General features: G+C 38.9%; 2 protein-coding genes across 6 annotated transcripts; both read right to left on the bottom strand.

Annotated features, from left to right (window-relative positions):
• Positions 1–17,047: 17,047 nt before the first annotated feature.
• LOC107776540 (uncharacterized) lies at positions 17,048–52,404 on the bottom strand. Of its 5 annotated transcripts, none has more exons than XM_075222263.1 (17): positions 52,184–52,404; positions 50,458–51,709; positions 49,731–49,949; positions 38,961–39,035; positions 38,728–38,879; positions 33,270–33,408; positions 33,109–33,178; positions 32,783–32,910; positions 32,616–32,672; positions 31,733–32,011; positions 31,556–31,641; positions 31,418–31,484; positions 31,263–31,329; positions 31,024–31,160; positions 23,318–23,397; positions 18,140–18,206; positions 17,048–17,844 (listed from the first exon to the last, which is right to left on the bottom strand). In XM_075222263.1, the coding sequence occupies exons 2-17, from the start codon at positions 51,661–51,663 to the stop codon at positions 17,500–17,502; spliced, it is 3,174 nt and encodes a 1,057-aa protein (XP_075078364.1). In that variant the 5' UTR covers positions 51,664–51,709; positions 52,184–52,404; the 3' UTR covers positions 17,048–17,499. The 5 variants fall into 5 exon arrangements, with proteins under 5 accessions (XP_075078364.1, XP_075078368.1, XP_075078367.1 ...); XM_075222267.1 differs by having other exon boundaries at positions 32,783–32,871; XM_075222266.1 differs by having other exon boundaries at positions 52,241–52,404.
• A 3,049-nt stretch (positions 52,405–55,453) lies between these two features.
• LOC107776545 (putative E3 ubiquitin-protein ligase ARI8) lies at positions 55,454–57,308 on the bottom strand. Its single transcript, XM_016596464.2, has one exon. It carries the CDS (start codon positions 57,221–57,223, stop codon positions 55,622–55,624), a length of 1,602 nt encoding a protein of 533 aa, XP_016451950.1. The 5' UTR covers positions 57,224–57,308; the 3' UTR covers positions 55,454–55,621.
• Positions 57,309–72,089: the final 14,781 nt, after the last annotated feature.

The raw sequence follows: 72,089 nt of genomic DNA, 5'->3' as shown, positions 1-72,089 counted from the left end.
AATTGTAGGCAGTGGTACAATTCTGCCGATGACTATCTGGAATAAGCCAAAGGTTAAAACATGTGCATGTACAGCCCGTTGCATCTTTTGATGGACATATTCCTTGCAAATCGACAAACATATGCAAATCGACATATTCCTTAGCCATAGTGTCTCTCACTAACAAGCTACCAGACTACATGATCAAGAAGACAACCAGACTGCGAAAGCTAAAGTGCCACTGTAAAGGAACCTCTCAAACTCATATTAGATGCTCTTCCACTTGAAACACTCAGTGTGAATGGTAAGATCTTGGAATCCAGCTTGCCCAAGAAACTAACAAAGCTAACTCTATTATACTTTTTTTGCGACAAAGTGATATGTCTAATATCGGGAGATTACCAAATTTAGTGGTTCTCAAGTTGGAGCATAGAGCATTTGAGGAGAAAAAATTGGATGTTGAAGAAGAAGAGTTTCCGACTCATGGTTCTTAAATTGAGGTTCCTCAAGATTGCAACATGGAATGCCTCAGATGAGTCCTTGCCCAACCTCCAACGGCTTCTGGTTGAAAGGTGCTTTCATCTTCAAGAAATTCCTCCTGCTATTAGAGACATTGCAAACCTAAAGCGGATTGAAGTGAAACAATGCGGTGATTCTCTTGAAAAATCAATGAAGAGATTTGAGGAAGTGCTAGAAGAAAATGGACAGCAGATCGAAGTCGTTGTTTATCCCTTAGATTCGTCTGCTTGACGTGCATACTGAAGCTGCAACACTGGTTCAACAGGTAGTGACTCCTGAGCTTGTTCACTTAACCTTTTAAGTCTAAGTAAAGCATACTTGAGAATTCTTTTTTGCTGTGCAGAAGTGAAAGACAGTGATTCTTTTAAGCTGTTTCCCTTTTTCTCATTATGCACAATAACACCTCCGGCTATTTTGTGTTTGTACTTCAAAATAATTTCTTTGGTTGGATCCATTGCATTGACCTATGAACTTTATTTCTTTATATGATATTTTGTATCGCTTGCATATTAATTTTTCGTGAAGAAGTTACTCCTTGTCACAGGAAAGATGAGATAACTTCAGGCAGCTCCTGCAATGGTCGTTAGATTTTCATTGGTCATGGCATTCATTTGATGCAACTTGTCAGTAGCCATCTTTCTGAATATTGCAAGAGCCAATTCTGCATAACTCAGCCTTAAGCAGAAAATTGCTTAAGGAAAGAAGATGTATTCAAGGTGTTCTACATCTCATTACTTAAGTTTAACTTTGTTCCTACTAATAATCATTATTATACTAAAAGTGGGAAGCTCTTAATCCTAAACTTAATTACACAAATGCCCATCAAATTTCAGTGACCATCTTGCCCTTCCAAAAAAAAGAAAAGCCTTCTATTATAGATAATTTCAACTACACTAAACCGAGTAAATGAGAATGAATGCTTTGTCTGCCAACACTTATTGCATGCTGTTAGTGTGCATATTTTGCTTAATAAACGGGGAGGATAGTTTAGTCTGCCAATAGTCATTGCAGATTCAATGTAGGCTAATGGTCCTTTGAGATTCCACCGGCAATTCATATCTTCTGTTGCACACATCAAAATGTCGTACAACTTTAATACGTTTCTCTTCTATCTTTTGAAATTTTCTTTTTTCCCCCATAGAAATCTATTGTCTCTTTTCATTTGTTTTATTTCGCTCAATACCATCGAAACATGTAAATATATTTCTTCTCCTATTAGAATCTTTTTCTCCATGGAAAAAAAAAAGTTTTGCTTTATCCAGTGAATTCAAATCCTACATGTTTACAACAAACTGCGAGCGAAAGTTGAAGGATCGATAGTCAACAAACATCTTCACTGAATTCTTTGAACGTTAAACTTCATAGCAACTGGTTGGTTAAACAAGAGCTTGGAGATGAGAAACACGTCCACTGTTGACAAAGAATACAGAAAGCTATCATTTTGATGATTTACTTTTGCAACGTTATGGAATTGACGAATCGAGTGGTTGATTTCTTTTCTTCGCTTTTATATCAAGAAGAAAGTGGAGATAAAATCAGGTTTTATTTTCTAACCTTAATCTTTTATTTTCTACACTTGTGAAGTTTAATTTATATCAAATATATGACAAATCATGATCTTAGTATATATTGCATTGCATATTATGATTAAAAATACTATATTCTCTTATTTGATAAGGTAGTAGATTTTGAAAGAAAAAGTGAATAGAAATTGCTAAAAATGTAGATGTTCATGGTCTCGTGTACAGAGGTTGACATCGAAAAATGAAAGGGCATAGTTCTTTTAGCTATTTCCGTCCCTCGTACAAATTGTATTTACACGCCAAACAAATATTTTTAAAATATCTATACTGAAATTTATTATTGTTTTATAAAATATTTTAATATTTACCCTTAAACAAGAAAGGTAATTATGCTTTGTGGTAGTGATTATTACAACATTTTTGGTTGACATATACCTAAACCATTACAATGTTTTTGGTTGACATGTACATGAAATTAAAAAAAATAAGGCTTACGTAGTTTAGAAAGAAAATTTTTACTTGATAGGATGACGATTGAAAAATGTAACATAGTACGATGACTTCATTCATCAGAGGTAGTATTAAGGATATGCAATAATACTAATCTTTTTTATAATTTAATTTCAAATTTATAGCTCAATTGAATATATTTAGAATAGGGAAAAGTGTCAAAAATACCCTTCTACTATGAGAAAAGGACAATGTATACCCTCAGTTATACTTTTGGTTCACCCTTACCCCCGATGTTACAAAAGTGATGCAAAAATACCAGTCCTCCATTACGGCCCGACACCATGGCCACAATCATCCCACGTGGACTGATAGTTCGCTGAGGTGGACGCCACATGGCATGCCACATCACTATCCCAACCCCATTTTACCCTCTCCCCCTACTTCTTTTTCTTCCACCACCATCTCCCCCTCACCCAGCCACCACTGTCATATTTTTCTTTTTCTCTTTTTGAATTAAAAATGAAATCAGAAAGACACTACCTTATTTCCATAGGTCCATTATTGCTGCCACATCTCCTTTCTAAATTGCCGCATGTCACTTTAATTTTGAACATTTGGCGTCTATCATTGAAGGAAAACAAAAACAATGTCAGCCACCATTCTCTTAATCTATTAGGCGAAATCTATCAGCTATTAGCAAATTATCCATTGAAATACCACATTAAGAACCATTAAACTAGAATAAGATCCGACTATTACAAAAAGTTCCATATACTAAGATATAATAATTGAATTAAAATCCTAAATAGTAAAAAGCTAAAACTTTTCATATGTGGCTATAGTCACATCCAAACCATGGATAAAAATAAAATCATAGTACCAGTGTACCCACGACTTCGGCATACTGAAAAATAATGAATCACAGGCATAATGAAAGTTATATTCGTCATAGAAAACAAGAAGAATTTCTGGCACAAATTAGTATAAGTTGGCATGAAAAATCAAATGCCTCTAAGAATCAACAGAAATTAGTAATCAACAAATCTTACTTTTTCAATTTAATGTTTATTTTTGGGTGATGGTTGAGTGAAGGGGAGATAGTGGTGGAAGAAAACAAACGTAGAGGGTGGGGTGATAATCGGCTTAATGTATGCATATTTTGATATATATCGCCTCATATTTTACTCATATCTCGACGATTTGAGATGTTTAATATGATTATTTGTGCTAAATTTTGATATTTCTATGTGTAGGAATCATTCGGATGCAATTTGGGACAAAAGGGCGCGAATTGGAGCAAAATCGGGATAAAATCGCAAAAAGGAAAATTTGAGGGCCACAGCCAGCGTGGGGGCTGGCTGTGGCGCACTTTACAGAGGCTAAAATGTTTGAGCGCCAGGGCCAGGGCCCCACGCTGCCCTGGACGCTCAAGTCGGGAGATGTCTTTTTTTGACTAGGACTCGGTTATTTCGACCCCTAGACGCCCCCAACTCATATAAAAGCCAACCTAAACCTATTTTTGGGGGGAGGACGTGATTTAGAGAGAAGAGGGAGGCGCAAAACACTCGAAAGTAAGGATTTGATCAATTCTTCCATCCCTTTCCTAATATTCATTGATTTTATGTTTGAAAACATTATTTTTGATGATTGTATGAACATGAATGGCTAAGAAAACTATTGTTCTAGGGTCATGGGTATACATGAATGTTGATGTTTGAAGTTTAATTTGATGAAGTTGATTTTATTATATTAGGTTATTTATTTAATTCTGTTTTTAATTATTTTGCTGAGTAGCTAACAGTGAAATATTATCTACGAATCTAGAGTTGAACTCAAAAGTGGGAACTCTAGATTGCATATAGGATTAAATAGAGCAAGTACTTAAACTCAGGCATCGGGGAAAGGATTCGCAATTGGGATAGACATATACCTAATTGCCTTGCTCGGTTGCAATACAGGAATTGTAAAGGCGTTCTTATTAATCTTAATTCTATAGACATATAGGTATTAAGTTAGCTTGAATAGGCGAGTAAGGGCTCGACAGATTCTTATGAGTAATATCAACACTGTCAACCAACAATCCAGATAAATCAATTAGTTATTTTAAGCTAAGAATGCAACATGATTGCTAGATAACCCGTGACCCTGGAATATTATCTCCTATTGATTGTTATTCAAAATCATTTAAGTGTTGTGGTTGATCTTTAGTATTTCATTACTTGGTAGTTTTTAGGTAGTAAATTAGAAAATTATCTATTTTGTGAGAAATCGCTTGAATCGATAAGTTATTTGATTTTGAGTTAGTCAAAAGTTAATCATAAGTCTTCGTGGGAACGATACTCTACTCATTACTATATTTCTTGACGACCACGTATATTTGCGTGGGTGTGTTTGGTCGTAACAAGTTTTTGGCGCCATTGCCGGGGACTTAGAAATTAGCTACTTGACTGAGTTAAGCTTTTATTACTTATTAGTTCAAGTTTTAATTTTCAGTTTGCCTTGTTTGTGTTAACGCAGGATCTTCTCTTGAATGCGGAGGAGTAGAAGTGCAAACAACCTCCTTCCTTTTGATCCAGAGATTGAACGAACACTTCATAGAGTGAGGAGGGAAGTCGAAGCTAGAACGAGAATAGAAAGAGAGTTGGATATCGTAGTTCAACCACTGCCAATAGAGATGGCAGGTAATGAGGAGCGTCCGGTGATAGAAGCCGCAAGGCCCAATCTTGCTAATATGACTCAGGCTATCGTAAAGCCTGATATCATGGGACATTTTGAACTCAAACAGTTCATGGTAGAACTGATTCAGTCCACAGGGCAATATGTGGGTCTATCTCATGAAGACCCGCAGAGGAACATTCAGAACTTCTTGGAAATTACGGATACTTACAATTATCCGAACGTTTCCAAGGACTATGTCAGGCTAACACTATTTTCCTTTTCATTGTTGGGGGAAGCTAAGGAATGGTTGCAAAAGGAGCCTGCGAACTCAATCCACACTTGGGTTGATTTAGCAAGGAAATTCCTAATTAAGTTTTTTCCTACTAAGAATACAAAATCGCTGAGGAGCCAAATTCTTGGGTTCCAACAACGGGATGGCGAGACACTTCATCAAGCTTGGGAAAGATACAAGAAGCTACTCAGAGACTGCCCACATTATTGTCAGACTGATGAGGTATTGGGTCACACTTTTGTTGATGGGCTAGACGAGGCATCAAAGATGAATCTTGATTCAGCTTGTGGGGGTAGTTACATGGCAAGGCCGTATAGTGAAATACAACTCTTGCTAAATAACTTCACTGCTAATGACCATAATTGGCAAGGAGATGGGGACGCAAGAAGAGCAATTAAACAGAAGGCAGCCGGGGTGATTGAGCTTGATGACTTCTCAGCCATGAGAGCAGATATTGCAAAGCTGGCAAATCAGATGAACAGAATGACAATGCAACAAACACAACAGATGCAGCATGTACAACAGATGTCTATTTATTACGAACTATGTGGTGAAAGTCATATGAGTGACATATGTCCCACAAATCCTGAATCTATATACTATGTGTGGCAACAAAATAGAGGTCCAATGAATCAGCATGCACAATATGGGAACACTTACAATCCAAGTTGGAGGAATCATCCTAACTTCTCATGGGGAGGAAATTTCAATGAATCAGCATGACTTGCTGAAAAAGTTGTTGCTTGATAATCAACAGCTCAGGATCGATTTCAGAAATCTTGAGAGGCAAATGGGACAGTTAGTAACAAATCAAAACACTAGACCTGCAGGTGCTCTTCCCAGTGATACAGAGAAGAACCCTCAAGTTAATGCAGTTACACTCAGAAACAGGAGGGAACTAGAAGAAGTGCCAAAGTAGAGAAAGGACAAACCTATACCTGAGGGGGAGCTGACCCCTAAGGCAATACACGAGTCAAAGAAAAATGATACAAGTTCAGAGCCAGTGGAGGCTGCAAGGCCACCACCACCTTTCCCCCAGAGATTGTAGAAAAAGAATGATGATCACATGTTCAACAAATTTCTCTCTATGTTGATCCAGGTTCAATTGAATAATCCATTGGTGGATGTACTTCGTGAAATTCCAAAATATGCTAAGTACATAAAAGATATAGTGGCTCACAAGAGGAAATTGACTGAGTTCGAGACAGTTGCACTTACTGAGGAGTGCACTTCAAGGGTCCAAAACAAGCTTCCTCAAAAGCTTAAGGATCCTGGCAACTTCACTATCCCTGTGCGAATTGGTAATATTGACGTGGGTCGTGCTCTTTGTGATTTGGGGGCGAGCATAAATCTAATGCCCTTGTCCTTATTTAAGCAATTGGGTCTGGGAGCTCCAAGACCAACCACTGTGATGTTGCAATTAGCTGATAGGTCCATAGCCTACCCTGAAGGAGTGATTGAAGATGTATTGCTGCAAATTGGGAAATTTATCTTCCGAGCTGACTTCATTATTCTAGATTTTGAGGCTGATGAACAAGTTCCAATCATATTGGGACGACCTCTCTTGACTACTGGTGATGCAACAATTAAAGTGAGAGAGGGAAAAATGATAATGAGAGTGGACAACGAGGAAGCAGTTTTTAATGTCTACAAAGCGATCCAACTTCCCCACCACTATGAGGAGCTCTCTATGATATTTGTTATGGAGGTGGATGAGAAACTTCTTGACATGAGTATATATCTAGACGATTCTCTAGAAAAAGCACTCATGTTGTTCGATAGCTTGGAGATTGATGATAAGGTTGAGGAGATGATGCATATTCTAGATGCATCTTGTGCTTACATGCAAGGAATACACCCGTTTGAGCCCCTAAATAGGCTAAGTGGATCTCCTCCAAAGCCGTCAATTGAAAAAGCTCCAAAATTGGAGCTTAAATCCCTACCCCCACCTCCAATATGCTTATTTGGGTAGTTCTGACACTTTACCTGTTATTGTTTTTTCTAACTTGTCTAAATTGCAGGAAGAAAAGTTGTTGAGAGTGCTACGTGAGCAGAAGCGAGCAATTGGGTGGACGATGTCTGACATCAAAGGCATTAGTCCAGCTTTCTGCATGCATAAAATCCTCATGGAGGACGGACACAAGTAAAGTGTAGAGCAACAACGCCGCCTAAATCCAATCATGAAAGAGGTGGTAAGAAAAGAAGTGATTAAGTGGCTTGATGGAGATATTGTATTCCCAATCTCTGATAGCAAATGGGTAAGCCCCGTTCAATGTGTGCCAAAGAAAGGGGGGATGACTATAGTGGTTAATGAAAATAATGACTTAATTCCTACAAGAACTGTCACTGGGTGGAGAATTTGCATAGATTATAGAAAATTGAACAATGCCACCCGAAAGGACCACTTTCCCCTCCCTTTCATTGACCAAATTTTTGATAGGTTAGCTGGCCAGGAGTACTACTGTTTCCTAGATGGTTATTCGGGGTATAATCAGATTGCTATAGCCCCATAGGACCAAGAGAAAACCACCTTTACGTGTCCCTATGGCACGTATGCGTTCAAGAGAATGCCCTTTGGTCCACCTATGACTTTTCAAAGGTGTATGATGGCTATTTTTACTGACATGGTTGAAAGATTTGTGGAAGTATTCATGGATGATTTTCTGTGTTAGGGTGTTCTTTTGATAATTGTTTAATGAACCTTGATAAAGTGCTTGCTAGGTGTGAAGAGACAAACTTGGTACTCAACTGGGAAAGTGTCATTTCATGGTACGTGAAGGTATAGTCTTGGGGCACAAGGTGTCAAAAGATGGTCTATAGGTGGATAAAGCAAATGTGGAGGCGATTGAAAAATTGCCCCCAACGACATCCGTCAAAGGCATTCGCAGTTTCTTGGGCCATGCAGGTTTTTATCGTCGATTCATTAAAGATTTTTCGAAAATTTCTTCTCCATTATGCAGGCTTCTAGAGAAAGATGTCACCTTCATATTTGATGATGCATGTCTGAAAGCATTTGAGGAGCTAAAGGGAAGGTTGGTGACTGCACCAATTATTATCGCCCCAGATTGGGGACTGCCATATGAGTTGATGTGCGATGCAAGTGACATAGCAATCGTAGCTATTTTGGGGCAAAGAAGGGAAAAAATATTTCACTCCATTTATTATGCGAGCAAAACTATAAATCCAGCTCAGATGAATTATACAGTTACTGAAAAAGAGTTGCTTGCAGCGGTGTGGGCGTTTGACAAGTTCAGATCTTATCTAGTGGGAACCAAAGTTATCGTCTACACAGATCATTCAGCTATCAGATACTTGTTTGAAAAGAAAGATGCCAAGCCGAGGCTGATTCGTTGGGTCCTCCTCTTGCAAGAATTTGAATTAGAGATCCGAGATCGAAAAGGGACAGAAAATCAAGTGGCTGATCACTTGTCTAGATTAGAAAGTCGGAACCATGTAGCTGAAGGAGGGTCAATCAAAGAAACATTCCCTGATGAGCAGTTATTAGCAGTCACCTCAGGTGGAGCCCCATGGTATGCGGATTATGTGAATTTTATTGCAAGTGGGGTGACACCACTAGAATTAACACCTGATAATAGAAGAAGATTCTTACATGATATGAGGCTCTACATGTGGGATGAGCCATTCTTATATAGGCAATGCGCAGATCAATTGGTGCGAAGGTGTGTTCCTGAGGAAGAGATGAATGCAATATTGCATGGCTGTCATGCTTCGGCATATGGAGGTCATCACGGTGGGGATAGAACCGCCCAAAAATTGCTACAATCAGGTTTCTATTGGCCAAAATTATTTAAGGATGCACATGCCTTTGTTAAAAAGTGTGACAGATGCCAAAGAACCGGAACTATCACGAGGAAGCACGAAATGCCTTTGCAAAATATTCTGGCAGTAGAGCTGTTTGATGTTTGGGGGATTGATTTCTTGGGACCATTCCCATATTCTAATGGTCACAGGTACATCTTGGTGGCGGTCGACTATGTTTCTAAGTGGGTGGAGGCCATTGCTATTCCTACTAATGATGCAAAGGTAGTGGTAAGCTTTATAAAGAAGCATATCTTCACGCGCTTTGGGACTCCAAGAGTGTTAATAAGCGACAGAGGAACTCACTTTTGTAACAAATTGCTGAATAATGTTCTTACAAAGTATGGAGTTAAGCACAAAGTTTCCACTGCCTATCATCCCCAAACGAGTGGTCAAGTAGAAGTTTCAAACAGAGAAGTAAAGCAGATTCTGAAGAAAACAGTAAGTGAAAATAGAAAAGATTGGGCATGGAAGCTGGATGATGCATTATGGGCATATCGAACTGCATACAAGACTCCCATAGGTACTTCTCCGTACAGGTTGGTTTATGGGAAGGCATGCCACTTGCCCATCGAGCTTGAACATAAAGCTTATTGGGTGATCAAAAAGCTAAATATGGATATGGACTCAGCTGGTGAAAATAGGTTGCTGCAACTCAACGAGCTTGATGAATTTCAATTGCACGCATATGAAAATGCCAAATTATATAAAGAAAAGACGAAAAGGTGGAATGACAAGCACATTCAACATCGAGAGTTTGAGCCGGGTCAAGAAGTTCTCTTGTTCAATTCAAGGTTGAAGCTATTCCTTGGAAAGCTTAAGTCTCGTTGGGCAGGTCCTTTTGTTGTGGTAAGTGTGAGGCCTCACGGAGCGGTGGAACTGCGTGATACGAGCTCAAGTGGTACCTTCTTGGTAAATGGCCAGAGAATAAAATATTATTGGGGTGGTGACATTGCACGTCACAAGACCTCAGTGGACTTAGCAGATGCTTAAACATGTGTTGAGTTGTGCCGCGACGTAAAATTAGGCGCTCGTTGGGAGGCAACCCAATTTTTACCGCTTTTGAAGCATAGTTTTTTTTTCTTTTGTAGGACATAAATTTTTCTTTGTAGGTTGAAATGGTGTGGAATGTGTGTAATGTATATATTGAGTGCTCGGATAGTCGGGATTGTTTAAAAAAAAAATTGGCAAAGTGAGCACCCAGGCCAGTGCCCCACGCTGCCTGGGGCGCACTTAGCAGTATCCTCGACGCTTCAGCGCCAGCCCCAGCGTGGGGCGCTGGGCTGGCGGTCCAGGTGAGTAAGTTTTGTTTTAATTTTCGTTTTCTTTATTTAATTAAAAATACCCTACCCAATTACCCATATACACTCACAACCCAACTCATACCAAATTACCCAAACCCATTCCCCCACCTAAATTAAGACAACCCAACCCAAAACCCCCATTCTCTTCAAAATAAAAAAAAACACACGAACACTTCTTCTTTCTCTTCCCCTTTTCTCTCAAATTCTAATATTCTTCAATATTTCTTTCTCAATTCCATCTCAAGACTCTAAGGTATGTTCTTCTTGTTATCTCATTTCTTGTATTTTGGAAGTTCTTAGAGTAGTTGTAGTCTTCTTTCTTCCCCAATCCTCCAATACCCTAGGTTTCTTAAATATAATTGGATGTTATTGTGGGTGGAATGATTATACACGAAATTGGTGCAAAACTTTGGTTGAGCAGTTGTGTTTGAAGTAGTAAACTATAATTCCCTCTACTTCATATAAATTTGGTAGGCCCACCTTCTCCCACCATTGTTGAAATAGAAGAGCACAATTGATGCCCACAAGGTGTTTGTTAAAATATTTAAGAGAGTAAATTTGAATACCGGTGAAGTCTAAGTAGCCGAGTGTAGTTGTATATGAGTTTGGGTGAAGTGTGGGGTGTTGTGGGGGTATTGTATCTTGTTGTAAACTTTTGTATGTTGTAATTAGTATACTAAAATAGTATAGTAATGTAGACTTTAGCTTTGTTATGCTTGCACTATAGTTAAGTTACGGCCATGTTAGACTAATTGAATTTTATGGCATAGGGAAGTCTAAGTACCTATAGCCTTGTGATGACACATTGGTGCACATTGAATCAATATTATGATTCGTTTATACATAGCCTTAGGTTTTAAGTATGGGGTCATCTTCCCTCTGACGATGACCTTAGGCAACATCTCTTGATTCATTCTCATCCTTGTGTTTATCATGTGTAGGTTGCTATGGCTCGTGACGATGCCGCTAAAGGAAAAGGGGTGGGGAAGTACTCCACTACTGCTCCCCTTCCAAAGAAACGCAAGCAAGGCGAGAGCTCCTCCCGACAAGCCAAGTGAAAGCAACAAGCTAGCTGGTCTACGAGGCCACCACGGCCTCGAGTGGAACTTGTTCGGGATGACGCCATCAAATGGCATGCTACTTTTGTTCCATATGGGAGATATGTGTCTGAAATGGGGATAAATGTGAAGGCTTTAGAACGGAACTTCCCAGATGTACTTGCTACATTGATTGAAAAGAAGATGGATAAGCTTCTCGAATGTCCGGGCCCGGCAAATCTCAGCATGGTAAGAGAGTTATATGCCAACTGGAACGAGAAAAATGACATGTCGTGGGTCAGAGGAAAGGAAATTCCAATGGATAGGGAAGCCTTGTGTCATTTTTTGGGAGTTGATAGTCCTAACCCATAAAGGCTTCAAAAGTTCGTCAAAAGTCCAAGCTACCAAGCAATACGTCACACACTTTGTGGCGTTGATTCTAATACAAAATGGATGCGAACTAAGGGAAATATTCACCTTGAAATGCTCCATTTCGACTTCAACAAAACGGCCAAGGTTTGGCAAAACTTTGTGCAAGCTAGATTAATGCCCGTTGAACATAATACTGAGTGCACTCGAGCTCGAGTGTGCGTGATCTACTTTTTGATGACTGGGCGCCCCATAAATGTGGGTGAGCTCATGCTTGGGGAGATGACCCGCGCCCCTTTTGGAGGAACGATAAAAAGGTTTTTTTTGGCAACACCTTAACACAATACATGCTCTCTCATGGGGTACCAGAGTACCCTGGCTATGATGAGGTAGTGGAGGCACCCACAGCATTGTTAGACATTACATCCGTGATAGAATCCACATCCAAGCTCACCCAAGCTGCTAGGAATGAGAGGACGAAAATTTCAATAGCTATCTTTACAAATCCCTCAATATTATTATGAGCAAGCTTGGGGTGTCAGATGAGAAGCGCACGCAATTGCAAAGTGATTTCTCCAGTTCTTCCAAGGAGATGTTGGGCATAGCACCAGGCAGTCCCGTTCATCCATCTAAGGATGAAAACACTGACGAAGAATCTGATAATGAGGATGCGGATGATGATGAAGTTATGAGACCAATGGCTTTGGTACCCTTTGGAGATGATGATGAGCCCATTGCCGCAGCTGGTTGGCATCCTGATGAGGCAGACTCCGACTAACAGGGAGTTCTTTCTTTCCATCTTTCCTTATTTTCGAATTTATTAAACATCGGGGACTATGCATTGTTTAAGTGTGGGGTGGAGTGAATTGTATATAATTTTTAGGGTTATTAATTTTTTTTCTCTATCTTTTATCACCTTTTAGCTTAGTTTAAGACTAACATAGTCTAATTAGCTAGATCAAAAAAAAAAATTATTAACAAAAACTTGAGACTTTTCCCGATGATGGATCTATTGGACAATTTTCTTGAGGGATTAAAGTCCGATTAAAAATAACAAAAAGATTTTTTTTTATTTTATTTTTGATAGTTAGGTAGTATCCCTTGGTTTTTCTTTGGACGCCGGTTCTTTTCCAAGGGTGTAGCTCGAACCGGGTGTTTTGTTTTACTTTTTTAGGAGTAGGATAAGGGAGAAAACTGAGATTGCTCTGAGGTACCTGTTGACATGTTTGGTGTTGGCAAGTTAAGTTAGGGCATGCGCTCTGTCTTCCTGCATATATGATTTGAATTGTAATACCCAAGTAAACTAAGTAGCCTACTCTTTGACACCTTTTTCTCAGTTGATTGACTTGTATGCCACCTAGTGCAGTGTTGCTTAAAGAATTCTCAACTTGATATGCTTGCTTGACCTGAGAGTCACACATAACCGTCTTGAGTGAGTCAAGTGCCATGTGTGTGTAAGGATTGTTGATATTCTATGCTACCCTATGTAGTCTAGAACTTACCCCGTGTGTTAATCAACGCGAAATCATTAAGTTGTGCTAGTCTAGGAGATGACATAGGCGTTTCTTGCTTGACCATAAAAGGTGCTTGTCACTAACAAATAAAATTTTCCCATTGCTAGCCCCTTTGAGCCTATAGACCGTTTCCTTGGCAACCATATTACAAGTCGTACTCCTAGTTATTCATAATTTGAGATTGTTGAACCTTTACCTCCTAAGGCATTTAGTCGTTAAAAGACGTAAGGTGAGAGATTAAGTAGTGGCTTTCGAGTGGAACCATGGAAGGGCCCTTAAGGTGCACTAAAATTGTGAATAAAGGTCACTAGCCTATGAACTTCAATGTATGGAGTGTGTGAAAAAAAAATCACAAGAAAAAGCAAACAAAAGTTCAAATAATGTAGAAAGATACACACCTCATAATCTTTCTCACTTGTGCTAGTGAATCCATAGAGGTGCTTGATGGAAAAGAGGGCTATGTTAGTTATGGTGTATGACAAGTGAATGGGTTGAGAAGATATTGCGCTTGAATTGTGAGTGTAGTATATTAAAGTGCTTAGGAGGGTTAGTCACTATTCCTAAATGTATCCTACCCTTCCCTTAGCCTACATTACAACCTTAAAGTCCTAATTGATCCTAGATTTATCTAGCTTAGATTAGTAGAGATGTACACTACGGGCAAGCTTATGGTACGACCACGGGATGCACATGAATTCTTTGTGAGAGTGAGTGAATGTTGTTAAATTGTGTGATGTCCTTAATTTATGTTCAATGACATATTTAAATTTGCGGACTACTTTGATATTCACTCTTTTGCTTGTGGTGAGGGCACTTGATTTCATGACGGATTGGTGAAATTGTACACTTTCTTGTGTTGGGTAAGTGCGTGTGTTGAGGATGCTTAGTGGTAACGAGTCTTCTCTTGAGGTAAGGTGATTGTGGAGAGGTTGCTTGAGTTGATTGAGTTGGTTGAAAAACATTGAGTATACTTGAGCTATTTAAAAACGGGAAGAATGTGAAATTTGTGTGTCCATGCCTAATTGCCGACATCGATCATAGTCAAAAGGTAGGTTGTTTGATTGAATTAATTGTGAGGTCCTCTTTCATAGTGCTAAGTACGTTTTGGGGGTGCTAATACAGTTCCATTGCTCGAGGACGAACAAGAGTCTAAGTGTGGGGTATTGATAATCGGCTTAATGTATGCATATTTTGATATATATCGCCTCACATTTTACTCATGTCTCGACGATTTGAGATGTTTAATATGATTATTTGTGCTAAAGTTTGGTATTTCTATGTGTAAGAATCACTCGGATGCAATTTGGGACGAAAGGACGCGAATTGGAGCAAAATCGGGACAAAATCGCAAAAAGGGAAATTTGAGGGCCACAGCCAGCGTGGGGCGTTGGCTGTGGCGCACTTTACAGAGGCCAAAATGTTTGAGCGCTAGGGCCAGCGCCCCACGCTTCCTTGGACGCTTAAGACGGAAAATGTCCTTTTTCGACTAGGGCTCAGTTATTTCGACCCCTAGACGCCCCCAACTCATATAAAAGCCAGCCTAAACCTATTTTTGGGGGAAGGACGTGATTTAGAGAGAAGAGGGAGGCGCAAAACACTCGAAAGCAAGGATTTGATCAATTCTTCCATCCCTTTCCTAGTATTCATTGATTTTATGTTTGAAAATATTATTTTTGATGATTGTATGAACATGAGTGGCTAAGAAAACTATTGTTCTAGGGTCATGGGTATACATGAATGTTAATGTTTGAAGTTTAATTTGACGAAGTTGATTTTATCATATTGGGTTGTTTATTTAATTCTTTTTTTAATTATTTTGCTGAGTAGCTAACAGTGAAATACTATCTACGAATCTAGAGTTGAACTCGAAAGTGGGAATTCTAGATTGCATATAGGATTAAATAGAGCAAGTTCTTAAACCCGGGCATCGGAAAAAGGATTCGCAATTGGGATAGACATATACCTAATTGCCTTGCTCGGTTGCAATACAGGAATTGTAAAGGCGTTCTTATTAATCTTAATTCCATAGACATATAGGTATTAAGTTAGCTTGAATAGGCGAGTAAGGACTCGATATATTCTTATAAGTAAAATCAACCATGTCAACCAACAATCCAGATAAATCAATTAGTTATTTTAAGCTAAGAATGCAACATGATTGCTAGATAACCCGTGACCCTGGAATATTATCTCCTATTGACTGTTATTCGAAATCATATAAGTGTTGTGGTTGATCTTTAGTATTTCATTACTTGATAGTTTTTAGGTAGTAAATTAGAAAATTATCTATTTTGTGAGAAATCGCTTGAATTGATAAGTTATTTGAGTTTGAGTTAGTCAAAAGTTAATCATAAGTCTTCGTGGGAACGATACTCTAATCATTACTATATTACTTGACGACCATGTATACTTGCGTGAGTGTGTTTGGTCGCAACAAGGGGTAAAATGGAGTTGGAACGGTAAGATGACATGCCAGTAGCGTCCACCTCAGCTAAATGTCAGTCCACATGGGATGATGGTGGCCACGGTGAAGGGCCCTAACAGAGGAGAGGTATTTTTGCACCACTTTTGTAACGTTAGGGGTAAGGGTGGACCAAAAGTATAACGGAGGGTATAAATGATCTTTTTCGCATAGTAGAGGGGTAATTTTTACCCTTTTTCCTTTAGAATATATATACATAAATTTGTAACTATAAATATACATTATGCAAATATTAATATGGGATATACGTGCAATGCATGTGCCTAGATACTAGTCATATAATAAGCAAAAAGGAAGAATTACATCATAGGGTCCGTTTGGATTGACTTAAAAAAGTGGCTTTTAAGTTAAGTGTTTAAAAGTACTTTATAAGTGCTTGAACTTGTTTTATAAATAAGCAGTTACGTATTTGGATAAAAGTGTTGAAACTTAAAACAAGCTGATGAAGTGTTTGGTAAACAAGTGCTGGTAAGCATTTTTTCTCGTTAAAATGACTAAAATATCCTTAAAGTTTTTAACATTATAAAAAAGATGATGACTATAATATTATATTTTCCGTTCATAGCTTCAAATTCAAGGGTAACACGTAAATTCATTGAATGATATGATTTTAGAATATAGTTACACCAATTAAAAAAAAGGAAGGATTCAACGACCAAACATTATTTAAAAAACTATTGTTTGCTTCACGTTAAGAACTTCAAGAAATTGACAAATATTGGAGAATGGAGAAAAAAAAATAGTATGTTGTACAGTTTTCACTTGGGGATAATTTCGGGATTAAAAAAAATTATAAGGGATAAGAATATAATATCCTTGGTCAAAGCAATATGGCTTTTAAGCCAATTTAGAAAAAGTTGGGTTTTTCAACTTATTGATTTTGGCTTTTTTTAAACAGATTTTAACTTTTTTTTTAAGCCCATTTTTTGGTTGCCAAACACTTCCACAAGTTAAAAACTGCGACCAGCTTTTAAGCCCATCCAAACAGGCATTGGAGCCGGTTCAGGGCACTCCCTCACAAGACCATCAAAGGTATTAATCGATCTATATCTCTCTTGATTTGTTTTATCTGTCTTTCAAAGACTATTATGGTTGAGATTTAAGCACAAGATTCTAATAAATCATACATACTGGAACGTAAAAAGTGAATTGATCATTCTCTCTGAGGAAAACAATGACAAGATTTTAAAACTTAAAAGGGGATCACAACTATACAAGTCTAGTTCTTGACCATGTTTACTGATTTTCTTGCTCAACTATCTTATAGAAACTTTGATGAAAATGGAGGAAGGGGTAGAGCTTTCACATAACATAGCCGCTTCAGAATTTGGATAAATACTCAGTTCAGAGCAGATGTAGAGGAACCATCTATTCACCGGTTGACTGAATGAGATTCAAGGAAACAGCGAATGGCTAGCAAATTGCATCATACCTTCATCTTCCTGGTCAAATATTTGGACACAAAAGTTGCAGAAATCATAGCTTCACTGCACTCAGCGGCGGAGTTAGAATATCAGAGAATTTCGAGAATGCCATGGTTGGATTTGAACCTATAACCTGAAGCAATTTTTAAGCCACCTTTGACACTTCACAAGCATCTTCCCTTTTGTCAAGAGAATTATTTTACCATATTTGTGCAATATAAGTTTTCGATGACGGCGATTCAATATAACCCCCTTGCGTCCACCTAACTTTACCCCTGATTGCACTGATGACAAGTTAGCATCTTCCTTATGTGATAGAATGGATTCCAGTTCCATCTCCTGCTGAGGCAATAGCAATGACCACGCCGATGCCCAGGTGGCTGCTGGTACTGTTTTCTGAAGATTCCTCAACGGATTAATCATTCGGTTTTTCATTTCTTCAGTAGCAAGATCATTTCCAGCACATAGAACCTAAAAAATGCAAAACTTATTTGACATAAGATCTTTGCAAATTATTTCAACAATTTGATACTATTTTACCTATCTACTTCTCTGATTAATGTTTACGCTATTTCGTATCAGAAATTCGTTTTGTAAGCGATATAGATCTGATAGACAAATTACTAACATACAACGGAAATTACTAAATAAGATTTTGTATTACTTCTTTACTGGATTAAAAATAACAATCAGAGTTGAGAATATTTATATCAGGAACAAATGAACAACTCAATCTGGCAGCTATAGGTTCTGATATCGAAATAACCTCTGCAAAAACTGACAAAATTTTTGGAAAGTGCTCATATTTGGGACCCAAAAGTTCTCTGTCTGACCTGCAAAGCGAGAAAATTTGCTAAACATTAAAGACAAAAAAAAAAATGATTTAAGAGATAACATATTGGAGTTTGCAAACTTCAGCTGGTGTTCCTTTTGCTGAATGGGAAAATAGACAAATCCTAGTAACAACCACCAATAAGATGATCAAGTCAACCCACCAAATGCTACAAAGATTAAAGTTTAATAATTCATCTAACATTAGAAAGAACATGGTAATCTTTTAATTTAGTAGAAAAGCCTTCTGTCAAGATTCAAGATTGCAACTGCTAACCAAATTCTGTTAAACCAAATGTAACAGATATTTTCTAGTTACACCATCATAACTTCGAAAATAGACACAATACTATAATACTACTTCAAGCATTTTGTTTGGCTAATGGTCGCATAATTTTCCTAACATATATCTGAAATTAGAAAATTTGTTTGGAACATATGCATCATGCATGCTATTATAAGAACACTTGTACTTTAATCTATGGAAAATATTTTAAATCATATGTTGCTATTTTGTGATCCTCTTTTTTTCTAGTTTTACAATTGATGCACCTAAATTTGGAGTAATGTGAAACTGAAAGCTAGTTGGCCAACAAATGTGTTACAAAAACCCAAAACAATTGAATATTTGAAATTAGTAAAGATAGGTTGTCATTAATAATCTTGTAACCTGCCTTGGCAATCAGTAGTCTTTGTTAGTTTATAGATATGTATAGTGTAGTCTTGTCCCACATTGGAAGAGGAGTAATATCTCCTTATAGTGTATAGCTATAAATAGGGACCTCTTGTATTGTATTTATCATCTAATATCAAAAACATATTTTCTCCCGTGCCTTCTCACATGGTATCAGAGCATTAGTGAGAAAAGATCGTTGTGCGTCATTCCAGCGTTAACCGGGAAGAAAGAACTTAGTCATCGTGTAATTTTTCCGGTCACCTAAGGCTTATCTAAGTGAAAGTCACTTTCTGTCGGTGTTGTGCTAAAACCAACACCAACACCACCACGAGGTAGATCACCCTCCGACTACCAACCCCTGAAATTTTATCCGGCAGAAAAGCCGCCACGCTCCTCCACGCGCCGGCAATAACTTTTCCGGCGAGGGTTCCGGCCATTTTTTCGCGAAGCTTCTTCAGGACAGCGTGTTCTTCTCAAAATTCCGAGCCTACCCATCTAATTCAAATCAAATTCCGGCCACTTATATTTTTCCGGCGTGAACAGTGACCTTTCTGGCCATTTTTTGAAAATATTTCTTCAGGACAGCTTGCTCGCAAAGGAATTCCGAGTCTATCCATCCTGGTTACAACAAATTCCGACAACTTTGGAATTTTCCGGCGAGCTACAGTGTTTCCGGCACAGAACAGTGTTCTGTTTTCCTGCTATAAACAGTGTTTTTCAAGCTATTTCTTCAGTTTTCTCACAGGAGTTACTTATTTCCACTATTTCAAGTTAACCCTACTACAACAAATTGTAGCGAAATGGGAACCGATGCTTTGAATAGTCGGATGGTTTCTTTAACAGAGTATATTGAGTTCCTTCAGTATAAAGCATGTAAGCAGACATCTTCTGAGATAGCTTCTGTTGTTCAAACAGGTAATAGCGTGACTTGTTTCTCCCAATCTTCATCCTCTGAGTTTTGGGTCATTGATTCAGGTGCATCAGATCATATTTCTGGTAACAAATCTCTTTTCACTACTATTTCGTATTCTCAATCTCTTCCAAAAGTCAGAATGGCCAATGGGTCTCAAACCATGGCAACTGCAATAGGTCAAGCAAGCCCACTTCCTTTCTTACCTTTAGATTCAGTCCTTTATGTTCCCAATAGTCCTTTTAATCTCATAGCTGTTAGTCGCTTAGCCAAATCACTTAAATGCGCTGTTTTATTTCTTAATGACCATGTTTTTATACAGGAACGCAGTACGGGGCGGATCATTAGTACCGAGCGTGAATCAAACGGACTTTATTACCTTATCCTTGCTAAATCACATGGACTCACATCTTGTCTTCCTTCTACAACTTGTCCTGTTACTGATTCACCAGATTTATTACATAAACGGTTAGGACATCCCAATTTCTCAAAACTTCAGAAAATGGTATCTGGTTTATCTCACTTGTCAGCTCTAGAGTGTGAGTCATGTCAGCTCGGTAAGCATACCCGCTCCCATTTCCCTCGACGTCTTGATAATCGAGCAGAGTCACCTTTTACTTTAGTCCATTCAGATATTTGGGGTCCTAGTCGGGTCAGTTCCACCTTAGGATTCCGCTACTTTGTCAGTTTCATTGATGATTATTCCAGGTGCACTTGGATATTTTTGATAAAAAAATCGATCTGAGCTATTTTCTATTTTCCAGACCTTCCACGCTGAAATTCAAAATCAATTTGGGGTTTCTATTCGCACATTTCGTAGTGATAATGCCCGAGAGTATTTGTCTTCCCCATTTCAGCAGTTTATGAAATCTCATGGGATTATTCATCAAACATCTTGTCCGTACGTATCTCAACAAAATAGGGTAGCTGAAAGAAAGAATAGACATCTTATTGAAACTGCTCGTACCCTACTCATACAATCTCATGCTCCGTTGCGTTTTTTGGGGATGTCGTTCTTACATCTTGCTATCTTATTAATCGTATGCCATCTTCAGCTATCCAGAACCAAGTTCCATTCTCTGTCATGTTTCCCCACTTACTTTTGTTCTCTCTTCCACCCCGTATCTTTGGAAGCACTTGTTTTGTCCATAACCTTACTCTAGGAACAGATAAGTTAGCTCCTCGTGCTCTTAAGTGCGTATTTTTGGGTTTCTCGAGAACACAAAAGGGATATCGATGCTACTCTCCTGACCTCCAGCGGTACCTTATATCCGCTGATGTTATCTTCTTTGAAACCCAATCATACTTCACAGGTTCAGGTCATCACTTAGATATTTCTGAGGTACTACCAGTTTCATCTTTTGGAGATTCAGTCACTCCAGCTCCACCACCTACAGCTCCAGTTGTAGCTCTACCACCTATAGCTCCAGTTCCACCACCTACAGCTCCGGTTGTAGCTTCACCACCTATAGCTCCAGTTCCTCCACATAATCCAGTTCAACCTTCTACAGCTCCACCATTCTTGACTTATCATCGTCGTCCACATCCAGCATCAGGCCTAGGTGATTCACGCCCCGCATCAGATTCTGCACCTACTGCGGACTTGTCTCCTCTTAGTCAACCAATTGCACTCCGCAAAGGTGTACGATCCACACTTAATCCTAATCCCCACTATGTCGGTTTAAGTTATCATCGTCTGTCGTCACCACATTATGCTTTTATATCTTCTTTGTCCACTGTTTCTATCCCTAAGTCTACAGGTGAGGCACTATCTCATCCAGGATGGCGACATGCTATGATTGACGAGATGTCTGCTTTACATGCGAGTGACACTTGGGAGCTTGTTCCTCTTCCTGCAGGTAAGTCTACTGTTGGTTGTCGTTGGGTTTATGCAGTCAAAGTAGGCCCGGATGGCCAGATTGATCGGCTTAAGGCTCGTCTTGTTGCAAAAGGATATACTCAGATTTTTGGGCTTGATTATAGTGATACTTTCTCTTCCGTGGCTAAAGTAGCATCTATTCGTCTCTTTTTGTCCATGGCTGTTGTACGTCATTGGCCTCTTTATCAGTTAGACATTAAGAATGCTTTTCTCCACGGTGATCTTGAGGAAGAAGTTTATATGGAGCAACCACCTGGTTTTGTTGCTCAGGGGGAGTTTAATGGTTGTGTGTGTAGATTGCGCAAGTCACTATATGGTTTGAAACAGTCCCCTCGAGCTTGGTTTGGTAAGTTCAGCACAATTATTCAGGAGTTCGGCATGACTCGTAGTGAGGCTGATCACTCTGTGTTTTATCGGCATTCTGCTCCTAATCTGTGTATTTATCTAGTGGTTTATGTTGATGATATTGTTATTACTGGTAATGATCAGGATGGTATTACTAATCTGAAGGAACATCTCTTTCAGCACTTCCAGACTAAGGATCTGGGCAGATTGAAGTATTTTCTAGGTATTGAGGTCGCTCAGTCTAGCTCAGGTATTGTTATTTCACAGCGGAAGTATGCCTTAGACATTCTTGAGGAGACTGGAATGATGGGTTGCAGACCTATTGATTCTCATATGGATCCGAATACTAAGCTTCTGCCTGGACATGGGGAGCCTCTTAGAGACCCTACGAGATATAGGAGGTTGGTTGGCAAATTGAATTACCTCACAGTGACTAGACCTGACATTTCTTTTACGGTGAGTGTTGTAAGTCAGTTTATGGATTCTCCATGTGATAGTCACTGGGATGCAGTTGTTCGCATTCTTCGGTATATAAAGTCAGCTCCAGGCAAATGATTACTATTCGAGGATCGAGGCCACGAGCAGATTGTTGGGTACACAGATGCTGATTGGGTAGGATCACCTTTTGATAGACGTTCTACGTCTGGATATTGTGTTCTAGTAGGAGGTAATTTGGTCTCGTGGAAGAGCAAGAAACAGAATGTAGTTGCTCGATCTAGCGCCGAAGCCGAATATCGGGCCATGGCTATGGCGACGTGTGAGTTAGTTTGGGTCAAGCAGTTGCTCAAGGAGTTAAAGTTCGGAGAAATCAGCAAGATGGAACTAGTGTGTGATAACCAAGCTGCTCTTCATATTGCGTCAAATCCGGTGTTCCATGAGAGGACTAAACACATTGAGATCGACTGTCACTTTGTCAGAGAAAAAATACTTTCAGGAGATATTGTTACAAAGTTTGTAAAGTCGAATGATCAACTAGCAGATATTTTCACTAAGTCTCTTACTGGTTCTCATATTAGTTACATGTGTAACAAGCTCGGTACATATGATGTGTATGCACCGGCTTGAGGGGGAGTGTTAGTTTATAGATATGTATAGTGTAGTCTTGTCCCACATTGAAAGAGGAGTAATATCCCCTTTTAATGTATAGCTATAAATAGAGACCTCTTGTATTGTATTTATCATCTAATATCAATAACATATTTTCTCCCGTGCCTTCTCACAGTCTTAACAAAAAGAAAATCTGAAAAGTAAAGTAAAGACCAGATGATGATAGAAACTAGAGCAGATTAGTCCAGTACAGTACCTTTCAACCATTGAACAGAGCTGGTCGTGAACAACCATGTTACCTCTTATAGGCAGACAATTCAACCAAGCCGGAATAATCTAGCAAAAAATATGGAATGAGAAATATATGGAATCTCAACAAGTTATGGAGTACATTGGAGGAGCATCATTTCATCTTGGAAGAACAAAAGCGACATGTTTTACCAAAATTCTGATATGATGAGCATATGCACAAAAGGTGTAAACAAAAGTAATATTCAGTTGTACCAAACACCAAGAAGCACCATGTTAGCCATCCAGTTTGTTCAAAACAATGAAAAGTACTGACAATGCATGTTATACATAAAAGTGTCTTATGTTTCCTTTAAATACATAAAAGTTTCTAAATCTCCTCTTCGTAAGCTAACTAAATACCCTCAGCTACAGGATAATTAAACTATATAAGTTGGAATGTAAACCAGCCACTAGAATTTATATATCTAAAAAGGAAAGAAGTTGGAATCACAGCGTATATGCATCTAGATAAATATTTTCCCTTGCTTTCAACTAAAAGATTAAATAAGAACTATAGAAGAAAGCACACAGTTTTAAGGGCTTCCAATACACTTAAGGCAGTCCATCTAGAAATCAAATGATGGTCAAATTTGCTGCGCAGCAATCATATGTGGTAAGATGGACAGGATACTAGAACAAGTACCAAACTGCTCATTACTCACGAAGGTACTGATGGAAGCCAAGATATTTTTTATTTCAGGTGAGAAATCTTTTGAGATCATCGATTCCGGCGAGGGGTGGTTTAATATAGTTGAAAGGGGAAGAAGATTTTCGTGTAATATTAACATAGATGAGGAAAGTCTCAGGCGAGTTTGCACAGCACTCAGACAAGCAACCAAAAGGGAAGGGAATTACTACAGACGCTGGGGATGGAGTTCACAGTCATACTATTACAGAGCTTTTGTAAATTTCAATAGCTATGGTAGATTCATACGTATTGAAGCATGGTTGGGGAGCAGGAAGAAAGCAGTGATTATTCCCGAGGCAGATTATAACTTGGGATGAGAAGATATAGCAAACAAAATTTTACACTTTCTAGGGAAACAAAGTACAAGCAGGTCTAGACTTCCTCCTACTCATCAGGCCTATGCAGACACAGCAAAAATTTCTCGGTCGCCGGTGACGAAACTTCCAGCCAGGATGGTTAACACTGTAAATACAGTTAACCAACACGCAGAAGACGGGAATCACTATTTTCTCTCAAGGTGCTTAGTCGGCACTTTCAACGATCCCTTTAACTACAGCCCCAACCATGAGGTGATACAAAAATGGTTACTGAATAGGTGGAAGGTTTGCGAGGGTCTGAAAGTAACTCCAATGTCCCACAATCAATTTCTCTTCGAATTTCCATCAAGAAAATAAGCAGTGAGAGTCCATGCTGGAGAACCAGATTGTTTCTGGAACGGTCGACGCCTTTCATTGGAGTGGTGGTCGCCGGTGGCGGGCACTGAGTTAGCCTCGCAGAGATCTGGTCAAAAATGGATTAAGGCTTTCGAAATTCCCATTAATGCTTGGAAACTCGAGACATATAGAATCATTGGCGACATGTGTAGTGGCTTCATAGACATTGACGAAGATACGAGGCATCAGAATCACTATCTCTGGGCAAGAATCTGTGTTAACAATGGTAATAATGAATGTCCAGATAAGATAAAGCTCGATGTGGAGTGTTGGAGTTTCGAAATATCAATTCTGAAGGAGGTAGCAGCGTCGCCAAAACCTTTCCGGCCAGCCGATGCAAAAACTAAGGCGATGGGTTTAGGGGAACATGAAGGGTTTTCTGTCAGTTCAAAGCATGTGGGGGGACAGCTGCATGTGGGGGGACAGCTGTCAAAGGGTCATCACGTTAATTCAAACCTTTTGGGCCCTCTTCCATCCCTTCTCCATAAACGGGCTAATAATAATAGTATTAGCCAAAGCAGGCCCAATAAAAGGAGCACCTCAGGAGTCATTAAAGAGAAGATGGTGGGCCAATCTTTTAATTATTACAAAGCTCCAAAAAAGAAGGCCCAACAAATGATGAAGGCAACTAAACCCACTATTAATCAGGTATGGAGTTCTAAAGGGCCTCTACAGGATCTACGGTTTAATCCCAACATTGCTATTCCATCTTCTTCTTCAACCTTTTGTCAGCAGACCCAATCCATAGTGCCATTCTCTGAAGCAGTCACGCATGCAACCCCTGTAACACACTCAGAAGCTGATGATGAATCGGAAAATTTTCTTTCTAATCTATGGGATCTACCTCAACAAATGGGCTAGTCTGATGTTGCCTCTACTGCATTAGTGTGAAAACCATGTACGCGAGGTGACGAGTACGTACTTAGTTTATATGTGCAAATTTTATTGAGTTAAAGTCTTGAGCATATTCTGCAGTAAATTGGATAATTGTTGGCATATATTTAATCATCTACTTGTCGTGCCTAAATCCTTGTTGTTGAATCTGTTATTATATGACAATTGGTTGTGATATTTATTTGATTATTTATGAAATTTTGTGAATTTGCTGTTTTGATAATTATTGGAATTTAATTTCATTCTGGATTTTCCCTTCTGCAAACAATTAATTAAATGAGCTTAAGAAGAGGTGTTTATATAATTATTGAAAATTTGATTTTTATGAAGACTTTGCTTTATGTTGAGTAATTTCTATCTCTATTGATTATTTTTGGGTATTGTACGCATTGTGTGGAGCTTTTGGCTATTTTTTGTGAAATTAATTGACTTGGTTGTAGCTTTGGAATTTGGTTGTGGCCATTGGGCAAATTGTGATATGAATTGATTTTTGTTATGTTGCTGTGATAATTTCCCGTGTAAATTATTGTGTTGTGTGAGTTGTTATTTTGGAGAGATAAGGGTGGCATTTCACCGTTGATATTATGTGGTTATAAGGGTGGTATTTCACTATTGTTGTGTTTGTTGGAATATTGTCGGGGCGGTGCGATAAGGGTGGCTATAGGAGCGATAAGGGTGGCAATAGGAGCGTTAAGGGTGGCTATTGATATTGTCTGGGCGGAGCGATAAGGGTGGCTATAGGAGTGATAAGGGTGGTAATAGGAGCGATAAGGGTGGCTATTGTCAGGGACGATGTGTGATGATGTGGGGTTGTGGTGTTGAGGATTTTTATGTGATGTTGTGATTTTTCTTGCGTTTATTTTTATGCCTTGTGCAATTGGTCTTGTTGATAGTAAATTGATAACAATCTGTTTTATGTTGAAATTGAGAGCATGTGGCTATTGCCAAGCGGATTATAAAATGAAATGTGGGCACGAGGTGTCGTGAGTAAATAATGAGAATATTTGGCACGTGAATTGTCCGTGTTGTTGTGATATGAAATGTGGGCATACACTGAGTCACTTTCTCTACCATGGCACGATGACGAACAACTGGAATTACAGGGATTCAAACAAGGAATTCAACAACCTACCGGAGTAGAAACCTCCAAATGGACCAAATTGGTGTTGGGTAAAGTATGCAAGGCTTTCGGGATCAATGGAGCGGGATTTGAGCACGAAATTTTTGACTTAATCATGAGAATGGACCAGAAAAGACAGGTTCAATTACAACAAAAGGGATCACCCTCTTCAACTAGTAAGAAGGGGAAAGGGAGGAAAAAAGGGGAAACTGAGGTTCAGAACTTAATTTGTGGCATCAACTATGAAGGAAGGAATAAAAAGGAAAGGGGCAGGCAAGGCACGTCTCTTTCCAGATGAAGGTTAAAATTCTAAGTTGGAATATTAGGGGTCTCAATGACAGGGATAAAAGGAGCACTATCACATCACTAGTTAGAAAGTGGAAAGCTGACATTCTGTGTCTCCAAGAAACCAAAATGGAGAACATCCCAACCAATATGCTTTACCAAATTTGTGGGAATAGGTGGGCTAAATGGGCAGAGGTGAAGGCTAGTGGCACTAGGGGTGGCATTCTTATTCTATGGGATAAGAGATCGTGGAGGTGTATTGACTCTCACCAGGGGTGCTTTGCTAATACTTGCTTTCTTGAAAGCCTCAAAGAGGACTTCAGATGGGGGTTTACAGATGTTTATGGTCCTCACTCCAATGCTGAAAGGGAAGATTTTTGGCAGGAATTGGGATCAGTCAGAGGTATTTGGGAGGAACAATGGGTTGTTGGAGGGGATTTCAATGTATGTATGTATGAATCTGAAAGATTGAACTGTTATAGAAGGACCAAAGCTATGAGATGCTTCCCTGAAGCAATAGAGGACCTGCAACTAATGGATTTGCCATTACATGGAGCCCAATACACTTGGTCAAGAGGGGAGGATATTTTCCAAGCCTCAAGAATTGACAGGTTCTTGGTCTCCACAGAATGGAATGAAAGTTTTAGAGCCATCAAGCAACTAGCACTCCCAAGAGTCATCTCAGATCACAAACCTTTATTGCTAGAAAGTGGAGAATGTGACTCAACAACATCTTACTTTAAATTTGAAAACATGTGGCTTCAAAGAGAGGGATTCATTGATATGGTGAAAGGGTGGTGGCAAAATTACACAATAAGTGGCAACCCAGACTTTGTGCTAATTCAAAAGTTGAGGAGCTTGAAGAAGGACATCTCCAAATGGAACAAAGAAGTTTACGGCATGTTAGACACTAAGAGAAGCAGGGCTCTTGATCAACTCTTAGCCTTAGAACAAGCAACTGAAAGCAGAGCTCCAACTCAAGTAGAAAAACAAAGGATTCTGACTCTAAGAATGGAGTTGGAAGAGATTGCTAAAGCTGAAGAAATTTCTTGGAGGCAAAAATCTAGATGCTTATGGTTAAAAGAAGGGGACAGGAACACGAAATACTTTCGGTCTTTGGCCAACTCTTTTAGGAGATGCAACTCAATTGACAAGCTCAAGATAAACAATGAGATTACAGAAGATAAAGAATTGATCAAGGGGGAGATATTAAACTATTACCAAGCTCTTTACACAGAGAAGGAAGAGTGGAGACCATCTTCCAACTTTGAAGATGTTGCCAGAATACCAGAGGAGGAAAGTGAGCTGCTTGAAAAAGGTTTTGAGGAAGATGAAGTTTATGCTATCATTCAATCATGTGCCCCAGATAAAGCCACAGGTCCAAATGGCTTTACCATGGCCTTCTTTCAGAAGTCATGGGATTTCATCAAACCAGAGATTATGGAAGCACTAAATCATTTCCACCAGCACTGTTACATGGAGAGATCATGCAATGCCTCTTTCATTGCCTTGATACCTAAGAAGAAGGGAGCCATTGAGCTTAGGGATTACAGACCAATAAGCCTTATTGGTAGTGTTTATAAGATTGTGGCCAAGGTGTTAGCAGAAAGACTGAAAAAGATTATTGGGAAGTTGATCTCTTCTCATCAAAATGCTTTCATTAAACACAGACAGATTACTGATGCAACTCTCATAGCTAATGAAGTGTTGGATTGGAGGTTTAAAACTGACACACCTGGTGTTATGTGTAAACTGGATATAGAAAAGGCATTTGATCAATTAAACTAGTCTTACTTGCTATCTATTTTGAGAAGAATGGGGTTTGGAGACAAATGGTTAAAGTGGATCAAATACAGTATCTCTACGGTCAAGTACTCAGTCTTAATCAATAGAGGTCTTGTTGGTTTCTTTTCACCACAGAAAGGAATTAGGCAAGGGGATCCTCTTTCTCCCTTCCTATTCATACTAGCCATAGAGGGTTCAAGTAAAATGATGAAAAAAGCAAGACAGATGCAATGGATCCAAGGATTCAGTGTAGGCACAAACATTGGAAACTCAGTCACTATCTCCCATTTATTATATGCTGATGACACACTGATCTTCTGTGAGGCAGATAGAGTCCAAATCATGTACCTAAATCTTACACTCCAGCTATTCGAAGCATTATCTGGACTTCACATCAACAAGCAAAAAGTATTATATATCCAGTCAATCGGATGAGCAACATTGAGGAGTTGGCAGGGATCATCGGTTGCAGTATAGGGTCATTGCCTACCACCTATTTGGGGCTTCGACTGGGAGCTAAATTCAAAAGTTGTGATATCTGGAATGGTGTAGTGGAGAATTTTGAGAAAAGATTGGCTCCATGGAAACAACAATACCTCTCTATGGGAGGAAGACTCACTCTCATCAGTAGCGTGCTTGACAGTGTACCCACTTTTGTTATGTCACTGTTTCCCATCCCTAAAAAGGTTCTTAAAAGGCTGGACAAGATCGGGAGGGACTTTCTATGGGAAGGAAACAACAGTTCTCACAAGTATCACTTGATTAAATGGGATAAAGTCTTACAACCTAAATGCAAAGGTGGATTGGGGGTCAGAGATCTAGACAAGCACAATAAAGGTTTGCTAATGAAATGGCTCTGGAGGTATGGCACATGTGAACCAAGTCTATGGAAAGAAGTGATCAATGCAAAACATGGGATTAAAGACAATTGGAGCACCAAAACTGTTAGTGCATCCCATGGAGTAGGGCCCTGGAAGCATATTAGTAAACTGGGGAATGTATTTTTTCAGAATATTCATTTCAAACCAGGCAGTGGATGTCATATTAAATTTTGGAAGGATAAATGGCTAAACAATACTGCTCTCATGGAGGACTATCCTAGCTTATTCAACATTGCCTTGGACAAGAATTCTTCTATTGCTCATAACAGAGCAAATGATAATTGGGATGTGCAGCTCAGAAGATCTGTTCAAGACTGGGAGATAGAAGACCTGATGGAAATGCTAGCAAAATTAGAGGCCTACAACATTGATGAGAATGTTCCAGACAGCATGAGATGGGATGTAAAGGTCTTTATACTGTTAAAGATTGCTACAGGCAACTTAACAATCAGAATCAGGTATTGCATTCATGGCCTTGGAAACTGATATGGAGGACAAAATTACCTGTGAAGGTGACATGCTTCAACTGGATTGCCCTTCACGAAGCCTGCTTAACACAAGATAATCTATGCAGAAGGGGATTTCAGCTGGTCAACAGATGTTATCTTTGCAGGAGACACCAGGAAACAATTAATCACCTACTTCTACACTGCCCAGTAGCCACAGACCTATGGAACATGTTCTTTTGTATTTTTGGTCTAAGCTGGGTAATGCCACAGACCCTGAGAGAGGCACGTATGTGCTAGAGTCTTTGGGAGGTTAATAAGGTCATCGAGAAGATCTGGCTTATGATCCCTGCAACTATTTTTTGGTGTTTATGGAACGAGAGGAATGAAGATGCTTTGATGACACCTCAACCCCGAACCATATACTCAAATCTAAATGCCTGCTCAACCTTTTTTGCTGGACAAAGTTGTCCCCCGTAGGCGTAAATAGCACAGGGCACCTTTGGGACTTTATTAGCTCTCTTGTCCTTGATTGAGACTTTGTTTGGGGGCAAACAATATTCCCCTGTAATCTTTAGTTTATTTAGCTCATGTACCTCTTGTAACTTTGCATCTTCTTGATGCCTTCTTAATAAAACATATTACTTCATTAAAAAAAAAGAAAAAAAGAACTATAGAAGATTCTTGTAAATCACTATATGAGTGGTTAAAACGAGCACCATGTATCTATCGTCCTAGTTTATTGCAATCATTTATCAGGCTGGTATACTGACTTTCAGATTTTAAAATCTGCAAGTCAAAAAGCTGGTCATCGCAAGTGTTAAAACTGTCAATACATTAGGGATTCCCAAAAAAATACCTGCGTGGAGTCAATACTTTCCCGATGAAACTGACATATCTGACCAAGTGCAAAAACAGCATCATGATATGCCTGTTCATTCTCAGGTGCAAGAGCATGTAGATGTGTTATCACAACATTGATCCTTGAAAGAGCCTCTGAATCACGTCATGAGATTTAGTAAATACAAAAACATATCACTCTTCGTCCACTTCCCCATGATGAGAAGAATCTCAATATCACATTCAACGATATCATACCTCCGATAAATGGTTTGAAAACTAAACCACCATATTCCGCACAAAGCCCAAGTCCATAAAATGCATTCTGAACATGAAATCAAATGGTGTTTGGATGAATCATACAGCAAATGTTACATGTCTGAAAACTATCCCAACCACCAAGATGCACAAACCTCTCTAAGAACTGGATTTTCGTCATTGCTTGAGTCCAAAATAAAAGGAAGACATATGTTATAATACCTGGTTTGAACAGAAAGTAACTATCAGAATTGTGACCTTATTTAAGAAAAAACTCATAAAGATAGACCTACTTTAGAGATGATTCGCTGCATTCCTCCACAAGTTTATTAAAGATATTTACACATGCACTTCTCTCTTTAGCTGTTTTATCCTTGCCCTTCAAGCAGTGAAAAAAGAACACTGAGAAATATTGGTGGAAAACAACCTAGGCATTAGAATATCATTGGTTACCATGAGCTGAAACTCACTGTCATAGGCATTAAATATGAGGAAAGCTCATTAAGGAAAGGCAAGAAAGCAGCCTTGAAGGTTTTGATCAATGTCAACAATATGCAACCAACCCTAGAAAATACTTTTTCTTCTAGCTCTCTTTCCTCCCTGAGCAATTCAGCTTCCTCAGCATCAAAGTCATCTGATTTTTCTCTCTCTGTGAGTTTTCCTTTTCTGCATGAACTTTCTGTAATGACGTGCTTTATCCCATTCATGATTCTACGAACCTGATCTTCATCAAGATGTGGTCCACTTATCTGAAAGAGCACACAAAAAGGACCATAATAAGTGAAAAGATGCTTTTCCAATAAACGTAATTTCTACAAGTTTCGTTTCTTGCTTTGACAGTAATCATGAAACATTTCAAAAGTTGGCTTAACAGTGATATACTGAAACGAAGTTTCTCTACGGAGTCAACTACTACATGGTCAATAACCTGTTCGTCAATCTTGCCTATTCATGTCAAGGGAACTCTTGTATATACGGGATTTATGGTAAATTCTAGTCCACGTTTCAGTTCTTAAACATTTTATTACGGTCCAAGAATGTTTTTTTGTAGGAATAACATTGAATTCTGCATGCGCCAAAGAGTCAAGTCTGGAGCTCCTATTTTGCTTTATCCCTGAAGATCTTACTCTATGCAACTCATTACTCTTGTCTTCAGGTCTTGCTATGCAAAAGATTGCAAGTACTAAACTTTCTTTTGCTTCTAGTAGAATATCATTCTCACGAGCTGGGACAAGTGTGTTGCTTATCATAATGGACATAAAAAGCTCAAAATATAGCATAACACCATCATAGAAAAGAAACTGCATAGAGTCAATTCCCGCAAAGTAAAGAAACCATCATAACATGACGTACCTTTAGGCATTGATTCAATTCCTTCAATATAATTTCACATAGTTTTGTCTCATGCTCCTGCATGCAATAGCAATCAAAGTGTCACTTTCTCCTTATTCAGATAAATGGAGCTCAAACCTTTTCCCTAAAGGAAAAAAAAAAAGGTAAATACTAGTGTTGAAGGCAACCGAATATATTGCGTCCCCCAAAGCCAATATTATACGGCCAGACAACTCCTTGAAGTACCACTTGTTTCCACCTTGAGCAGTCCCTTTCTCTACCGCCAGTTTAGCAGAACGCAACAGGGATGAAATTGCTTAACCACCATAGATTAAAACAATATCTCATAAAGAATTCAAGAAGTTAAAGAAACATAAAGAAAACTATATGAAATCATGAGATTTTTCACCATTAGCAGAATACATGAAGTGCTTTCATGGCTATAATTAAGACATGGCATCAGGAATTGGAAAGAAAAACAAAGAAAACCAGATGAAATCATGAGAAATCTCACCAAAAATAGCATTTTCCCTGACATCGTCGTGGATGTAGAATTTCAAAAGTGGTTCTAAGACTGGAGCAGCCTGTTTCATGCATTCAGCCATTGGGATCATTATTAATTCTTAAATTACTCAACAACACGTGAGAAATGAGAAAGTGATTATTCAAGTCAACCTGGGAAATCCAAGGGTAGAAATCTTCCTCCAGCAAGACAGAAATGATGTCAAGGAGATGACAGGCTATAGATTTCTCCTCTAGTCGGATATTATCTTTGATGCACATGCTTGTTTCCTCAAACTTGACTATAATGTCCCTGCAAGATGTGAAACTTGAGCAAGATCCTTTGTACCTAAATAACCACCTCTACCTGCAGTCTTCGTACTCAGTAAAGCAAAAGAAAGAATATACACCAATAAAATCATATACAGTAAGGTAGGAACTTAAGGCTCATACAGATTCCGAGACTACACATCTGAAGAAGAATTAATAACAGGATCTGGAAAAATAAATAGACTACGAGTTTGATAGATTTAGATACTAAATCAATATAGATCCGTGGGTTAGATATTTATGATAGGCTTACAGAGGTAGAGGAAAAAGTTATGCCACTTTAAGCTATAGATTTAAACATAGATATAAAGGTTCAACTTCACATGTCGAGTACTGAATGGAAACAGTTGAAGAAATGAGCAAAGGCCAGGAAACTGTTCGAATAAATCAAGATGAAACCAAACCAATAGGAAGAAGAAGACAGTATGCAAAAGTAAAAAATAGGCTCGAGAGTGAACGTATATTATGATGGAAAAGAGAGCAAGAAATGATGGTATTGTAAGCAGATGCTTTAGGGATTAGGAGTATAATATGACTACTATGATGGGGTACTTTTACAACTTATGGGATTCTTTTGAGAGTTCTACTACTTGACTGCATGTTTGATCAATCCGAAAAATCATCTACTGATGAAAAAGACAGCTATGCAAGTCATCACCCAATTGACTCCATAGTTCAGATTTCTTGATGGCATGTCAGCACAACATAACAATAGAGGCTCAGTTCTGGACTTTAAGGTTTAAAAGGTGCCACACAATAACAAAGTTTGGACGGTTGATTGAAGTGAAACAACTTCGTGAATTATGCACTAAAAAGCTTAACAGGGCAACGCAGCATAAACCCCAGGACACATGGCAACGCAGCATAAGATGATCAACTTCTTCCCCTGAGCTTTTACACATGTAGCACCAACTAACAAGTGTAATTCCTCTCTTTCGCAGATTTTCAGCTGTCAAGATCACTCCCCTCGCTGCTAGCCATGCAAAAAAGCACACCTTCGTGGGCGCCTTATGAATCCAGATCGATGAGTATGGAAAAGTAGCCTCCTCTCTCGGCAACATACTCTAGTAAAATGACTTTACGGTGAACAAACCATCGCCACACAACCCCAATCTCCAAGAATCGCGAGATGGATGGGGCCTGTCTTGCCCGTATAGCAGTGCCAACAAATTTTGGAGCTACGAAATCTCCCAATCTTGCATGTTCCTTCTAAAAGAGAGGTCCCATACTACCCCCTTCATGCTCCTTGCGAATCTGTTGGACCATCAATTCCTTCTGGTTTGAAACTCTGAAGACGTGGGGGAAAGAGACTCTCAGAGTATCCTCTCCACACCACCTGTGATTCCAAAAGTTGATTCTCCTTCCATCTCCCACCGTGTAAGTGATGTTGCCATAGAAAGCTTCCTAGTTCTTCATGATGTTCCTCCACATGCCACAACCTAAGTTGCTCGGACACGGGTGCAGGTGTCCGACACGGGTACGGATCTAGAGGTCGGATCTTTCGAGATGTAAATTCTAAGATTCGGGGATACGGATCCTAGTACCAATACGGGTGCGGGGATCTGGCTAAAAATAATTCAAAAAAATAATAATATAAAAATATCTCTAAATTATGAGAAATTTTGTGGAATACTTATGTATAGCTTGTAAAGTGTAGATTTCTTTTTTATTCTCCAGTTGTAGATAAGTAAAGGATTGATTTCCTAGATAAGGTATGCTATTTTCTTCAAATTTACCCTAGTTTTGGTTTAGATTTCGGGAATTAAATTGTATAGTCTCGAATTTTTTCGTCCGTCGTGGTCAAAGTACCCAAAATTGTTTGACCAAATCCGGTACGGATCCCATACCCACACCAATACTAGTGTCGTGTCGACACGGGTACGGCACCTAAACTGCCATGTCGGAGCAACTTAGGCCACAACCGAACAGCGTTGTGATTGCCTTGGTCCTCCAACCCCCTCCCGTGGAATCATACTTTTCTACTCTGACCTCCCTCCATAGAGCATACTCTTCTGTCCCGAATCTCCACAGCCACTTCCCCAGCAAAGCTCTGTTGATTACCCTAAGATCTTTTACTCCAAGTCCACCCTACTTCTTTGGGGAAGTGACTGTCTGCCAATTCACTAGATGAAACTTTCTAGTTCCATCCGCCGCATCCCAAAGAAAATTCCTTTGAAGCCGCTCCAGTTTTTCTGTGATGCTCACAGGAGCTTGCAGCAGGGACAAGTAATAGGTAGGGATACTCGACAAAGTGCTTTTGATAAGCACTTCCTTGCCGCCTTTTGACAAATAACGTTTCTGCCAGCATGCTAATCTTTTTTCAACCCTTTCAATGACTGGATTCCAAACCGTAGTATCCTTATGCAAAGCGCCCAATGGTAGACCCAGGTAAGTAGTGGGAAGAGAGCCCAACTTGCATCCGAGACCATGAGACAAAGCATCAATGTTAGCAACCTCACCCACCGGAAAAATCTCACACTTGCCGAGGTTGATTTTAAGTCCTGATACTATCTGAAACCACTGCAGTACCTGCTTCAGGAAGGTCAACTGATCCATATCGGCATCACAGAAAACCAAGGTGTCATCCGCAAAAAGCAAATGAGAGACTCTCCGGGCACTAAGCACCCCGATCGAAACTGAGAATCCTCTCAACAAGCCTTCACCCGCCGCATGATCCATCATTTTACTCAGAGCATCCATCACTAAAATGAATAGCATGGGGGATAGGGAGTCACCTTTCCTTATACCCCTAGAGCTGCCAAAGAAACCACACGGGCTACTATTAACCAGGACAGAGAATCTGACTGAGGAAATGCAGAACTTGATCCATCCCCTCCATCTTTCCCCAAACCCCATCTGCTTCATAATGAAGTCCAGGAACTCCCAATTGACGTGGTCGAAAGCCTTCTCAAGGTCCAACTTGCACAGTGTCTGCTCAGGATCTTATGACGAAGCAAATTATTGGTTAAAGACATGTATCTGATGGTCTCTACATCTTTGATGAATGGGTGGCTCAATCTGTTGCTTGCTCTAGTTTCAAGTCCCCATTTGTAGCACATTGTCGGTTAAGACATTTGTCTCTCCCATGTGTTGAAGAAGCTTTGTCCTTAATTTTATGATGTTTCTTCATTGGATTGTGATTTGTTCCAGTACGAAGAACATCATTGTAACTCGTTAAGTCCAAGGGTTAATAAACAGGTTGAGTCTGATTTTGAGTTAATTTACTATGATGTGCGGGGACGATGCCATATCTAAAACTGGGAATAAATATTTGTTACTGTTGTGAATGATTTTTTCTCGAATGACTTAGATTTCTTTTATGAAAAACCAATATGAAGTGTTTTCCACTTTTGTGTTGAAGTCAAAACTCAATTGAGTGCTTTTGTGTGCATAGTAAAGAGTGACAATGCTAATGAATACTTCTCAGACTCATTCCTTTCCTACATGAGACATGGGATTTTGTACCAGTTATCTTGTCTTGATACATCCTCTCAAAATGGAGTTTCTAAGAAGAACATGCATCTACTTGAGATAGCTCGAGTACTGTTTTTTCTGATCAAAGATTCCTAAACAGTTTTGGGCTGATGCAGTCTCTATGACTTTCTATCCAGCCTCCCAACTTCAACTACAAACTCTTACTTCTCCATCTAACTTGGACTAATCCTTTAGCTGGCAAGAAATTTCACTAATCAAATAGAAAGTAAGTTTCCACTCACTATGAAGGGGCAAATATAGTTTCACATTTTGAAATAAATAATCTAATGATATATCATATGTAGTGTCATCGTCTTGTAGATGTACTTAATAGATGCCCCAACTAGGGGGTCAGAAAGAGTTGTATGGAGTGTCCTACTCCTACTTGAGCTTTCCGGTCAACCAATCCCCTATTTCTGGGACATTTGTGTAAGGTGGGCCCGGGGATCATTGATTAGTCGAATGAGCCCATATCTCTGGCCTGTTATTTGTTGGCCAATCCAACTGGGGGCTGCTTCGTCTCCTGCCTCTCTATTGGGCCCCTTTGTTTTATGATTATTCGCATATCATCTATCGTGCTTGCTGATAGTGTGAATTAGGGTGTTCTCTTTCCAAACAAGTCACTATTCCAGATGGAGCCTAAGGTATTTGGAGGTACATGTTATATTCGAGATGTCCAACCATTTGTTACCAAGTTAGACCCAAAGGCCTTAAAGTGTGACTCTCCTGAAGTGAGCAAATATCTTGTGTTAACTGATGTGGTATTTTAGGAGAATACACCATTCTTCTATACGCCTTTCATTTTTACAAGTCAAGGGAGGAAGATGAATGGTTAATCTACCAGGTCACTAGTACTTTGACTGAACAATCAGTTGATGATTTTTTTATTGAGCACCAACCGACTATTATGTCTCAAGAGTCAACAATTGCTCTATCTGCTTTAACAAGGCCGCCAGTTGTTCAAGTTTACTCTAGGAGGTGAGAGCTAACACTAGAGAAGCTAGTTCCCTCTTCAATCCATCATTTCTCTCTCTCTCACTTTCTTCCAACTCCTCCCCTCTTCTACCTTTCTAGGTCCCCCAACTCATTTATAATGTTCCTCATCTTCACCTCTACCCTCCCAAAAACTTCATTGTTTCACACCTTTGAGCAATTTCAACTTCTTAGCAAGCCTGTAAGCTGGGCTTCCCACCACATTGTAGTTACTCTACCATCCAACCACGTTTTCATCAAAATCCTCGCTCGTAATCACATGTTCTCAAATCTGAAAGGAGTCTTGTACTTTTTCGTCTTCCTCCATCCAACATGATAGGTGAATAATCTGATGTCAGTCTCTCGGGAGAGGAGCTGTAACACAATCGAGGACAAGGCTGTGTACATCCTTTGATTGCGCAAGTGTAATTACACATATTCAATTTTAAATGAAGTATTTTGCGTATCATTTATCGAAAATCCAATGCTAGATACAACAGAATGATAGTCCATCATATGAATCCTAAATTTGGTCTTACAAAATGCAGCATACATATATACCACTCAGATTAACTTTAGTAATTCGTTCCAAAAAAATTAGCAAACTCAAGCAAGTATACATGATGGCAACAACATTTCAGATAAATAAAGTACCACTTTTCAATGGAATGAGAAAATAATATAAACTATTCTCCATGAGAAGACTATAATACCACAATGTCACTTTGGGTTTTGCTACTTCTACCATTGCATCCTGATCTTTGTGAACAGGAAAAAGAAAAAGAGAAAAGAATAGACAACGTGGAAATTCAATAAAAAGAAAAAAAGTGAACTTTACAAATACAGGAAACATTACCTATCGTAATCTAATCCATATAATCCAGAGTATGAATGATCATAGATGGTTATATCAAGTTCAACTTGAGCAAGTTGAATCATAAAAGGGATGGCTACCCTCATGTAAGGAAGAAATTCCTTCCCCATGCATAAGAAAATTCTGGCTCCTGCCTAAAATGAAATCAAGAGAATTGAGAGAAGACAATCTAGAGAGAAAGTATGTGCTCGTAAAATCTAGATATCAATACCTACCAAGAATAGATAAACATTACTGCGATCGTCCGCCTTCAGTTGTGATCCTAGTAATGACAGAAGAACTTCCATTACCTTGTGATAAAAACAACAAAAAGAAAAAGCTAAGATTTATATATTGAGAAATGACAGAAGACAAATAAGTTCATATATACCACACAACACCAAGACAAGAATCCCAAAGGAGGGAGAATGGAAAAGATACTCCAGTCATTTTTTGTTGCGCCAACTATTGAAGGGTGTAGGATTTTGTAGAATGTCAAAAAGAATTAATACCTTACAGAATGTATGCATGTTTAAAGCATGTCAACGGAAGTATCAGAGAATAATCCATAATATTCAATAGGATACTGTAGAATGTTCTTCATCTAATCGTAAGAAATTCCTAACGCTGTTGGCATAGATAATAATTACACATGCATACCATTTTTTAAATAACCTTATACTCCAATATTTAGAGTCCCTTTGTACATTATTAATTTTAGTTAAGTAACTCTGGCCTACAAATAGTGGCCTTGCGCTGCCTGCCGGGCCAAAATATTCCCTTCTGTCATAACTTTACTAATCTTTGCCTCTTTCTTATGACCATTCGAGCGGCACAACTCTAGGCCTTTTGACAGGTTTGTCCGATTAATTATAACCTCCATTGCATAGCAGAGCACTCTGTCCTCCACAAGCAATGAGACACGCATTTTCCCATTGTTCTTTTACAATAATTTTTATCTAGAGAAAGCATATGACAAAATAGATGTTTGGAGGATAGAGGTGTTCCTTAGCATACACTATGGTGATTAAGGACATGTATGATGGAGCTAAAACCCGGGTGAGGACAATGGGAGGAGACTCGGCCCACTTCCCAGTTGTGATGGGATTACACTAGGGATAACTCTTAGCCAGTTTTTATTTGCCTTGGCGATGGACGCACTGACGCGCCACATTCAAGGGGAGGTGCTATGGTGCATGTTATTTGCAGATGATATAGTACTGATATAGTCCGCGTACACACTACCCTCCCATACCCTACCTGTGAGATTACACTGGGTATGTTGTTGTTGTTATCATCTTTTACAATAATCTTTACTCTTGACATATCAGTAATTTTGCAATTGACACCACTAGAACCTCCCAAAAGTTCACCCACTTTTTAGAACTACTTAATGCCAAGAAGGATCGACATTTCAACGATATTCACTACCAGATCTCCCCCATTTTTGCTACACCCCGTTCCCACTGTCCCATCTGTCAAGAATTACGAAGGTCCCTCCCATCCACCTCTGTACCTCTTGACAAACCCTTGAGGCTTTTGATTCAGAGGATTGGCATTTCGGCAATATTCACTTCCAGCATCTTGGGATGGCTCTTCATAAGATGTTCGGGCTGAGCAGTGGTGCTGAGATTGCAATATAGAGTTACAGACTTTGGAATCTGAGGTGGAGCCCTTTTACCATTCTCTCACCTGATGCTCAGACAGGTTCCTCCATTGTTACAACTCAAACAACAGAAAACTTTTAAGTTCCTACAGAGAAATCATTATCTCTACATGTCATCCGTAAGTTCATCAGAGAATCGAAGGTTTACCTCTTGTTGAGTCTCTGGGAGTTCCAGAGAGAGGAGACATTCTATTTCTAAAACTGGCATATAACATTATCTTCCCAATAATTAATTATTTAGAGCTTTGAAGGTTCTCCTCTTCTAATTAACTAAATCTCTAATTATATGGATTAATTAAAACATGTTATATACATTATAACCAATTTTTTAAGAGGAATTTAATGACAGATGTTGTCGGGTGAGCAAGATAAGTAATCCAATGCGTAAAACGTGTACACCATGTCTTTAGGGCATAAGGGACTCTAATTGTACAAGTAGAAAAGCATGAATAAGATAAAAGCATCAGCTACTGAAATATTGATCCCATAAAACTAAAATTCCCATAGCCACTCCGCAATGTTACGAAACTGCCTATCCTCAGTGACTCGAGTCCCAAATTTGTGCTTTAAACATTGATGTCATTCATATGTGACTAGACTAGAAGTATTGGGTACTGGACAAAGTTTGTAGAAGACCTGTTTTGCGTCATCTCTGAATTTCTCTTTGCCAACAGCGAACCCAAGATAGCTTATGGAGTACATTGCTCTGGCCCGACCTAATACATTAGAGTTTCTGTTTGCCATGGCGGTTTTTAAGTACTGCATAACAGTGTCATAGTTTATTCTGCAGTATTCCTGTTGAAGTATAATATATTACATCCTTCTACTTAATATAAATAGAAATAGGATTAAGTAAAAAAATTATCCTTAATATAATCTAGGTAATACCTTAGACAATTAAGCTATACCGGTAAACACCATTGATGCTGCATCTTGGACCATTTGTTTGTCATTCTGAATTTCAAATAGCAGAAAGCAAGAAAATACACCATCAGTCTATTGCACTTGTTAGCATAAGATACTTTTATAATATGGTGGGCTCTATATTTGCACACCTGTTGAAATACAGGCAGATTGTTAATCATTCCATCGAAGAAAGGTATCAAAGTTTCTGGCTTAGAGGATGCATAGAACCTGTAGAAAGCAACTGAGGCTTGTACCTTCCAAGAGAAAGTGAATAGAGCATTAAGCCGCGTTTGAACCAAATCTTTCAGCTATGACATTTTCAAACTCTAATTAATACTTGTGAGAAGGTACGGGAGAAAATATGTTATTGATATTGGATGATAAATACAATACAAGAGGTCCCTATTTATAACTATACACTACAAGGAGATATTACTCCTCTTCCAATGTGGGACAAGACTACACTATACATATCTGTAAACTAACACTCCCCCTCAAGCCAGTGCATACACATCATATGTACCGAGTACACATGTAACTAATACGAGAGCCAGTAAGAGACTTAGTGAAAATATCTGCTAGTTGATCATTCGACTTTACAAACTTTGTAACAATATCTCCTGAAAGTATTTTTTCTCTGACAAAGTGACAGTCAATCTCAATGTGTTTAGTCCTCTCATGGAACATCGGATTTGACGCAATATGAAGAGCAGCTTGGTTATCACACACTAGTTCCATCTTGCTGATTTCTCCGAACTTTAACTCCTTGAGCAACTACTTGACCCAAACTAACTCATATGTCGCCATAGCCATGGCCCGATATTTGGCTTCAGCGCTAGATCGAGCAACTACATTCTGCTTCTTGCTCTTCCACGAGACCAAATTACCTCCTACTAGAACACAATATCCATCTGTGTACTCAACAATCTGCTCATGGCCTCGATCCTCGAATAATAATCCTTTGCCTGCAGCTGACTTTATATATCGAAGAATGCGAACAACTTCATCCCAGTAACTATCACAAGGAGAATCCATAAACTGACTTACAACACTCACCGGAAAAGAAATGTCAGGTCTAGTCACTGTGAGGTAATTCAATTTGTCAACCAACCTCCTATATCTCGTAGGGTCTCTAAGAGACTCCCCCTGTCCAGGCAGAAGCTTAGCATTTGGATCCACAGGAGAGTCAATAGGTCTGCAACTCATCATTCCAGTCTCCTCAAGAATGTCTAAGGCATACTTCCGCTGTGAAATAACAATACCTGAGCTAGACTGAGCGACCTCAATACCTAGAAAATACTTCAATCTGCCCAGATCCTTGGTCTGGAAGTACTGAAAAAGATGTTGTTTCATATTAGTAATACCATCCTGATCATTACCAGTAATAACAATATCATCAACATAAACCACTAGATAAATACACAGATTAGGAGCAGAATGCCGATAAAACACAGAGTGATCAGCCTCACTACGAGTCATGCCGAACTCCTGAATAATTGTGCAAAACTTACCAAACCAAGCTCGAGGGGACTGTTTCAAATCATATAGTGACCTGCGCAATCTGCACACACAACCATTAAACTCCCCCTGAGCAACAAAACCAAGTGGTTGCTCCATATAAACTTCTTCCTCAAGATCACCGTGGAGAAAAGCATTCTTAATGTCTAACTGATAAAGAGGCCAATGACGTACAGCAGCCATGGACAAAAAGAGACGAACAGATGCTAGTTTAGCCACGGGAGAGAAAGTATCACTATAATCAAGCCCAAAAATCTAAGTATATCCTTTTGCAACAAGACGAGCCATAAGCCGATCAACCTGGCCATCCGGGCCGACTTTGACTGCATAAATCCAACTACAACCAACAGTAGACTTACCTGCAGGAAGAGGAACAAGCTCCCAAGTGCCACTCGCATGTAAAGTAGACATCTCGTCAATCATAGCATGTCGCCATCCTGGATGAGATAGTGCCTCACCTGTAGACTTAGGGATAGAAACAGTGGACAAAGAAGATATAAAGGCTTAATGAGGTGACGACAGACGATGATAACTTAAACCGACATAGTGGGAATTAGGATTAAGTGTGGATCGTACACCTTTGCGGAGTGCAATTGGTTGACTAAGAGGAGACAAGTTCGCAGTAGGTGCAGAATCTGATGCGGGGCGTGAATCACCTAGGCCTGATGTTGGATGTGGACGACAATGATAAGTCAAGAGTGGTGGAGCTGCAGAAGGTTGAACTGGATTATGTGAAGGAACTGGAGCTATAGGTGGTACAACCGGAGCTATAGGTGGTGGAGCTACAACTGGAGCTTTAGGTGGTGGAGCTGGAGTGACTAAATTTCCAAAAGATGAAACTGGTAGTACCTCAAAAATATCTAAGTGATGACCTGAACCTGTGAAGTATGATTGGGTTTCAAAGAAGGTAACATCAGCGGACATAAGGTACCGCTGGAGGTCAGGAGAGCAGCATCGATATCCCTTTTGTGTTCTCGAGAAACCCAGAAATACGCACTTAGGAGCACGAGGAGCTAACTTATCTGTTGCTGGAGTAAGGTTATGGACAAAACAAGTGCTTCCAAAGATACGAGGTGGAAGAGAGAATGGAACTTGGTTCTGGATAGCTGAAGATGGCATACGATTAATAAGATAGCAAGATGTAAGAACTGCATCCCCCCAAAAACGCAACGGGGCATGAGATTGTATGAGCAGGGTACGAGCAGTTTCAATAAGATGTCTATTCTTTCTTTCAGCTACCCCATTTTGTTGAGATGTGTACGGACAAGATGTTTGATGAATAACCCCATGAGATTTCATAAACTGATGAAATGGGGAAGACAAATACTCTCGGGCATTATCACTACGAAATGTGCGAATAGAAACCCTAAATTGATTTTGAATTTCAGCGTGGAAGGTCTGGAAAATAGAAAATAGCTCAGATCGATTTTTTATCAAAAATATTCAAGTGCACCGGGAATAATCATCAATGAAACTGACAAAGTCGCAGAATCCCAAGGTGGAACTGACCCGACTAGGACCCCAAACATCTGAATGGACTAAAGTAAAAGGTGACTCTGCTCGATTATCAAGACGTCGAGGGAAATGGGAGCGGGTATGCTTACCGAGCTGACATGACTCACACTCTAGAGCTGACAAGTGAGATAAACCAGATACCATTTTCGGAAGTTTTGACAAACTGGATGTCTCAACCGTTTATGTAATAAATCTGGTGAATCAGTAACATGACAAGTTGTAGAAGGAAGACAAGATGTGAGTCCATGTGATTTAGCAAGGATAAGGTAATAAAGTCCGTTTGATTCATGTCTGGTACCAATGATCCGCCCCGTACTGCGTTCCTGTATAAAAACATGGTCATCAAGAAATAAAACAACGCATTTAAGTGATTTGGCTAAGCGACTAACAGCTATGAGATTAAAAGAACTATTGGGAACATAAAGGACTGAATCTAAAGGTAAGAAAAGAAGTGGGCTTGCTTGACCTATTGCAGTTGCCATGGTTTGAGACCCATTGGCCATTGTGACTTAGTAGTGAAAAGAGATTTGTTACCAGAAATATGATCTGATGCATCTGAATCAATGACCCAAGACTCAGAGGATGAGGATTGGGAGAAACAAGTCACGCTATTACCTGTTTGAACAACAGAAGCTATCTCAGAAGATGTCTGCTTACATGCTTTATACTGAAGGAACTCAATATACTCTGCTAAAGAAACCATCCGACTATTCAAAGGATTGGTTCCCATGTCGCTACAATTTGTAGTAGTAGGGTTAACTTTATATAGTGAAAATAAGTAACTCCTGTGAGAAAACTGAAAAAACAGCTTGAAAAACACTGTTTACAGCAGGAAAACAGAACATTGTTCTGTGGCGGAAACACTGTTCACTCCGGAAACACTATAGCTCGCCGGAAAATTCCAAAGTTGTCGGAATTTGTCGTAACCAGGATGGATAGACTCGGAATTCCTTTGCGAGCAAGCTGTCCTGAAGAAATGTTTTCAAAAATTGGCCGGAAAGGTCACTGTTCATGCCGGAAAAATATAAAAATAGTTGGAATTTGATTTGAATTAGATGGGTAGGCTCGGAATTTTAAGGAGAGCACACTGTCCTGAAGAAGCTTCGCGAAAAAATGGCGGAAAGTGGCCGGAACCCTCGCCGGAAAAGTTGTTGTTGCCGGCGCGTAGAGGAGCGTGGCGGCTTTTCTGCCGGATAAAATTTCAGGGGTTGGTCATCGGAGGGTGATCTACCTCGTGGTGGTGTTGGTTTTAGCACAACACTGACAGAAAGTGATTTTCACTTAGACAAGTCTTAGGTCACCGGAAAAATTGCACGATGACTAAGTTCTTTCTTCCCGGTTAACGCTGGAATGACGCACAACGATCTTTTCTCACTAATGCTCTGATACCATGTGAGAAGGCACGGGATAAAATATGTTATTGATATTGGATGATAAATACAATACAAGAGGTCCCTATTTATAGCTATACACTACAAGGAGATATTACTCCTCTTCCAATGTGGGACAAAATTACACTATACATATCTGTAAACTAACAATACTAATCTTGGCATTTTCACACGTGTTGTTGGTTAACAGAAAAGATTATTACTACTTTCTAGTCTCTTATATCAAAGTTGTTCCACTTTCTTTTAACCAACAGCAAGATAGCCCTCAAGGTAAGCAAGATAAATTAATAAAATCAACTTTCCAGCAGCACCCTACTAAGCCTATAAGTTAGGTAACTAACAAGTATTAGTTTTTTCAAGATTCTGGAGGACAAGTTTCGGAAACATTAAACGCTTGTGATACTAGAACTCATGCCCTATCGAGCATGTTATCCCATTTTGAAATTGGTTTATTCTGCAGCAGCATTTCTCTCACGTTGCAGAAAAGCACAAATGACCGCTGACCACATATCAAGAACAAGTACAGTGCAAATACATATAACCATAAGATTTATCAAAGTATCCAGAAAATTACATCAAGACCACAAGATCTAAAGCATAACGCATTAGGACGAGTGGTCTGGTATAGAGCCAAACCTCATACATACAATTAAAGCAGGGGCATAGCTACCTTTAGTGAGGGAGTTCAATTGAATCCCCTTTGTTGGAAAATATTTGTGCGAAAAAGATAAAAACAAACTTTTGTATAAATATAAATTGTTGAGATAATAAGTTTCTACAAAAACCTCTACACTGAGACTGAAGAATGGAGTTGTCCGACAATAACTGAGCAAGTAAAGAACTTACTACAAAGCAGATTGATGAACAAGTTTTTGGGTGTTTGAAATCGTGTGCTATGGACAAGGCACCAGGACCTGATGGCTTTACAATGGGATTCTTTATTATGTGTCGGGAGGTGCTTAAACATGACATCATGGGGGTGTTTTACAATTTCCATTCCCATGGTTTATTTGAAAAGAATTTCAATGCAGCCTACATTGCCTTGATCCCCAAAGAATGGTGCAAAGGAATTGAGGGACTTGAGGCCTATAAGCCTAATAGGGAGCAATTACAAGATTATTGCAAAAGTCCTGACTGAGAGGCTGAAAAGGGTGATAGGAAAAATGATAGATTCTCAACAATGGCATTCATAAAAGGCAGGCAAATAATGGATGTCATACTAATAGCCAATGAAGCAGTAGACCCAAGACAAAAACAGAAGAAACCTGGTATCCTTTGCAAGCTAGATATTGAGAAAGCAATTGACCATGTGAATTGGAATTTCTTACTATGCATGCTACAACAAATGAGATTTGGAGTGTAATGGATTAAATGGATGAAAATCTACTGTCAAATTCTCAGTCTATTATTAATGGTTCTCCAGAAGGATTCTTTCCTACTCAAAGAGGTCTCAGGCAGGGTGATCCCTTGTCACCTTTTCTTTTTATAATAGCCATGGAAGGTTTGAACAACATGATCAAAACAGCCAAACTCAATGGGTGGATTAAAGGCTTTGAGGTAGCCATGAATGGACATAACAATCAGGAGATTACACATTTTCAATATGTTTATGACATCTTGATCTTCTGTGATGCAGAAGTGGAACAACTAAGAGCCCGTTTGGAGATAAAAAATAATTTACTTTTTTCGAAAAATATTAGTGTTTGGCCATAAAATTTCCAATTTTCACTTGAAGATGAATTTTGGAATTTTTCGAAAATTTGAAAAACTCCAAAAAGCTGTTTTTCAAAATTTACTCAAATCACTCACAAAACTTCAAAAACAACCCAAAATAATATTCATGTCCAAACACAACTCTAATTTTCAAATACCATTTTCACTTGAAATTTTTTTTTATTTTTTTTTGGAATTTTACAATTCTTATGTCCAAACGCCCACTAAGAGTCTTGAGGATTAAACTGGTTCTTTTTTAAGGTATTTCTGGGCTGCATATTAATTGGAGGAAGAGTTATCTCTTCCCGACTTTCCTGAGCCGAGGGTCTATTGGAAACAGCCTCTTTATCCTCACAAGGTAGGGGTAAGGTCTGCGTACACACTACCCTCCCAAGACCCCACGTTGTGGGATAATACTGGGTATGTTGTTGTTGTTGTTGTAGTCATCTCTTCCCGATCAATGAAGTAACAAACATGGAGGATTTGGCACTGATCTTGGGAAAAAAGTGGGGACTATGCCACTGGGGGCCAAGTCAATGTATTGGAGAAATTTGAGAAAAAGCTCTCAAGATAAATGTCAATATTTGTCAATGGGAGGAAGGCTCACTCTGATTAACTCGGTATTAGACTCACTGCCAACCTATATGATGTCCCTTTTTCCCATTCCTGTGGGAGTCGTTCAAAGGTTGGATAGCATAAGAAGGAATTTTTTGTGGCAAGGAAAAAAAGAAAAAAAGGCCTATCACCTGGTCAAGTGAAAAGAGGTAACTCTCAGCAAAGCTCAAGGTGGATTGGGAATTAGAAACTTGAACAATCACAGCAAAGCCCTCAAACTAAAGTGGTTATGAAGGTACTCTCAAGACCCTCAAAGTTTATAGATCAAGGTAATCAAAGCCAAATATGAAGTAGAGGACAACTGGATGACTAAACCAGTTAACACAGCCTATGGAGTTAGTCTTTGGAGGTCTATAAGGGTATTATGGCCAGCTCTTAAAAACCAAGTCTCTATTAAAGTGCTCAATGGTAGCAGGACATCATTCTGGAATGACAATTGGTTGGGGAATGGAGCTCTGAAGGATTTATTCTCTGACATATATGCTCTAGCTCATCACCAACAGAGATCTAATTAATACTCAGAAGAGACTTGAATGATTGGGAGATAAATAGAATGATTGAATTCTACAAACAACTAGACAACTTCACAGGAATTCAGAATGGAGATGACACATTGAGATGGCAGGGACATAGTAGTGAAAAATTCAGTGTCAATGCAGCCTACAAAACGATAAACCAACCAATACCTCAAGTCACCAACTAGCCATGAAAACATATTTGGAAGACCAAGAAACCATATAAGGTTGCATGTTTCTCACAGCTACTGGCAAAGGAAGTTGTGCTTACACATGAAAACTTAAATAAGAGGAAGTGGACTCTATGCTCAAAATGTTTTCTTTGTGAAAATGAAGTGGAAACAGTTGGTCATCTATTTTTGCACTGTAGGTTAACTGATCAGTTGCGGAAGATCGTCATTAATCTCAGAGGCATAGCTTGGACAATGCCTAGAAAGATTACTGAAGCTCTCTTTAGTTGGGAAGCAACTGGAGCTGGGGCAGATAACAAAAACAAATGGACGATGGTCCTTGCTTATATTTGGTGGACAATTTGGAAAGAAAGGAACTCTAGATATTTCGAGAACACGTTGCAAAAGATCAAACTTAACTGTATTAAGCTTTTTTGTTTTTGGTGCAATCAGATCTACCCAGAGGATACTATATCTATCTTAGACACATTAGGTTCCTGTTAGAAATGTAGACTGATTTACTCTTTTTGCACACTTGTATATTTGGTTTCAGTATAACCCATGTACTGTTTTGTGTTTAATACATACAATATGTTACTTCTCAAAAACAATTGTTGAATCCCCTTGACAGAATTAAAACTTAGTTTTGAAATTTAAACATTTTTCTATATCCCCTTGCCGCTGCACTAAAGATGTTATTTAAATTATGTCTTAAGCCCATGATTCTCGTCAGTCAAACATACTAGAGTAACAAAGTAAATTAATTAAATATTTTCACTGGTGGATAACAACAAAATCGCAAAAATCAAACAGGGAGTAAACCTATACAAAGTTAGAGATGTTCAACTGTATGGTATATGTAATGCCATTGTAAAAGTGCACTAGCTAGAATTTTTGCCGATTGTTCGCAAAATTGTTCCCTGTATGAATGATAATTGAAATTGCATTTGGGAAATTGCAGCATCAGTAAAGAGTTCATATCAGCATAGGACAAAACCTGTATTATTGGATTTTGAAAATCAGCCATAGCTGCAGCTAATGCAGGTAATACTTGATCATGGAATTGTTCTTGCAACTGTGGACAGAAGAAGGTCGAAAACAAGGCAATTGCCCTAATAGCGGCCCATCTTACTCGAGGGTGAGGATCTTGGAAACAATCCAGAACCATGTTCAGGAAATAATTCAGAACCAGTTCCTCCATACTCGTAAGCATCACCTATAATAGCAAAAAGGACACGGGTTAAAACTTCAACCTAGCTAACCACCAGGGGGGGAGTGAGAGAGAGAGAGAGAGAAAACCAGAAAAGATAACCTCGGCCAATAAAACACATTTGGATTGAGAATAGGGGCATGTGGGGCAGAGTATCTTTGTATACAAATTTTAGTAGCTGGTTCGCCAGCAAAAGCACCTCTTAAATGCTACCATTCCGTCCCAGAATTTAGGAGACGAAGGACTTAGAAAATTTCAGTATAAATTAGATTGAGTTTCTTAATTCTTTTGACATAAAAGTTATATTCTTAGAAATTAGACAAAATTTTCTGTAAAATAATATCTTCTAATTAAAAATATTTATAAATCATAGCTTGAGGGAAACAAAATAAAAAATATAGACTCCTAAAGACTACAGAGGACATGTCAAAATAGTATGCATAAAGATCAAACTAACACCATAGGAACAAATAAACAACTAAGAATGGAGTAATATAGATTCTATCATTTGTACCTTCGGGCAACATTCAGAAATAACAGCAAGTGCAAGAAGTGTTGCATGGCGTTTCTCCCAGTCAGGGGCAGCCAAGCAAGCAGAGAGCTGCTCTTTAGCAACAGGAGCAATAGTCTTAGCACCTAATGCACGAGACAAGCGATCAAAATAGCAGATCCCAACCATAATGTTACCATATTCCCTAAATGCAACCTTGTGGATATTGTTCCAAGGTGGTTCGTCCTCAACATCTTGTAACAACTTCAATAACATAGCAAAACAGTTGCTAGTAAATAATGGTAATTTCTTCATCATGCCGGGAGCTTCCTTTTTCGCCTCAACTAAAGTTATCAGGAACTTAATCGCCAAGTGCCTCGTCTCCTTTTCCAAACTCACATTCTCTGCTATCTCGAACATGGTAGCCACCACTTCTACTAGTTGCATCCTTAAGAACCTAGGTTCATTCTCAGCAAACTCAACAAAATGTTCCAGCGCTTCCCTGGCAGTAACCTCCTCACCTTTGCTCAATGCTTCTGTCAAGGTCCCCAACAAAGCTGGCAACAAACCCTGATACCAGTCTTTATCATTTGAACTAGAGAGGCACTGAATGATGTCGATCGCTGCCCTCAGTGCCGCCATCCTCAATCTCATATCACTGCAACCATTCAGTGCACCTAGTAACATATCCTTGATCCAAGGGGCTGATGATAAATCATCTCCTTGTTTGGCGCACTGGGAAACTAATGACAAAGTAAACTCTACTACCTTGATATAACTGGAGTTGTCATAATATTGGCCGAACAAGCTACATATTTCAGACTCCTTGTTATCTTGGAGGCTTACACAAAGCGTAATGTAAAGGGTCTGCATAATGGATTTTGATTCTTCAATCTTGATACGGTTCAGAAGGATACATTGCACACCGGACCGAGTCGATAGACTTAGATTGCGCCAACCATATCCATCATCCCCAACAAACAAATTTTGGAGGACGATAGCACACGTAGCGCGTGAATCATCAGTGATATGGGGAGAGTCTAGAAGGTTAGCAAGCTTAACAGCAAGCAAGTTCGAATCCTCCTGCTTGATCATGTCCAACATTGACTCAGCCTCAGAGGAGCTCGCCATGAGATCCGAGATAAAGGTTTCAAAAGGAACACTAGAGTCAGGCCCAAGAATCGCCTTCATCTGGGCCTTCTGGAACTGAGTCAACTCGCTAATATTCATTACTGTACTGAGAGAGTGGACTATGGAGCTTGTGAGAATGGCGTTTCTGTGACATTAACAGCAGACAAAACTGAATTATACTTCCAGAGGAGGATCTCTCCAGTTCCTCCAGTTGGTCATTGAATATTGTTAACAGTAGCTTTTAACTAGGTGCTCTGAGAGAGAAATTAATTCCTGATTCTCTAAATTCACTCTAAAAAACAAAAATAACAAACTTGAAGCATGAATCTCTTACATATAAACAAACAAAGGATAATTTCATAAAAAGAAAGAGAATGATCTCAGATAGAAGGTTTCAATAATGAATAGAAAAAGTAAGAAGCAAATAAAAAATTAGTGAATTTCATCAGAAACCCCAAGTTTGCATTCACCATTTTTATTTTCTTCTTCCCAATGCCAAGTTCGAGTGCTTGATTTTGCGAATAAATGTAGGTGTGGAAATTTCAAATTGTATTACAATTCTTGATTTTCCATTTTGTTATTCATACATTTGCAATGTAATGAAATGACAAGCCCTTACAGCTGTGGAGAAATCCCAAGTTGAGAATTTTAATATTTCTCTTTGACTTGGCCTTACTCTTTGGAGCCAAGAAAACAAAAAGGCAGAGCTTCAAAATAGTTGACTCTTGTCTTCTCTTCGTCTCAGGTGCATTCACCTGGCATCTGGCAGCCGAAAGAACAAGTGAAGAGAGAGGATTTTGAGAGGGGAAAGAGACGAGCTAAAAATATTTTTTGAAAATTAAAGTGTTAAGTTTCTACATGTATTTTATTGGGAAAAAAAGTTAAAAGTTTTGTTGGTGTGAGAAAACAAATTACCCAAAATTACTCTAACCTCTCTTGGTCATAGATTTTGCCAAATATTTTACAAAATATATTTGTCAAAACCTGTATTTTCTTCATATCTTGACAGATTTTGAAAATAAAATTTTTAAATCTCAAAACTAGCTCTACACCTCTTTTTGGCCCAAAAATATTACTGTTAAATTTTTTAATAATTTTAAAAATTACCCTAAACTTTTATATTTTATAAAAAAAAAGTCCACCATCTATGCACCCAACTAATCCACCAGCCAGTTACAGTAGCATTTTTGTGGGACCGATGAATCTTGTAATATTATTGTAATTTGACGAATTGTAGTAGCTAGTAATTGTGTTATTAGTAGTTAAAATTAAAATATTATGTTATGGTTTTAGGATAGTATATTATGTAGTTTATTATAAAAATGATAATTTTGTGCCAAACTTATCAATGTTGAGGACTATGGTTTGTGATAATGATAATGAATGGCATCGATGAAGGTTATGCATATACAGGATTAACAAGTTTATTTGTTTGGTATTGTTGGGTATTTTTGATAGTTTTTAGAACTTATGCGTATAAGTTACCTTTCATGTTTTTCAAAAAAAAAAAAGTGAAATATATTTTGAAAACTATGTCCAAACAAATTTTCATCTTCAAATCAAAATTCACCCAAATCAGATTTTTTAAAACAAATTTGGAAATGTATAGTCAAACGCTTTGGTAACTTGAAGGTTTTTGAAATTTTTCCCCAAAATATGATCATATTTCATAAACAAATATTGTTTTCAAAATTTTTTTGAAAAAATGAAGTCAAAATCTATGACCAAACGGGAACAAAACTACCGGAGAAATTTATCCAAAAGTAAAGCCCAACAGAACATATTGTACCTAACTAATCCCATGTTTACAGACAACGTTTACATTCGGTGTGTGTATATATATATATATATATAAAATATTTTTTTAAATGCCAAAAGTACTTTTTAAAAGTTTTAAAACATGTTCGGTCAATCTTCTAAGAAGCAATTATTATTATTTTTTAATTAAAAAGTACTTTTTAAAAAATTTGAGATGTTTGACCAAAATAAAAAAGTGCTTTTGATTAACAACACAAGTAATATTTTTATTTTTGGTAAACTATAAATTTTAGCTTCTTTCAAGAAACAGAATCAGAAAATTAAATTATTTAAGACTCCATAAAAGTACGAAAGATAAACACGAGAATAATATCACACTTCGACCTTGTCCCCATAAAAGTGTAATAAACAAGCTTTTAAAAGTTTTGAATGTATAATATTTTTTTTCGGTATTTAACATGTGCGTAAGAGAAATTTTGGGACAAGATCGATGCCCGTGGACAATCAAAGTATGACTAATTGTCGCGTGTGAACAAACGTAGTTATGAATATAGTACTATTATTCTAAGTAATGACCGAACAATAATTCAGCGACAAACAATATCTAAAGATGTTAGTTTTGTTTGTCTTCTACTAATAACTGTTTATTTTAATATCCATTTCCTTATTGACTTTATTTCCATTCAAAATATTAAAAGATATATAGTTCACAATATATTTTTGAAAAAAAAAAACAATAAAATATGCATCTTCAAGGAAACATAGCATTAAATATCACTCGATCGAATAGTATTTAGGTAATTTTATGCCAAAAGAGAGAGGGGAAACCCCTATATTGAAATCCAATATGCACTGTGGAAGAAAACATGGAGCTGTGAGTATGGGATTTCTAGAAAAGCGAATGTTGAATCATTGTTCCCACCATACATACGAAAAGGTGAATATTATATCATTTTCATTCTCTTTAATTATTTGATAATTCGAATAGCAGAAGTGCTATTTAGTACTTAGTAGAAGCCTGAGAGACTCCTACGATGAGAAGTAGGTCCCTTATTTTTGTCAGGAAGAGTCTCAGCCTTTGTTATCTCTCCGTAAAGTCATTCTACTTAGCTCCCTTATTTTTGGTAGGAAGAGTCCCAGCCTTTGTTATCCCTCCGTAAAGTCATTCTACTTAGCGACTGGCGGGATGCGTAAATTTATTGATCAAAATGAATCTCGAGAGTGGATGGTTGTATATCGCCATCTTCCTATCCCGGAGGCTCTCCGGGTGGGGAGGGGCTTGCTATCGTAATATTTTCTCTTGGTGTATGTGAAAAAGAGTGACATACTCTTTTTTATTCGGCCATAGGTTGGTCCAAAGAACGAAAGTCGGCTTCCAACATTAAGTCCGTTGTTCCTCATTAATTCAGTGATACAGCGGTCAGCCGTTAACCGATTGATAGTAGGTTCGAATCCTTCTCGGGAGATTTTCCTAGTTATCGCTTTTAAGCACAAAACTTCAATGCTTAAATACTAGCCTTTGAAAAAATGACTTTTTGAATCACTTAAATTATTAGTTTTCGACTTTACGTATGGAAAGGGAAAACAGTGAGTAAAACAATCTTTGTAAAACTAGGGATGATTAATTATGATTTACCCTTAAAACAATAGGTGTACTAATTATATAAGCACACGTATTAAATTATGTGTAAAAATATACCACTTAAAATCCTAGTAGTGACTTATTTGGATAAAACTTGAGCTTTTCTTAAAATAAATACTATGCATGCATTGTTCCTTGGTATCTTGCGTATTAATGTCCATTTCTTTCTCGTATTACAGTCATCTCTCTCTATAATAGCATTCATATATAACAACACTTCTCTATAAAAGCCAAGCTTTTTCGGAACCAATTTTTATATTATGTTATAATATATGTTCTCTATAACAACACTTCGCTATAACATCAAAAACTATTCGGACCAAACGAGACTGTTATAGAGATGTTTGACCGTAATTAACCCTATCATTCATACAATAAAAATGCATCCATCTAAAACAAGCCTGGAAGAAGAAGATAGAAATTAAACAAACAAAATTTAACATAATCATAACTGAAACAAATGATATTAAATGAAAACAAATTCTGCATAAAAGACATTGAGAAAAGGTCCAATCTTTAGATTACTAATCTATAATCAATCGACCAACTTGTTAAGGAAAACAAAGAAAAAAAATACCTCTTCTAAATTCAGTAACTAATACTATTATTCTCATACTCTGACTAACTCATGGTTGCATTAAGTGGATTAAATTTTCTTCAATCTACCACACACATTTGACAAACAGTATAATAATCTGCATTCAAGAAACTACACCTGTCACATGCCCACATGCTTGAATCATCAACAGTAATGTTACTCATTGGTATTTCCCTTTTTCTCTTGTATTCTTTTGAATTCACATCTTTGAGCCCATTTTCTAAGGCAGTAACCAACTTCTCAAAGTAATTTCCGGTAACCTTAGTCAGACCAATAAGTTTCGAACGAAAACGTTCATAATTCTTGTAAGATCCTTGCTCTGTATAATCCAATTTCTTGGTAGATCCGAGATGATCCAATAATTCTTGCTCTGCACAATGATGAAGTCGCTCTAAATCTGCCCCTGCCTCCCCTTGTAAGTACTCGAAAAATTGTGTTTTCACCTTGTCCTCTTCTGGTAAATAAAATCCATAGGCATAAGACCATTTCAAGACTCTTCTACATTCAACAATTTGTTGCCAAGCTTGTATAATGAATTCCAATTCAGTCTCAGGTAAAGAGTGTAATTCACTTAGCTTTTTCACTCCTTCGTTTCTCATCTCATTTAAATCCTTTAAAGCCTGTTGTTTTGACTTCTCATTTGACACCCATCTCTCATAGTAATGTGTGTACCTTAGAATATTTTTCTTGGCTTCTTTTACCTCTTTGTTTTCCTCAAAACCATTACATCCACCAATACAACTATCCCATTTTGCCAAACAAAGCCAACAAAATTGGTAATAACACACACAAGTCATATGCATACATCCCTTATTTTTCTCAATGGATTTATTACACTGGGGACATTTCTTAGTGAAAGCTAAAATCCACTTCGTATTCGCAGCTTCTTCAAAATTCCTATTTTTCCATTTTTCTATAGTGTTGCAATCAATCGGGCGATGAATCTCGTCCAAGCAATTCCAGCAAAAATCATTCGAACAATCGCAAATCACATCATAATTTTCACTCCCAATTTCAAATTCCACCGCATATTCACATCCAGGGGCAGGACACCACTTAATCTTCCTATTTTCTTCAACATAAGATCTAAACATATAATCATAATACTTCAATTTATCTTTATCAGATGCCAACTTAACAATCATACTTTCACCTACCATCATATTACAAGATGGATTTGGACAACGTAAAACAAGACATTTAGGACCATCATTAATTGACGTGCTAATGTAACATTCCCAACATCCCTTACAAAAAGGATGTTGTTTACAAGCAGCAAAAGCAATCTTATCAACAGTATATTCCTCAAAACAGATACCACAATTCACAAGATTAGAATCCAAAGACGTAGTTTCTTCTTTCTCCAATAACATACCTATAGCCTTACTAACCTCGAGTTTATTAGCGAACCATTCTTCGTTAGCTTTAGTCATGTTCCAATTATAATGGCGAAGAAGAGCCAAAGCGACGTCTCTTTTGACCGAAAGAATCGTTGTAGTTTTCGATATATCGTCTTTGATCAGTTGATGAATATCAGTGTCCTTCAAAATTGTGTAATCTTTCTGATTATGTGAGTTGATAATTGGTTCATCACTGAAAAAATCTTCCTCTTCTGGCTCCGGCTCAGAATCCATATCATAAATATCATAATCAGAATCCATTAGCAAAATTTTGATATGCTGAAACTAGAAAGATATTACTAATAAACCCTAGAGAAGTTGTAGGGCTTTTGGAGGAAAAGAAGGCTTGTAGGGTACGTATATGTTTATGCTTTAATAAGGTAATTTAAGAGATAAATATGTGCTTGAAGCCCAATAGGAGACAACCTAAACCAGAAAAATATATACTAGTACTATATTAAAAAGGCCAATATTTATGTTTTATTCCCTTTTTTAAAACCTTTGCACAACCTAAACCATAAAAATACGGCAATTCCACCGTCTATATTTTGTCCACTTTATTAAAAACTTTGCAAATCATAAGTTCATAACCTCCTCTTTATCATATGGTCTGACAAATATAGTAATGTGAATAGGATATCTTACAATGACCTGATACGAATCTTAACATATAATTAAAGGTTTCACCTTCTCAAAAGGAGGTTTAATTTTGGCATGCCTTCACAAAACTTTGATATAGTTAACGTGGCTTTTCTCAGCATTGAAAGCTCGTCAGTTTTGTTCAGAGCCCCCACGCTCAAGAGCATAATCACGACCTATAACGGTGTATATGCTAAAATTGGTTTTTATTAAATGTTTGAATGATTACATGACTCGTGAAATTGGAGACAGACGGAAGATGAAGTGAATGGAAATCAAGACCGAGGACGACAACCTCAGTTGACACCGGGTAGCTCCCGAAGAGAACATAACGAAGGCAAACGAATGTTTGTCACCGGATGACACTTAATGAACAATATTCCTCAGTATTAAATATGCAGCTGTTGCAGAGAATTTTGGCATTCATGGCATGCCATTACACATTCATCAACGGGCCCCATTATTGTCATTTAAGAGGGGCTTGATCCTAAGACCTTGTTCCCTACGTCTATAGCTATAAGCAGAGAATTCAACAACCATTGTAACACAGGAAATTTCTGGAAAAACGTATGCTACATTTTACTATCAAGCTAAATAATATAATCTTATTTCTTGTCTAATACTATTCTTATTGTTGTTTTCGGAAGCCTTGCTCCCGGAACCAGGCTTGCTATTTCTTTCGATTTCAACGCTAAGTCTTACTTTTCATTTAATTTATTTATTATTTTGGGATCAAATCGGTTCGTTTGTCTATAAACCACGTAATAAATTTAAATATACCGTTTTACGGGTAAACAAATCCTCAAGCTTTTGAGAAAATCGTTGTCTAAACAAAATTGTTTGCTTCTCAAGTCGTAATATCGTGTGATAATATAAAATAAAGAGTTGGGGAAACCATTAGCGATTCTGGCAATTACTAAAGATATGTTGCGCCTAGCAAAAACCGTTTTGATGATTAACAAACGAAATGTGAGTAGGATTCTAAACTGCATTGAACACCAGCTCAGAAGCTCTTGATTATCATGTCTTTAAAAATGTTATTATCATCTGGATAGGAAAGAGGTATACCATTCTTTTGATATTATCATAAGAAGGAATTTTATTTCTTGATCAATTTCCATCCCAAAAAGGATATTTTGAAAGGTATTGCCATATCCCACAAATAATTATTGACAAAAGTAAATAATTATTGTAAATAAAAAGTAAATAATCCTTCTAAGTAAACAAATCTATCTATTGTATTGTTAAATGAAAATGGCGTTTTCTCTTATGGTTTTCTTTCAGTTTCAGTAGTATCTAGTTTGGTAGTTTACTCTGGTTGGTCAATATATACGGTCAAATCCGAGTTTGACTTTCGTGTAATTAATCGAGAATGGAACGTGATAAACCGAGGGTCATCATTGTAACATCGAGATAAGAAGTAAAGCTAGGTTATCGAGCTCAAGATTCAGGGACCGATCAATATCGAGTACGAGTCAATATCGAGCTCGAGTCAATATCAAGCTATGATATGAAGTAGTGTTATCGAGCTCAAGAGCCCGAGCTCGAGTCAATATCGAGATCCGGAGATCGACCAATACCAAGACCGACCAAGACCGACTAAGATCGAGCTAAGAGACAAAGAGCCGTTGTAGTCGCACTAAGGGAGAGAATCTCGGCGGGAATTAAGGAAAAACTAATTAACTAATCTATCATGGGATTCCCACTATATATTTTTTTTTATATCCAAAGTAGGATTCTTCTACTCTATTAAGAGAGGGTATCATTTCTGTAGAGGGACATGGAACATCCAGAGAAGCATACATTGATATATTCTCATATTCAGAAATTATTGAGATTTACATACAATAGTTGTAATAATCCAACCGGTCATTTTAACTTTTAAAACCCCGTTCCCTAAAATAAAACTCCCCTAACATGCTTTTATTAATTTATGACTTGCGGGGATTGTTAGTTCGGAATTTGGAAGCGTTTTGGTTAAAATCGGAACACTTGGTTCCTTAAGTTAGCTTTAAATGGACAAGTTTGACTTCGGTCAATATTTTGAGAAAACGACCCCGAAATCGGGATTTAACGATTCCAATAGGTTTGTATGATGATTTCAAACTTGGGCGTATATTCGAATCAGGTTTTGGATAACCCGAGAGCGTTTTGACGCTTATTAGTGAAAATCAACTATTTGAAGGTTTAAAGTTCTTTAAATTTGGTTTGGAGTAGGTTTTTGAGGAATTGAAGTCCGTTTGGAATTCTGAGTTTGGGAATAGTTCCGTATAGTGATTTAAGACTTGCACGCAAAATTTCATGTCATTCCGGGTAGTTTAAGTACGTTTCGGCGTATTGGAAGTAAATTGAAGAACTTGAAGTTCTTAAGTTTGATTCAATTTGGTTTGGGGTGTGATTCTTAGATTTGATGTTGTTTTACACGTTCCGTGAGTTCGAGCGAGTCCGTTTTATAATTTCAAACTTGTTAGTATGTTCGGACGGGGCTCCGGGGGGCCCGAGTGTTAACCGGACGAGGCTCGGATCAATTTTGGAATTTTGAAGAAGAGTTGAAGCTTCCAGTTTCTGGTATGATCGCACATGCGCATGGTCAGCCGCAGGTGCGAGCTCGCAGGTGCGAGCCACCATCTGCAGGTGCGAAGGGGAGGAACTGCCCGGCCATCGCAGATGCGAAGAATTGAGCGCAGAAGCGGATGCGCAGGTGCGGTCCTTTGGGCGTAGGTGCGGAGCTAGTCCAAGAGGAAAAATCTCGCACTTGCGAGGCTTTTCCGCAGGTGCGAACACCTTCCGCAGGTGCGAAAAATCTGTCTGGGCGGAACCTTAAAACGGACGAAGCTCAGACCATTTTTTGTTCGTTTTCTTCCATGTTTGGGCGATTTCAGAGCTTTTTGAGAGGAGATTTCAACTAGCAATTTGGAGGTATGTTAATTCTACACCCCTTGAGTTAAATACATAAATTATAAGTAGATTATAACTAGTAAATCTTAGAAATCAAAGGTTTAGGTGAAAAACCTAAATTCTTATAAAAATGAGATTTTAACCACGAAAATAGTTATGGAATTGGGTTGAAATTATATATTTGAGTTCTTGAGATTATGGGTAACGTTTTATCCGAAAATTTTCAGAATCCAGGCACGTGGTCCCGGGGTAAATTTTAGAAATTTTATCATTTTGGATAGGATAATTTATTAATAGATGAATTTCAAATTATTTAACATATATTAATTATTTAATATAACTTTTGGATAGTTTCGGATTTTTCGGCATTGAATCGAGAATTTTACGCGATGCAAGAATCGAAAAGTGGACTTTGAGACGAGGTAAGTCTCTTGTCTAATTTTGTGAGGGGGAAATTACCCCATAGGGATTAAATTGAATAATTGTTGCTAATTGTAGGGGCTACGTACGCACGAGATGAAGAGAGTCCGTGCGTAGCTACTATAAATGCTAAAGTTCGGGTAGTTTAGGACTCAAAGCATGAATTACTTGTGTAAATTATATTCCTTGATTAATTAATATTAATTGATATATATGAATATATTGTGAATTGTTAGATAAAGATATTAAAGGATGAAAATCTCATATGCTTGATTTTCTGTTTAAATCAATTAATTGTTAAAAGAAATTGTTCTTCCTCCCGAATTTATCTTATGATAAATATACTCTCCTTCCGAAGGTACATAAGAAAATGTCATCCTTTCTTGTGGAGCGTGCTGAACGCCTCGGCAGGATAGATGCATCTATGGATCACGCCGCACGTCCCTCGGCAGTGTACACGACACTCTGGATCGGGCCGTACGTCCTCGGCAGAAATCGTGCTTAATAATAATAATTATTATACGATACTTTAATAATTTATTTCAGCTTGCGAAGCTAATTGATAAATTGAAAAATCCTTGGAATTTAATGAATTATTATTCTTGCTTGTTAAAGAATTAATTGTTATTCCTGTAAATAATATTTAATTGCTAAATTAGAAATTATCTGAATTGAAGGAATTTAATTAATATATTGAGAATTGTTGCATTTGAAGAAATTTGATTATTTCCGCTGATTAAATAAATTATTTTAAATTCTATAAATCATGCTGATTTAAATATCATAGTTGTATTTCAATTATTATTTTTGATCCATAGTGAGTGTCAAAGTCAGCCATCTCGTCTCTACCACTTCGAGATTAGGCTTGATATTTACTGGGTATACGTTGTTTACATATTCATACTACACTTGCTGCACTCTTTGTGCAGGAACTGAGGCAAGTACTAGTGGGGGACCTATCGTCTTACACCCACGTTATCCAGGGGCATAATGGTGAGCTGTTTCTCTGATTCGCTCTGCAGCTACTAGTGTCTCTCTTTGTATTTTCATTTTGTCTATTTTTATTTCAGACATCATTTGAGGTTTTGTATAATCTACTAGATGCTCATACACTTGTGACACCAGGTCTTGGCACACACATTGGTAGAGTTTGGGTTTTATTATATTTTCTTGGTTTTAAATTTTATCAATGTATGCTTAATTTATTAGTTGGCTTGCCTAGATGTAGTGTTGGGCGCCATCACGACTTATAGGTAAAATTGGGTCGTGATAACATGGTATCAGAGCACTAGGTTCATGTAGGTCTCACAAGTTATGAGTAGGCCTAATAGAGTCTTGCGGATCGGTATAGAGACGTCTGTACTTATCTTCGAGAGGCTATAGGGTGTTAGGAAATTTCCTTTCTTCATATTCCATCGTGCAATTGATGTAGTTCTAAATATCCTTCTCTTATTCTCTCACAGATGGTGAGAACGCGCTCGAATGAAGTTCCGGACCAGGGAAGAGCTACTCCCCCAGTTGCTAGAGGCCGAGGCCGAGGGAGGGCTCCAACCCATGGTAAAGGGAGAGGATGTCCCGGGACTATTCCAGTTATGCCGCCAGTGGGTCCAACAGAGAATCCCATTATTGAGGAGCAGGGTGAGGTACCTGTGGCAGAGCCGGTAGATTTCACATCTGCACCGGGATATCAGGATGTCATGGGTCGTATGTTGCGGTTCATGGACAATATGACTCATGCCAGTTTATTTTCGGCAGACCCAGCGACATCTCAGGCGGGCGGGGAAGCACAGACCCCTACCGCGGAGGCTCATGGACCGTAACTGCTGTATATCAGACCCAGGGTGCACTACCCGTGGGTGGAGCCTAGCAGTGGCAGCAGCTACACCTGAGCCCAGGCCAGCTGTAGCCGCCGATCCTCAGAAACTATTGGAAAGATGGACTAGACTACATCCTCCTGTCTTTGGGGGTGAGCGACATGAGGATCCACAAGATTTCATTGATCGTTGCAAGGATAGACTATACAACATGAGGATATTTGAGTCTCATGGGGTAGACTTTGCTACTTTCAGCTAGAGGGCAGAGCCCGTAGATGGTGGCAGTCTTATGTTCTTGGAAGACCAACAGATTCTCCTCCCATGACTTGGGACAGGTTCACCCGTATCTTCTTGGACAGGTATATTACACCCTCCCAGAGGGAAGAGTTGCGGTTTCAGTTTGAGCAGCTCCAGCAGGGTCAGATATCAATGACTGATTATGAGGCGAGATTTTATGAATTATCTCGCCATGAACTTATGATACTCCCTACTAAGGTGGAGAGAGTGCGAAGGTTTGTAGCCGGTTTACATACTGGTATTCAGGCTACTATGGATCGAGAGGTTGAGATGGGTACTTCTTATGAGCGAGTTATGGAGATAGCCCGGAGGATTGAGGGTGTGCGTTAGTGGAGCCGAGAGAAGATTATGAGAGATAAGCGGTTCAGGTACACTGGAGAGTTTAGAGGTGCTCCGTCTGGGGGCAGAGGTCAGTTCATGATGGGGCAGTCCAGCAGACCCCCATATCTAGCACCACCACCCCCTCGAGGTGCTCCAGTGTGACCTTATCTCAGTGTTATACCAGAGAGTTCCTATCGCCCACCAGCTATTCAGGGTCCTCCCAGTGGGTATTCAGTTCCCCAGGGCCAGACACTTAGTCAGCAGCCCATCGCACTGAAGATTTGTTATGAGTGCGGGGATCCCAGTCACATGCAGAGGTTTTTCCCCAGGCTTTGGGGTAGACCAGTATAGCAGGGTCAGCAACCTATGCTTACCGGACCAGTGGCTCCACTAGTAGTCCAACCACCAAGAGGTGGAGGACAGATGGGTAGGGGCCGTTCTAGAGGTGGAGGTTATCCAGGCGGAGGCCAATCAGTTAGCGCTCCAGCTCGATTCTATGCTTTTCTGGCTAGACCAGATGTAGAGGCCTCAAATGTTATGATTACAGGTATTATTTCTGTTTGCGGCAAAGATGCCTCAATATTATTTGATCCAGGATCCACATATTCATATGTGTCATCTCTATTTGCTCCATTCCTGGGTGTTTCTCGTGAGTCCTTGAGTACTCATGTTTATGTGTCCACTCCTGTAGGCGATTCTATTATTGTGAACCATATATACTGGTCTTGTATTATTACATTTAGTGGTTATGAAACTAGAGCAGATCTTTTATTGCTCGAGATGACCGATTTTGAAATTATTCTGGGTATGGACTGGTTATCTCCATATCATGCTATTCTAGATTGTCATGCCAAAACTGTTACCTTGGCTATTCCATCTTTGCCTAGGCTGGAGTGGAAGGGTTCGTCGGTTAGTTCATTTAATCGGGTTATTTCTTTTATAAAGGCTCAACACATGGTTGAGAAGGGTTGATTGGCTTATCTAGCGTATGTTCGGGATACTACTGCAGAGACTCCGGCTATTGATTCAGTGCTTGTAGTTCGGGAGTTCTCCGATGTATTTCCTTCAGATCTTCCAGGTATGCCACCTGATCGGGATATTGATTTCTGTATTGACTTGGCACCAGATACTCAGCCTATATCTATCCCACTGTATCGCATGGCTCCAAAAGAATTGAAAGAACAACTTGAAGAGTTACTAGCCAAAGGGTTCGTCAGACCAAGTGTATCGCCTTGGGGTGCACCAATAGTATTTGTGAAAAAAAGGATGGAACAATGCGGATGTGTATTGATTATCGCCAATTGAACAAAGTCACTATTAAGAACAAGTACCCGTTGCCGCATATTGATGATCTATTTGACCAGTTGCAGGGTGCTAGGGTGTTCTCTAAGAATGACTTGAGGTCGGGGTATCATCAGTTGAAGATTCGAGATTCGGATGTTCCGAAAACTGCTTTCTATACTAGATATGGTCATTATGAGTTTCTGGTAATGTCTTTCGGTTTAACTAATGCCCCGACAACGTTTATGGATCTGATGAACAGGGTATTCAGGCCATATATTTATTCGTTTTTCATTGTCTTCATTGATGACATTTTGATCTACTCGCGCAGTAAGGAGGAACATGAGCAGCATATGAGAGTAGTGCTTCAGACATTGCGGGAACAAAAGCTATATGCTAAGTTCTCTAAATGTGAGTTCTGGCTTGAGTCTGTAGCATTTTTGGGACATATTGTATCGGGTGATGGTATTAAAGTTGATCCCAAAAAGATTGAGGCACTTCAGAATTGGCATCGTCCCACTTCGGCGACTGAGATTAGGAGTTTTCTGGGTTTAGCAGGTTATTATCGTCGGTTTGTGGAAGGTTTTTTATATATTACAGCACCTTTGACCAAATTAACCCAGAATGGTGTTCAGTTCCGATGGTCTGATGATTGTGAGGCAAGCTTTTAGAAGCTCAAGACAGCATTGACTACAGCACCAGTGTTAGTGTTACCTTCCGGTTCAGGAATGTATACAGTGTATTGCGACGCTTCACGTGTTAGTTTGGGTTGTGTATTAATGTAGGAAGGGCGAGTTATTGCATATGCTTCACGTCAGTTGAAGCCCCACGAGCAGAATTATCCGTATGATTTGGAGTTAGCTGTGATTGTTCACGCCCTTAAGATTTGGGGGCATTATCTTTATGGGGTGTCCTGTGAAGTTTATACTGATCATCACAATTAGTAGCATTTGTTCAAGCAGAGGGACCTAAATTTGAGGCAGCGCAGATGGCTGGAATTACTATAAGATTATGATATTACTATCCTATATCATCAAGGTAAAGCAAATGTAGTTGCAGATGCCTTGAGTAGAAAGGCGGAAAGTATGGGTAGTTTGGCTTTCATTTCAGCAGAAGAGAGGCCATTGGCTTTGGATATCCGATCCTTGGCCAACAGACTTGTGCGGCTAGATATTTTAGAGCTCATCCGAGTTCTTGCATGTGTCGTAGCTCAGTCTTCACTATTTGAGCAGATCAAGGCTCGCCAGTATGATGACCCACACTTAATGGTTCTTCGAGAAACGGTACTACGAGGTAGTGCCAAGGAAGTTACTATTGGTGTGGATGGTGTTCTGTGACTCCAGAATCGTCTGTGTGTTCCTAATGTGGATGAACTGAGGAAAAAGATCCTGGAGGAGGCACACAGTTCTCGGTATTCTATTTATCCAGGTGCTACGAAGATGTATCGTGACTTGAGGCAGCATTATTGGTGGCGACGAATGAAAAAGGACATAATTGAGTATGTAGCTAGTAGTCTAAATTTCCATCAAGTTAAATATGAGCACCAGAGGCCAGGTGGCCTACTTCAGCAGATGATTATACCAGAGTAGAAATGGGAACGAATTACTATGGACTTTGTAGTTGGGTTGCCGCGGACCTTGCGAAAGTTTGATACAGTTTGGGTCATTGTTGACAGGTTGACCAAGTCAACAAATGTTATTCCTGTTGTGACTACGTATACTACAGAGAGATTGGCCCAAATTTATATTCAGGAGATAGTTCGGTTGCACGGTGTGCCAACTTCCATCATATCAGATAGAGGCCCTTAGTTTACTTCACATTTCTGGAGAGCAGTACAGAGTGAATTAGGGACCCTTGTAGAGCTCAGCACAACCTTTCATCCGCAGACCGACGGGCAGTCAGAGCGGACAGTTCAGATTTTGGAGGATATGCTCAGGGCATGTGTGATTGACTTTGGAGGTTAGTGGGATCGTTTCCTGCCTTTGACCGAGTTTGCTTATAATAACAGTTACCAATCCAGCATCGAGATGGCTCCATTTGAGGCTTTATATGGCCGTCGATGTCGTTCACCTATCAGATGGTTTGAGCCCTGTGAGGCTAAGTTGTATGGTACTGATTTGGTAAAGGATGCCTTGAAAAAGGTAAAGTTGATTCAGGTGCAACTTCGTACAGCACAGTCCAGACAGAAGAGTTATGCGGATCAGAAAATGCATGATTTATCCTTTATGGTAGGTGAAAAGGTTCTCTTCAAGGTTTCGCCGATGAAGGGGATTATGAGATTCGGGAAGAAGGGCAAGTTGAGCCCAAGGTTTATAAGCCCATTTGAGGTGTTTAGACGAGTTGGAGAGGTTGCTTATGATCTTGCATTGCCTCCCAGTCTATCGGGAGTTCATCCGATTTTCCATGTATCTATGCTCCGAAAGTATCATGTTGACCTATCACATGTGTTGGACTTCAGCACAGTTCAGCTAGATAAGAGTTTGGGTTATGAAGAAGAGCCATTTTGCCATTGTTGATAAACAAGTTCGCCAGTTGAGGTCCAAGAAGATTTATGCAGTAAAGGTCCAGTGGAGGGGCCGACCATTCGAGGAAGAAACTTGGGAGGCCGAGGAGAACATGGAGAGCAAATATCCACACTTATTTAACACTCCAGGTATTATTCTAAACCCGTTCGAGGACGAACGTTTGTTTAAGAGGTGGAGAATGTAATGACCCAACCAGCCATTTTAACTTTTAGAACCCCGTTACCTAAAATAAAACTCTCCGAACATGCTTTTATTAATTTATGACTTGCGGGGATTGTTGGTTCGGGATTTGGAAGCGTTTGGGTTAAAATCGGAACACTTGGTTCATTAAGTTAGCTTTAAATGGACAAGTTTGACTTCGGTCAACATTTTGAGAAAACGACCCCGGAATCAGGATTTGACGGTTCCAATAGGTTCGTATGATGATTTTGAACTTGGGCGTATGTTCGAATCGGGTTTTGGATAACCCGAGAGCGTTTTGACGCTTATTAGTGAAAATCAACTATTTGAAGGTTTAAAGTTCTTTAAATTTGGTTTGGAGTAAGTTTTTGAGGAATTGAAGCCCGTTTGGAATTTCAAGTTTGGGAATAGTTCTGTATAGTGATTTAAGACTTGCACGCAAAATTCCATGTCATTCCGGGTAGTTTAAGTACATTTTGGCGTATTGGAAATAAATTAAAGAACTTGAAGTTCTTAAGTTTGATTCAATTTGATTTGGGGTGTGATTCTTAGATTTGATGTTGTTTTACACGTTCTGTGAGTTCGAGCGAGTCTGTTTTATGATTTCAAACCTGTTGGTATGTTCGGGCGGGGCTCCGGGAGGCCCGAGTGTTAACCGGACGAGGCTCGGATCAATTTTGGAATTTTGAAGAAGAGCTGAAGCTTCCAGCTTATGGTATGATCGCACTTGCGCATGGTCAGCCGCAGGTGCGAGCCACCAGCTGCAGGTGCGAAAGGGAGGATCTGCCCGGCCATCGCAGATGCGAAGAATTGACCGCAGAAGCGGATGCGCAGGTGCGGTCCTTTGGGCGCAGGTGCGGAGCCAGTCCAAGAGGAAGGATCTCGCACCTGCGAGGCTTTTCCGCAGGTGCGAAAGCCGCAGGTGCGAACAACTTCCTCAAGTGCGAAAATCTATCTGGGAAGAACCTTAAAACGGACGTAGCCCAGTCCATTTTTATTCGTTTTTCTTCCATGTTTGGGCGATTTCAAAGATTTTTGAGAGGAGATTTCAACTAGCAATTTGGAGGTAAGTTAATTCTACACCCCTTGAGTTAAATACATAGATTATAAGTAGATTATAACTAGTAAATCTTAGAAATCAATGGTTTAGGTGAAAAACCTAGATTTTTATAAAAATGATATTTTAACCACGAAAATAGTTATGGAATTGGGTAAAAATTATATATTTGAGTTCTTGAGATTTGGGTAATGTTTCCATCCAAAAATTTCCAGAATTCGGACACGTGGGCCGGGGGTGATTTATGGGTAACGTTTCCATCCGAAAATTTCTAGAATCCGGGCACGTGGGCCGGGGGTGAATTTTAAAAATTTTACCATTTTGGATAGGGTAATTTATTAATAGATGAATTTTGAATTATTGAACATATATTAATTATTTTATATAACTTTTGTATAGTTTCAAATTTTTCGGCATTGAATCGAGAATTTTACGCGACGCAAGAATCGGAAAGTGGACTTTGAGACGAGGTAAGTGTCTTGTCTAATTTTGTGAGGGAGAAATTACCCCTTAGGGATTAAATTGAATAATTATTGCTAATTGCGGGGGCTACGTATGCACGAGGTGATGAGAGTCCGTGCGTAGCTACTATAAATGCTAAAGTCCGGGTAGTTTAGGACTCAAAGTATGAATTACTTGTGTAAATTGTATTCCTTGATTAATTAATATTAATTGATATATATGAATATATTGTAAATTGTTAGATAAAGATATTAAAGGATGGAAATCTCATATGCTTGATTTTCTGTTTAAATCAATTAATTGTTAAAAGAAATTATTCTTCTTCCCGAATTTATCTTATAATAAATATACTCTCCTTCCGTAGGTACATAAGAAAATGTCCTCCTTTCTTGTGGAGCGGGTCGAACGCCTCGGTAGGATAGATGCATCTATGGATCGCGTTGCAGGTCATTCGGCAGTGTATACGACACTCTGGATCGGGCTGTACGTCCTCAGCAGAAATCGTACTTAATAATAATAATAATTACACGATACTTTAATAATTTATATCAGCTTGCGAAGCTAATTGATAAATTGAAAAATCCTTGGAATTTAATAAATTATTATTCTTGCTTGTTAAAGAATTAATTGTTATTCATGTAAGTGATATTTAATTGCTAAATTAGAAATAATCTGAATTGAAGGATTTTTAATTAATATATTGAGAATTGTTGCATTTGAAGAAATTTGATTATTTTCGCTGATTAAATAAATCATTTTAAATTCTGTAAATCATGTTGATTTTAATATCCTAGTTGTATTTCAATTATTACTTTTGACCCATAGTGAGTGTCAAAGTCGACCATCTCGTCTCTACCACTTCGAGATTAGGATTGATACTTATTGGGTACACGTTGTTTACGTACTCATACTATACTTGCTGCACTTTTTGTGCGGGAACTGAGGCAAGTACTAGTGGAGGACCTATCGTGTTACACCCACGTTATCCAGGGGCATAGTGGTGAGCTGTTTCACTGATTGGCTCTACAGCTACTAGTGTCTCTCTTTGTATTTTCATTCTGTCTATTTTTATTTCAGACAACATTTGAGGTTTTGTATAATCTACTAGATGCTCATACACTTGTGACACCAGGTTTTGGCACACACATTGGTAGAGTTTGGGTTTTATTATATTTTCTTGGTTTTAAATTTTATCAATGTGTGCTTAATTTATTAGTTGGCTTGCCTAGCTGTAGTGTTGGGCGCCATCATGACTTATAGATGAAATTGGGTCGTGACAATAGCAAAGATTATCCTTTTTTTGGGCTTTGTACATTGGTTCATCTTGTTCATATAAATATCATTTCCCACTTAATTTCAGTTTATATTAATTCCTTTTTACAGTCAATATTCGATATATTTCTACTTACATTTCTAATTTGTGCCAAGTTGTACCATGTATCCTTAGAACTACGTATAAATTCAACTCTATCCATTTTTCGGGTAAACAGTTTGGCGCCCACCGTGGAGCTAAGGATAATAGTGGTTATTTGGTACGGATCTCTGCAAAACACACCATTTTACACTTGCTCTTGGAAGTGTCTTTGATTTCAGGTTAAAAACGACGAACTCTTAATCAATGACCCTACCTATTGACAACGAAGCTGGCCTTCAAGATGAGAATAACAACTAGACGGCCGGGGTTGAAAGGCCACTCGTCGATCCCGTTGGAACTCGGGCCGCAGATCCAATCGATATCAATTCACATGTGGCCATCGAGGCGAACCAACGTTCTGACCTCGAAAACAGCATCCAAGGTGGAACTCGACCTGCAGTTTGAAATATCCAAAATATTGGAGAAGACGGGATCAGTCTGCGTATGATTTTTGAAATGTTACAAGCTCAACAGGTAGCAATAGCTTAGTTGTAGAGCCAAACCCAGGCATCGAGCAGGGCCGAGCCCAGTCCACCCCGAGAAGTCACCCACAGAATGGGGCCGGCTGTAGTAAGGCCAATGAGCAAGAATCGGGGACTAATCCCGAAATTGTTAAGATGCTCGAGGAACTAACAAAACGAATAGAGTCAGGAGAAAGGAGGATTGAAGCAAACGACAAAAAAGTGAAAACTTATAACTCCAGGGTTGATCTGATCCCGGGGGCACCACCAATATTGAAAAGCTTGGATTCCAAAAAATTCGTACAAAAGCCCTTCCCCCCGGGCGCAGCTCCAAAATCGATCCCCAAGAAGTTCCGCATGCCCGAAATTCCTAAATATAATGGAACGACTGACCTCAACGAACACGTCACCTCTTACACATGTGCCGTTAAAGAGAACGATCTAGAAGACGACGAGATCGAATCTGTATTATTGAAAAAATTCGGTAAAACCCTGTCGAAAGGAGAAATGATATGGTATCATAATTTACTGCCTAACTCTATCGATTCTTTTGCTATGCTTGCAGATTCTTTCGTAAAAGCACATGCTGGAGCCATAAAGGTCAAGACCAGGAAGTCGAAGCTTTTCATGGTAAGAAAAAAAGATATCGAGATGCTAAGTGAATTCATATCTCATTTCCAAATGGAACGAATGGATCTCCCTTCATTCACAGACGATTGGGCTGTTCAAGCTTTCACTCAAGGTCTAAACGAATAAAGCTCGATGGCTTCACGACGGTTGAATCAGAACCTGATCGAGTACACAACTGTTACCTGGGCCGATGTACACAATCGGTATCAATCGAAGATTAGAGTCGAAGATGACCAGTTGGGTTCTGGGTCCGTTATTAAAAAGGACATCACCCGAGAACCAAGGCCGATCAGGGACCGATACCGGCCGTATAGTGGAGATCATAGGGGTAAAGAACCAAGACGTAACCCCGTACAAGGCGAAAAAAGAAGTGATCGAGGCCAAAGGTCTCAGGGGGATGATGAACAGGAATGGGTTCGACAGGCAGACCAGACCTAAGGAAGCACCACGGTTATCAAAATATAACTTCAACATCGATGCATCCGTTATCGTGTCGGCTATCGGACGCATCAAAGATACTAAATGGCCTCGACCTCTGCAGACCGATCTAGCCCCGAGGAATCCCAATCAAATGTGCGAATATCATGGCACTCATAGCCACAGAACGGAAGATTGCAGGCAACTGAGAGAGGAGGTAGCCTGGTTATTCAATAAAGGGGACCTTCGAGAATTTTTAAGTGATCGGGCCAAAAACCATTTCAAAAACAGGGATTTCAGTAGACAAAACG

This window comes from Nicotiana tabacum, chromosome 9 (assembly GCF_000715075.1).
Source record: "Nicotiana tabacum cultivar K326 chromosome 9, ASM71507v2, whole genome shotgun sequence".
Lineage (NCBI taxonomy): Eukaryota > Viridiplantae > Streptophyta > Magnoliopsida > Solanales > Solanaceae > Nicotiana > Nicotiana tabacum.
The sequence above is the reverse complement of the archived record's forward strand: the minus strand, read 5'-3'. Positions and strand labels throughout refer to the sequence as shown.

Excerpts from the sequence above, each read along its gene's own strand:
- LOC107776545 (XM_016596464.2), bottom strand. The coding sequence starts at position 57,223 with ATGGATTCTGATTATGATATTTATGATATGGATTCTGAGCCGGAGCCA.
- LOC107776540 (XM_075222263.1), bottom strand. The coding sequence starts at position 51,663 with ATGAATATTAGCGAGTTGACTCAGTTCCAGAAGGCCCAGATGAAGGCG. Across the intron at positions 31,642-31,732 it reads CATATTTAATGCCTATGACA|GGCAAGGATAAAACAGCTAA; the intron begins GTGAGTTTCAGC and ends CACTGCTTGAAG. Across the intron at positions 31,161-31,262 it reads TTTCAAACCATTTATCGGAG|AGGCTCTTTCAAGGATCAAT; the intron begins GTATGATATCGT and ends GACGTGATTCAG.